The 72089-nt window shown below is 38.6% G+C and overlaps 1 protein-coding gene across 1 annotated transcript; it reads left to right on the top strand.

Moving 5' to 3' along the window:
* The first annotated feature begins 16674 nt into the window (after positions 1–16674).
* Positions 16675–48927, top strand: VAR3 (zinc finger (Ran-binding) family protein). Its single transcript, XM_010248072.3, has 5 exons — positions 16675–17320; positions 17401–17518; positions 36754–37037; positions 47021–47119; positions 47220–48927. Exons 1-5 carry the CDS (start codon positions 16866–16868, stop codon positions 48697–48699), a joined length of 2436 nt encoding a protein of 811 aa, XP_010246374.1. The 5' UTR covers positions 16675–16865; the 3' UTR covers positions 48700–48927.
* Positions 48928–72089: the final 23162 nt, after the last annotated feature.

Here is a 72089-nt window from a genome sequence, read left to right on the forward strand (position 1 = left end):
GAAGAAGAACCGGATCGAAGTTTTCTCATCATCCTCCACCAAACCCTGTTTCAGGTCTTCTTTCTTCTTCGTCGAGATATCAAACAAGCTCCAATAGCTGCTTCTTATTATTATTATTCTTGCTCTAGTGACTCAAAATGAACAGAAACTCTGGCAACTCCAAATCTGGTTCCAGTTTCCTTATTTTTTTTTTGTTCGAAAGAGACGCCTATTCGAGTTTTCTCAGAAAGGTATATGAATCTATTGCTCGAAGAACTGCAAAATTTTATCTCAAATCTGAAGTTTGAAGCAAGAAACCCTAAATAAATTTAGGGCTTTTACTGTTTTCATTCACTACAAAACAAATATGGTTAAATAAGGCAGATTCAACCAGTGAGCCGAACCCAAGCATCTCAAATTGGGTATTAGAGTTTTATTTATTTGCTTATTTCTCCCATTTCAATTTTTGTTCGGTTTTGCAATCGTTGATTTCTACATCTTATTAATTATTTACTGTCATTTTTTTAGGCTCCAAACCACTTAGAAGTATCATTGCCAAATGCCAAAGCTACTGCTAAATTAAAAGGAGCAGTGGGAGCTGGACAAATTAAATATGCTGGATGACTTAGCTGTCGATTAGTATTTTTGCGTAAACAGCTAAGTACTTTATTTGCTTTTACTTTATTTATTTATTTTTTGGCCTCCGAACTTGAGTGACAGTCTCATAAAATACATCCAGTTGATAGTTGTATTTGCTTTATTTATTTTCGAATATTCTTTCTATTTTGAACATTGTCTTCTACTGCCTTATCCCAAGAATTCGGTAAAACTGAGAAACTGAATGGCACCAATTATGCTCTTTGGAAACATAGGATTAGAAGGATACTTGATGAAGAAAATGTTGATTATGTTTTAGATAAATCTATTCTGGCTAAACCTACTGATGATGATAACCTGATTGTAATTTGTGAATTTCAAAAATGGGAAAAAGATAATAGGAAGGCAAGAAATTGTTTGTTAACCTTTATGACATAGAGGTTGTATTTGAAGAATATAATAATGCTAAAGATATGGTTGAAGCCATTAAAGAAACATATGGAAAAATAACTGAAACCTATGTTCAATTGTTAATTGAAAAATATTATGGTTGTGAAATGAGAGAAGAGAATTATGTAGTAGATCATGTTAGTAAAATGAGTGTGATTGCCAAAGAGTTGGCAGCCACTGGGAAGTCTATTCCTAAGAAAATTAAGGTCTCCACCATTCTTAATAGCCTCTCATCTTCTTGGGATTCTGTAGTAACAACTTTAAGTCTATCTGGAAGAGAAGTTAGCATAAAAAATTTATCTACCTTGTTAGGATTAGAGGCTGAAAGGAAGAGGAAGAAATCCCAACCTTCATCCTTAATGGTTACTCCCAAACCAATTGAAACTTCCCAAATGGTTGAAAAGCCAAAGGGCAAGTTTTTCAAAAATAACAATGGGAGGAAATTTAATAAGAAATTTAAATTCTCAAAAGGATTCAAGAAGACTAAGGGTAAACATTGCTTTATTTGTGGAAAACAAGGCTATACAAAATATAATTGCCCTGAATGCAAGAAGAATAAATAAAATAATGAAAAGGGAAAAACTGAAAAGAAAGACATAGTCTGTGTAGCCTCTGAATCACACTTTGTTGATTCTGATTTTTCTGATGGGTGCATATTCTAGCTCCTCTAAGCATATTTGCAAAACTAAAAAAATGTTCCTGAAACTGAAGGAAATGAAGATAGGAGAACACAGAATTTTTATGGGAAACAACACCTACGCTAATGTACTTGGAACCGTAAAAGTGAAGATCCCCATAAATGATAAACAAATTTAATCCTTAATGATGTATTGTATGCACCTAATTTTATGATAAATTTATTGTTTGACCTCTGTTAGATGAGAAGGGTTTTGATGTACATTTTAAGGGAGGAAAAGTAACCATAGGAAAGCATGGTAAAGATTTAATGTTTGGGCATAAGTGATGGATTGTATCGTTTGGCTATTAATAAAGTTGATGCTCTTTCTAGTTATGGTTGTACTTATCATGTGAATGAAAATGCGTACATATGGCACATGAGACTTTGTCACATAAACAAAGATAAAATGATGAGAATGAGCTCAAATGGCTTAATTCCCAAAATATAAATGAATTTCAATTATTGTGAACCATGCCTTAGTGGAAAAATGACTAGGCTCCCTTTTAAAAAAGGAAAGAAATCAGAGGAATTATTAGCTATAATACACTCTGATGTTTGTGGTCCTTTGAATGTAAAAACACATAGGGGTATGGAATATTTTGTAACTTTTATAGATGATTCCTCCATATTTGGCTTTGTGTATATGATTAAATGAAAATCAGAATTGTTAGAGAAATTTAAAGAATATAAAATACTTGTAGGAAACCAATTGGGTAAAAAAATAAAAACTCTTAGGAGTGATAGAGGTGGAGAATATATTTCTAACCTATTTAGTGACTTTTATACACAAAATGAAATCATACATCAATTAACCATGTCCTTCACGCCTCAACAGAATGGAGTGGCTGAACGGAGAAATAGGACTTTGTTGGATATGGTAAGATCAATGTTATCTCACTCAAGTCTAGGAACAAACTTTTGGGGAGACGCCTTAGGTACTGCTGTATATATTCTAAATAAGGTTCCAACTAAAATTAATAGCTTAACACCCATGAAATGTGGGCTGGTAGAAAATCAGACCTGACTGACATCAAAATTTGGGGGGCTATTGCTTATATAAGAGTGCCAATTCAGCAAAGAAGCAAGTTAGATAACAAGAATCTAAGGTGTACCTTTATAGGGTATAGTGATAATAGAAAAGGGTATAGATTTGTTAATCATAAATCTGATGGAACAGTTGAATTAATAGAAAGCAGGGATGTTGTTTTTCCAGAATATCAAGTTAAGGATAATAAACAATTACCCAACTTATTTGAAATAAATAAAGAAATTATAGAAGTCGAGACTACACCTGATAGATAGGTTTCATCTAATAATGACACCTTAGGTAGAATTCAAAGAGAAAGATTCCCTTCATCAAGATTAAAAGATTATTATACCTACTTGAATGAAAAAGTCTCTTGATGATCCAATTGACTTTGAAGATGCTATGGATGCACCTGATAAAGAAAAGTGGTTTGAAGCCATAAAAGAAGAGTTAGACTCAATAAATAATGATTAGGTTTGAGAATTAATTGATTTACGCAAGAATAGGAAACCTACAGGGTGTAAATGGATATTAAAGAGAAAACTCAATGCTGATGGGTCTATAGAAAAATATAAAGCAAGAATAATAGCAAAAGGATACACCCAAGTAGAAGGGATTGATTATGAGGAGACTTACTCTCTAGTTGCCAAGTTTACCTTTATTAGAATCCTAATGTCCTTAGTTGCCTTTTTGGACTTAGAGTTGTGCCAATTAAATGTTAAAACTGCTTTCTTCAATGGAAAGCTGAATGAAGAAATATACATGATTTAACCCAAAGGTTATGTAATAGAGGAACAAGAAAATAAAGTGTATAAATTAAAGAAATCATCCTATTGTTTAAAACAGTCCTCTAGGATGTGATACCACCATACCTTCCATGAAGCAATCTCTAAACTTAGATTTATACTTAATCTGTTTGATCATTGTGTTTACTCTTGAATAGTGGAAGTAGTTTTTGTTGTTCTTTCATTATATATAGATGATATTCTTATTGTTGGAAATGATGTGTCTATGATTAATGAAACTAAAGGTTGGTTAAAAACCAACTTTGAAATGAAAGACATGAGTGATGCTAGTTATGTACTTGGAATTAAAATAGAAAGAGATAGGAACACTAAAACCTTAACTCTTTCACAAGAGCATTATGTGGAGAAAATCCTAAGAAATTTAATATGAAAGATTGTAATGGAGTTGAAACTCCAATTTGTAAAGGAACCAAATTAAGTAGAGATATGGCTCCCACTAATGATGAAGAAATAGAGAAAATGAAGTATAGACCCTATGCTCAAGCTATTGGTAGTTTGATGTATGCCATGCTTTGCACAATACTAGATATCTCATATGCTATAGGTCTTGTTAGTAGATACGAAAGTAACCCAGGTAAAACACACTGGAAGACTATTAAAAGAATATATAGATATTTGCAGTTAACAAAATACTTCAAATTAACCTATCATGCAAATGATTTAGAGTTACTGAGTTATTGTGATGCTGATTTTGCAAGTGACCCGGATGATAGAAAATCCACAACCGGGTAGTTATTCCTCTTAGGAGGAGGTGTTGTCTCATGGACAAGCAAGAAACAAAGCTGTGTAGCTAAATTCACCATGGAAGCTGAGTTTATCTCTTGTAGCTCTGCGGCATCTAAAGTTGTTTGGATTAGGAAATTCTTGGAAGAACTCCGAATTCCTGATGTGCCAATAGGAGCTGTGAAGATCTTCAATGGCAACCAAGCTGCTATTAAGACAATTAAAAATGGTGAGATCCGCCCTAAAGGGAAACACATAGATCTCCATTACTGGTATTTATATGATGTCTACCAACAGAATGAGATCCTAGTAGAATATGTGCCTACAAAAGATATGATGGCCAACCCTTTGACTAAACCCATTGCAATTACAAATTATGAAAGGCACATTAAAGCAATGGGATTGGTTGTCACTTATTCATCTCGGGCCTAACTGGTCAAGTGGGAGGTGATGGTAGAGCGGCCATTGGCCCTTGTTTAATCCTCAACATGTTGAAATATCCAATGGCCATGTGACAAGCCACATGTTGATGGAAGATGATTTTATGGTTATCTCCATGCAACACTGTCACACACAATCATTCATTTTAAATTATTACTTATTTATTTATTTTCTATAAAAAATAAATTTATTTGATTTTTATTTGAAAATGTTTTTATGCGTGGAAATATCAATATTGTTGGATTATTCTGGATCCAAATTCCAGCTCTTATTGGGTCAATGGATATCCATTTGATCCAGTCTAAACTGGATGACCATGTGGATAGATCTTTGGTCAGTATGAGACATTTGTCTCAATCTGGAGAGGGCTTGACTTGGTCTTCCCTCCAAACATTCAAGTTGGTTACGTTCCCTCCTCAAAACAAGGAAGGGAACGTTGGAGAAAGACCTATATATATGGCTATCACAAAGATAGCAGAGTGTGCAAAATCAAAGATAACTTGGAAGGAAGGTCAAGCAACCTCCAAATTTTGGCTCCACCAAAATTTGATAGTTCTCTCTTGCATTTTGTTTGAGAGATAGGTGTCTTGAATCCTGTATTGTGTAGCTACTCTTATTCTCTCTTTGTATGCAGGTTTGATACACCAAGATCTCAGCCGTTCACCTGTGCATCTATTTGGTCATTCAGATCAATTGAAATTTGGGCTTTCACTCAGAAATAAATCCTCCATCCTGCACTTGATATACAGGACCTATACTTTCTGCAGCCATCGTCGCGACACTAGAATCATAAAGATTATAAGGAAGATGATGAATTTTTACCCAAACATCCACTTCTGTAATAGAAACGGAAGAAGGAACCTTATCAAGCGACCATCTCTGGAGGAGAAGCCATTGGTCAAACGGATACCACGAGCCATTAAAAATAATGATTTAAATCTACATTTCGCAAGAGGTAGAATTTGGACATCCTCCTCAGTAAAGTTCCACATAGTATGTAAAGCTTTACTAAGATGTATAAAAGTAGAGTCATGAGGGAAGAGTGTACCTCTTGCTACCCGTTCAAAAGCAAGACTACTACACTTGCATATTTTCCATTCTAAGCAAACCAGCAAGAGAAAGCTAATAGCGAAAGTGTATATTAGCGAGAGGAATGCAAATAAGACACCAAAAAGAGGAATAAGTAATAAAAGGTCCATTCAGGGTCAATAAATTCGTGGCACCATAGAATACACACACGACACGAGCGAGAGATGAAATGAATTGAGAACCAAAATCTCAGACCTAATTGCGAGGGGAAAGAAAATATCAAAAGCAAACACTATATAAGATTTGCAATGATATCATGGAACGAAATAAAATCTCAGACCTAAAGTAGTTCATGTATTTGGTACATCATTTAGGGAATTTGGAAAACCACTCACACCTTACTAGGGGCCTTTAGGGAATTTGAAACTTCTTCAGAAGATGTATCATGCTTAATTGGACTCAGTTCTCAGGAGCAATTCACCCTAACGCAATTGGCTAACTATGAGTGTATTCCAAAGCATCCAATTCCGTTGTATAAGGAAATGCATGCTGAACTGAATAAATTTAAAGTATCAATAACAAAGACCATCCCATTTGTCGGTTCTACCCAATTTCCTTTAGCAAGTTTCCAGCGAAAGGCTCATGTGTTGTGGTGGGTAGAGGAGGTTAAGTTCCTTGTCCAACAATATCAGGCCTTAACTTTCTTGATTTCTATGGCTTTCACTAAGGCTTATACTCATTTTATGACTACTGAAACCTATTGTATAGAACAAGGTAACAAGGCCCATCTCGCGAGTGCTCCTAAGGGAAAGGTTAAATGCATGGTTTTTAAAACCGAATCGGTTAGGGGTTTGATTACCGGTTCGAACAGTCGGTCTGGCCCATTTTAACAAAAAAATAGAAAATTAAAAATTTGAAAAACGGTCAAAATCGTTCGAATGGCTTGAATGATTAACCGGCCGGTTCAGCGGTTTGTTGACCAAAATCAATGGTTTTGGGGGAAAAAACAGAACTGCTCAGGCGACCGATTTAAAAACCATGGTTAAATGTAAGTTTGTCACAGGCGTTAAGTGGTTTTCAAACCCCTACTCTCTTTGCCACAGGAAGAGATGGGACCGACTGCAGCACCCTTCTTCTAGAGGTTAAATGTAAGTTTGTCATGCATGCCTTGACGTTAATCTTGCCCTTTATCCTCTGAAACAATTACTAATTGCTTGGACATTGTTTATATTAGTCTTCTTCAAGGTGGAGGAGACCTATACACATTCCCGTTCCTTGTTCGTCACGACATTATCACTAGCGTCACCGACTCTTCCATTGTTGAGATCCCCCAGATTAAGACCACAACAACGTTGTCACAAATAAAATTTCATGATAGCTCAAAATCAATTGTTTTTAATTGATTTTAATTAAAGGTTGAAGGTTGTATTATTGTCAATAAGGTTAATGTTGAGTTTCATTTTGAAAATTTGAAGAATAATACAAGGTAAAATCAACCAAAAGAAATAATATTAGGTTTTAAAAAGGGGAAATCACTTTGAGCTCCCTTCACAAAAACAAAAACAAAAACCCCTTATGCATATAATATTAAAACCCAGCAATAAAAACAAAATATCACTCAAACCCCCACCCCCCACCCCCCCCCCCCCCCCCCCAGTCGGTAGATGTGATATATGACAATTCTCCTTCAATTTTTTTGATGAAAATACCCAAGAAAAAGCACGCACACTGTCTCCATGATTAATCTTCCTTGCTTCCACATTCATCGAATTCTGAAAACTCTTACAGTTATAGAATCGTAATCATAAATCCATCCTCAGAATCTTGGTTTTCTTCTACCCATCAAATTCTGTTTATTGCTTAATTCGTTGCGCAAAGAAACTTCCGGATCACATTTTAAATTGCCTTCTGGTTGCAAATGCATTGTCTTTGATTATCTTTTTATTCTCATCCGTTGGGGTGATGGAGAGGAATACTCCCTCGGGCATTGAAAGTAAGGTGCAACCCAGACGATGCAACAAGTTGATGACATCCTCAGAGCCTCTGTGTTCTAACAGAGAGTTTCTGCCTTTTTGGAAGTGTTTCCCTTGATTAATTGATACATTTGTTTGTTGTTGTAAATGTTTTGTTTGTGATTACCATGGGCATTAACAATTGCCCCAAGAACTTTTTCTTGTTTAGCTTGAGGAGATTCTCTTTTCAGCCCTTCAAGGATAACCCACTTTTGAGTCCTTCTTCATCTAGGAGTTCTTATTTCTCCTTGGTTTTTGTTTCTCCAGTGTGGTGTTGTAGATACAGATGACTGTAGCTTCCATTGAAAACATTTATAAGAATATAAATTTTCTATCTCTTAATTTTCTCCAAGATAATTCAGTCTAAAACAACTTTTATAAATTGAATCATTTTGCTTTATTTATATTTCATGAATCTTCCTCATGAAATGGTAGCCTATTTCTTATGGAATAACTGTATGTTCATAAAAAGATTACTCTTGATCAGTTATAACCTATAGTGTAATTCTCAGTGGATAAATGGTTAGAGGGTTTTTGTGCAGTAGTTGAAATTTATTATTTCTTGGTTGTGAGAACTGGCATAAAATTCCTTGTTAGGGAAAAAAAAAAAACAAATAGTTTTCTATGAAGTTTGAACAAATTGCACATTACTTTTAATTGTGATTTCTTGACTTGTAGTTTAGACTAGCTCATTTCCCAATGGTTATATATGTTGGGCATTCTGGTTTTTACACTTTTATTTTATTTGTAATTTTAAGTGTGAAATTGGAACATTGAAGATATCTTTCTACTTTGTGTTATTATCTTGAAGTAGGCAAGGATGTAAGTAAACACACTTTCAGTTTAAGTGCTTAACTAGCAGGTGGCACATTGGATTAAGACAATGGATGACTTCACACCTTTCACTATGGTTGATATTGTCAAGAATTGGAAGGTGGCAATGATATCATCTGCCCCCCTACTTGTTGAGAGAATACTTTGGTGTGTTTTCTAAGATGAAATTCCTAAAGTCTGGATCAAACCATAGCTAAGTTAGACTCATTAGAACACAACTGTGCAGCTATATATCCTCATAATTGTATAGAAGTCTAGACAACCGTTTGGTGGTAGATTGAGTTGAGTTGTTGCACAACACTATGACTTCTATTCTTAGTAGCATTCGGAGTCATTTGATTTTGGTCAAAATCATAGTTGGTTCAATCTAGGAATTCTATGGGTCCCGTATGAACCAAAGTGCACTTGTTCTATACTTCGAATGAGCTCATGGTTAGTCTCAATTTGTATAAGAGAAAGATTTGGGAAAAAATATATAATTCCTCTCTAATTCTAATTCTTCTGTAAGCCTCTTTGAGAGACATGTTGATGTCTATATATGGGGGGGTCACTTTTCTCTTGGGTATGATACTTATGATATGGCATTTTATTGTTGTATATAATATATAAAATATTTAAACATTTTATATAATTTATATATACAATAATTATATTATATAAATAATTTATATATTTATATAAGTAAAATATTCATTTTATATGTTTATTAATTACCTAAAATAATTAATAGATCAAATTCAAATGGAATTGAATATTCAAATATTTGATTGAATTTGAAGAACATTGATTTTCAATATGTTTCAAATATAAAATAGAATTCAGATACCAAATTTTTTAATCGGATTCAATTCCGAATATTGCCTAATTCGATTCGAATTCCATCATTTTATAGGGGTTGATGTGGAAATCTAGTTAATAGATGGCAGAAATGGTTTTGACACTTGGACATGCCATTTAATATATGACAGAAATGACCCTGACACCTTGACATACCATAAAATGTTTCATGAATGGTGGAATTGGACTTGAGACCTAGACACACTTGGCAAGGTTGTGCCTGCCAAAACTACTATTTCACAATTATGACTGTTAAGGATTGTTATGAAAATTCTAGTAGACGATTGAGCAATGTATCTTTATGGGTGGATGTGGTAATCCATTTAACAAATGATAGAACTAGTGTTAAGACTTAAACATTCTAAGTAGGGCTTGACTAACCAAAATTACGATTTTACAATTTTGACCGTAAAGAACCATTATAGTGGTTCCAATGGCCAGTTAGGCATTGTATTTTATGGGTGGATGGGGTAACCTATTTAATAAATGACAAAGTCAGTCTCGCGATCAAGTCACACTAGGCAAGGCCAAACTAGTTGAAATTGCATATCAACTATTAAGGATCGTTATGGTGTAGTTCTAAGGGTCAAATGGGCACAACATTTTAGAAAACTATTTAATGGATGGCAGAATTGGTTTCAACACTTGAACATGCAAAGCAAGGCCTGGCCAGCCACAACCATTAAAGATCATTATGGTGGTTTTGGCGATCATACGGGCACCATTTATTATGGATAGATGTAATGAATTGTTGTATTGGTCTCGATATGTCGGAGACATTAGGCAAGGCTGAGTTGGCCAAGATTACAATTTCACAATTTTAACCATTAAGGGTTGGGCCGACCAAAATTGTGATTTTATAGTTTCGATCGTTAAGGACCGTTATGGTGGTTCTAATAGATTAGATAAGCACTGCCTTTTAGAGGTGGATATGGAAACTCATTTAAAAATGACAAAAGTGGCCTCAAAACCTACAAATGCCAGATAGGATTAGGCCAACGAAAGTTGCAATTTTGTAGATTCAACTGCTAAGGACCATTATGATAGTTCTAGAGGACAGATGATCACCATATTTTAAATCTGGATGTGAAAAAATGTATTTAATATTAACAAAATTGGTTTTGGCACTTGCACAAGCTAGGCAAGGCCAGTCCAGCCAAAACTACAATTTCAAAGTTTTGACCATTAAGGACTCTTGCATTGGTTTCGAATGCCATATGGGCACAATCTTTTAGGGGTAGATGTGAAAACCCATTTAATGGTTGGCAAAAATGGTCTTGACACTTGGGACACCGTATAAGCATGGCATCACTAACAAAATTGTGATTTCCTAGTTTCAACTTTAAAGACTGCTATGGTATTTCTAATGGATAGTAGGGTATTGTATATTACGGGTGGGTGTGGTAACTCATTTGATGAATGGCACAATTGGTAGTTTTGACCATTAAGGATGGTTATGATAGTTTTGAAGGCCAAATAAACGCCATCTTTTAGTGGCTTATGTGAAACTCGTTTAACGGATGGAGGAATTTGTCTCAACACCTGAACACACGAAGAAAGGACTAATTGTCTAAAACTGTGATTTCATAGTTTTGAAATGGGCACTATCTTTTAGGGTTGGATGTAGAAACCCAATTTAACAGATTGTGGAATTGGTCTTAACACTTGGACACATCTTGTTGGGCCATGAAAGTCCTTAACGGTTGAAAAACTACACAATTGCAATTTTGGTCAATCTGACTTTGCCAAGCATATGAAAATTTCAAGATCAGTTCCGCCATTTGTTAAATTGGTGTCTACCTGTAAAAGATGGTGCTCATATCCAACCATCATAATGGTCCTTAACAATTAAAACTTTGAATGAACTAGCATTTCGTAATGTGTCCAAGTGTTGACACCAATTCTACCATTGATGAAATCAGTTTTCACATCCACCCTTAAAATATGATGCTCATCCAGCCATTGGAACCACCATAACAACCCTTTGTGGTCAAAATTGTAAAATTGCACTTTTGATTGGCTCGACATTTCTTGGCATTTATAGGTGTCAAGAACAATTCTATCATCTGTTAAATAGGTTTCCACATCCATCCATAAAGGATGGTGCCCATCTAGCCAATAGATCTATTCATAGACTAGGCTTGGGCTTGGCTTTTGTCAAAATTCTAATGTACCTGACCCCAAGATAGTTTAAAATTGGGCCTGAAGCCCGACACGGTCTGCAGGTCTATTGGCCACTGAACGCACTATAATGGCCCTTAACGATCAAAACTTTGAAATTGCAATCTTGGCCAATTTGGCCTTTATTGGCATGTCAAAGTGTCAAGACCAATTCTATCATCCATTAAACAGTTACCACATCTAACCCAAGAAATATGTAGCCCATTCGGTTGCTGGAACTATCATAACAATCTTTAACAGTCATAATTATGAAATCATATTTTTGGCTAAACTGGACTTTCCTTGTGTATCTAGGTCTTGAGATTAATTCCACCATTTGTTAAATATGTTACAACATCCACCTAGAAAAGATGATTCCTAATTGACTGTTGGAGCCACCATTACATCCACTAGCTTGACCATTCTTAATGTGTCTATGTGTTGAGACCAATTTTGTAATCTATTAGTTGGGTTTCCACATCAACCCCCATAATGTGATGCCCATTTGGCCCCTAGAACTACTATATCGGTCGAAATTGTGAAATTGCAATTTTGGCCAATTTGGTCTTTCTTGGCATGCCAAAGTGTCAGTACCAGTTTTGTTGTCTTTTAAATGGATTTCCATAAAAACACCTTGTAGACAATATCTAAGTTATACTTATGTGTAAAAGTTTACTAATTGTTTTCAAAAGACATAATATAATCAGTGTTGTGAACACCGACTATTGAGCTCTTGATAATGCTTTTGTATGGAACTGGTCTTACGTAAATCAGTCACATGTTAGTAGCCAGTTATATGAATACTACCTACTAAATTCTTGTTAATGCTTTCTTATGGAACTTGTATTATGAAAATCAATTATCATTTAGTAGCTTGTATTACGAAAACTAGCTATATGTTATGAACCATATTTTTTTTTAATTGAAACAATTGAAAGTCCCTTTTAAAATGCTGAATGCAAGTAAATTTGAGAAACCATCAGCAACAAACACAACAAGAATATCAGGATTGAATGAGAATTAGATTTTTACATTCCAAAATAGCTTATTTTTCTAATAATCACAAATAAAATTTAAAATAAAAACAAAATTTGTCTACTACAAATTAAACATAGAAATAATTCAAAGTATAAAGTTCTAAAATGTACCAAAAAACTCCTCACAATGCAGAAAAACGAAATGTCCATGAGTGAAAACTCGTCTATTAGGCTTAGTTTGGAAGGAATACAAATACAAATATGTAAGGCTACATTTGGAAACGATGCAAATGGAGTATAGATCCTGATTCAAGGTAAATTTGCACTTTGTTTTACTTTTGCTTGTGTTTGGCAACATTACATTTACGCATTGACAAATGACAGACCAATGCATATTTACATTGACAATAAGATGTAAAAGTACATCAATAAAAAAGAAGTAAATTTGCATTCAAGTGGGCTTTTGATAAAAAAAAAAAGCATATGCTTTATTGGAATTCATGTTTGCATCCATTACAACTACAAGTCTATTTGATAAAAAGCTAAATTTGTCAGTGCAAAACTAACCCAATTTTGTAATTTATATGAACTGTTTTACACTCTACATATTTGCATTCACACTTATTTGCAATGTTTCCAAACGTAACCTAAATTGCAAATCTTTGTATTTTGTATTATTTGTATTATACATATTTGCATTTGTACTCCTTCCAAACTAAGACTTAGAAATAATTGATTCACTGCCTTCATGGCCTAGTAAAAGAAACCAAGTACTTTGCTGCTTATATTCTTTCTCCTAACCTCTTCATGATCCATGATGCCACTTGGTCAGCACAATGTACCCCAACTGTATCCAAAACACCAAAGTCAAAATGAGGACTAATAACACCACACTAACATTCCACATGGTTCAACCATAATTTTTCGAGCCCTATGGTCACAAACATACTCGAGCTCGAACTCACCAATGTATCCATGCTTTTGCATGATAAGGAGGAACTTTATGATCACTTTGAGGATGTTGTGATCACTTCTTTGCATTGTACATGCTTTTAATGTAGGACCGAGTAGATGTAGAGATAGACGGCTGAGATCTTGGCGTGCCAAACCTGCATACAGGAGAAAAAGATTAGTGCACAATATAAGATCCAAGACACTAGCCCATGGAAGCAAAGTGCAACTTGGAACTGCTTAATCTGAATTGGGCTAACTGGGAGGCTCTATGCTCTTCCCTCACTTAGCTGCCTTTTTCGTGTGCTTTAGAAACAAGCTAAGTGCCGTTTTATAACAACGTCCTATTGTGTGCAATAAATGCTAATAGGAACATTGATTTATAACCGTTTGGTTGACTGAGTCAAGCCCCTCCGAATTGAGACAAGTGTCTCATACTGACCAAGGATCTAGCCACATGGTCATCTAGTGTAGACTGGGTCAAATGGATATCCATTGACCCAATACTGACCAGTGTCTCATACTAACATGTATCACATTTGCCGTTTGGGCTGCGTTTGGTTGCAGCACAAATAAATTTGCACTGATGCAAAACACTAGCAGTGCAAAGTGTAAATTCTGACCTAATTTTGTTTCAAATTTTAGCTTATTTTGTTTGATTTCAGTGCAAATGAAGTAAATTAAGACATGAAGAGAATAAAATAAAATCCAAAACAAAATTAAGCAAAAATTTGCATTTTTTTAATTTGACACTCCCATGCATTTGTACTATTGCAAATAAATTTGCATTGCAACCAAACACAGCCTTAGGGGGGGGGGGGTTGAGTGGTATTTTGTTTTTATAACTGAGTTTTAACGATTGGGTTTTAATCCTAAGGTGGTTTTATTTTTGCAAAGGGGACCCTCAGTCATTTCCATTCTATATTATATGTAACATGTGAAATGTTGAAATACTTAGGCTAGTTTGGAAGGTACAAATGAAAATATGTAGAGTGAAAAATCTTATATTTTACATTATTTTGTAAATATTTGCAGAGTACATATTTGTATTTGTACTCTTTCCAAACTCAGCCTTAATAATAATGGAGGATTTAGTCAATTATAAGAAAGTTTAGTATATTTTAAGTCAATTTTTAAATAAGGGTAAAATTAGTCAAATTTCTTAAACTACCCTTATGGTTTAGCTAATTGACTAAGTATAACCCTACTTATGGTTTCCTTATCCCGTCGCTTCTATTCCGAGGATACGCAACCGCCGCCACCACTACAACTCGAATGAAGAACGGAGGTGTTGTTCTCGGAACAAAGAACGGAGAATGGAGCTACCGCTGTTCTCCGAATCGTTGCTGTTCCGAGGAAACACAACCGCTGCTGACTAAAGATGCAATTTAACTATACCATTTATCACTGACAATCTCAAAACCAAATAGAAAATGACTAAAGATTCCTTATACCGCCACTACTGTTTTTCCTTTCTCCCTCCTTCTTCTTCTTCTTCCTCTTTTTCTTTTTCTTTTTCTTTTTCTTTTTCTTTTTCTTTCTCCCCTGTTCTGCCACTGCCATTGCAACTCGAACCAATGGCGGTAACAACTTCTTTTCTCCCTCCTTCTTCCTCTTCTTTTTCTTTACTTTTTCTTTCTCCCCTATTCTGCCACCACCGCTGCAACTCGAACCAGCGGCGGTACCAACTTCCTAGCAAGAACGGTGGATGACAACCAGATCTTAGATCTGAGTATTTCTCAAATCTCATACCTGGGTTCCTTTTGGGATCTAGACTTGCTAAAGGAATAGAGGAGATGTGTGAGTTGCTAAGAATAGGCTTACGGTGCACGGTGGAGGCGCCAGATTTTCCCCATGCCAGAACCAACGGAGAAACAACTTCCTCCATAGAGAAATGGTGAGCGGTTTACTTGTGGGTTCAGATGTGACCTCATAGTCGCTGGCATCAGTCAAGTAGACATGTTCATGGGCCGGGCCGAGCCGGGTTCGAGCCAGGCTTTCACTTGTCACTAATGAAAATATACTAGGCCCGAGCCCGAGCCCGGACCGACCAACAGGCCTATAACTTGGGCCCGAGCCCGACCCTGTTAAAAAGCCCGAAACTCGAGCCCGAGCCCGAAGCCCGACCTAATTGAAAAAAAAAACAATTTTCCCTATTCAAATTAGAATTAAAAATTCAGATAGTATTTTTTTTTCTATTTAAATAAACAATGGGCCTACAAGATGGTATTTTTCCCTTTTCTTTTATATTTTAAAACACAATTTTACATTCTTAAATAAAAAAAATTATTCAAATGGACATAATCACATAACTAATTTTAAGTTTAATATTAGGCCGGGCTGGGTTGGGCTATTTTGACAAAACCCGAACCCGGCTCGAATTTATTACGAACCGGACTTTTTGACCCGAATTTAAGCCCGCGGGCCAATAAACATGTTCAAACCCGTCCGAGAATCAGGCCACCCGGCCCATAAATAGGTCTACAGTCGAGGCACCAAGATTGGGCTTGACTGAGTTGGGTACATTGGTTCCCTCTCTTCCTCCGCCTGGAACCTCCCCTTATTAGAAATCCCCGTGGGTTTCGTTGTTGTAGATCATTGTTCTCCCCTGCATCCAAAACCTATAGTCTTGTGTCAAGAGGCATTGTAATCAACATTGAGAGGCTTTCCATGGATGCGTTCACCCCTGAACTGCCACCACTGTCTTCGTCTCCAATCGGAAGATGCCACCATCACTGTTCTTCCACACCATGCTGTATACTGACATGCCAATGAAGTATGTGCAGATGGTGGTGAGACAAGCGACAGTGACTGCAATGGGCTAGGGCCATTTTGGCGTGGTGAGACAAGCAGCGCCAAAGGGGCTGGAGGTGGAGGGGCCAGTCATTCTTGCTAGTGCTACTAAAACGATAAGGGTAAAATTGGATTAAAAAATATTTGTTACATGTGAATGAATTTTGAGGGAATATTAATGGATGTTAATGATAAGGGCAGAGTTAGTCAATTGTACCATTAGATTAGAGAGTAATTAAATACTTAATCAATTAGCTTATAGTTTAAGAAATTTACCCTTTTCTTAAAGTAGGAATACTGATTTGCCCTTTTATCAATAGTTCCATTCGTCCGTTTGAAGTTCGTCTTATCGGGAAGAAGATTCTTCCCGGTTTGCATTATCGTTACGACTTGCGAATTAAACCCCCCCGTATTCATTAGCTGGAGATTTTTTTTTGAAGTGGCGTCTTTTCTTTGAAATAAGAAGAAGTGTACTACACATAACACAGTACACACAACGGGTGGAAGCGCTTCTAAGAACGTGGTTTTGGCGATTTGTTACGGTTATCACTGAATACCTATCCGGCAGTGATGGGCAGCGCTTCTAAGTTTATCATGCTGCTTAGCACTCCATTTCCCTTCCTCTGTTCCCGCCCTTCAACTCTCCGCCTCGCTCGCTACGCGAGGGTTTCTATTGCTTGCTTCTCTTCCTCAGGTCACCATAGCAGGTTGTCTTCGAACTCTCGCCCTCGGTTGGCGTCTCCAATCAAGGTTTCTGAACAAATTCACACGCAGACCAGTAGTATCAGAGACGATTATGCTGACGAATCAGTAGGGTTCTCGAGTTATAGGGTTTCTCATCCTTGGCTGGAGTGGTCGAAGCTGGTGGAGAATCTCAAGGACAGGGGCTACTTTGATTGTCAGAGTTCTTCACTTGAAAACAGCAATAAAGATGAGTTTTCGGTGTTTGAAGACCTGCCGGAGGAGTTCGTACGAGCTGCCAGTGCATGTCTCTCTTTTGCTCGTGACAAGCCGGATATTTTAGGGTTCTCTCTTTCTCTCTCTCTCTCTCTCCCTCCCTCTCTCTCCCTCTCTAAGCCTGGATATTTTGGTCTCGTAACTGCAGGTCGCTTTCTAGGAAGGATATGGAGGTTATTGTTGAAAATGGATCACCGTTTCTATTCAAAAACTCACTGGAGTCGGCAAGGCGGATGAGGTCATTCCTAGGCAGGAGCGGAAGCGATGTAAGACAATTGATTAATACATTCTCATGAAGCTGTTATAAGTGATTTTCCCCCTCAATGTTTACCACACACTATAAGCTTGTAACTTTGGTTGCTGAACGTTACTGGGCATTACAGTTTCTTTTTCAACTGGCAGAAAATGAAGTATCTTTGTTTATCAACGGCATCAAAAGCATTTAGATTTCTTGAAGAAACTTTTACATTTTTTTTTTTTTGATGAAAATACTATTGCTACATTTGACATTCCTTATTTTAAGAACTTATCTCCCTTTGCTGTTAAAATGCCCCTATGAACATTGAGTTTTTAATTGCGAAAAGGAGATAAGTCTTTAAATTAAGGAATGCCAAATGCAGGCTATTACCTCTTATTTAGATTGACTAATGCATATTTGAATTGCATAACACGTGATTATTGCAAAAACTTGTTGAGTTATGGTTCCATGTATAATAGCTATTATTTCTTGCTTCTCTGCTTATAGGGTCCCAAAAAACTAGAACCATTTCATGCTTGAATTTGGCTAAACTGTGTAATGCAGTTTTTCCTTGAGATATGTGGCATTAATACCCTCTGGTAAGGATGGCAACATGTTGGTGATGGTTGGTATCTATCACTGAACCCTACTGAAGATAACTCCATTCCAAATCTTTTGCACCCTGTGAAGAGACAACGTGGGGTAGGGCAGGAGATGGGGAGAGAAAAAAATGGAATGGGAGAAAGAGGGGTAAGATGGAAGAGCTTATTTTTCCAGATGGGGGGGGGGCAGAGACTTGCTTCATGTGGAGGTGATTCTGTCTCTTTTGGGACAGTGATTAGGTCATATTATTGAAAAGAGCCCTTATCCAAAATGCAATTTGTTATCATTGGAGATGGTTTAATTGTTTTAGGAAAGGTGGAAAGAAAAGATCATGATGCCAAGTCTGTATAAAGTCGCTAATAAAAAATCTGTGTACAATCAGCATGATATAAATTAAAATAGAAATAACTTTACTTAAATCCTGAATCCCACTTAATATTTATAAAATCAGCATAATTTGATCCAATTATGGCTTAACGGATATCCGGAACTTAAGTGAATTGGAATTTGGACTAGAATCAGATTAAATATGATCTGCTTGTGGTCCTACACTACACCTTTTTTTTTGGCTCTTTAGTCAAGTTCAAAAGATTTAGAGATTAAAACCACTTTGACCTCTAAAATCTCTATTATTTTCTTGTTCGTATGATATATCCTGGGGAGAATATCTCAACAGATTCAGGTTATTAAAACCTGATCTCTGTCTGTGATGTGACAATCCCTTAAAAAACCCAATCCTTTCTAGACATAGATTATCCAAGGTCTGGGTGGGACAAGTACAATTTAAGGTTTAAACCTCCTAATAACTATTCTTACACTTTTATTGGAGGGAAATTGCTTGATTGAAGCTCTCTCCTTTGCACTATGAGCCACTCCTGATACAATCTCATATGGTTTATTACATGTTTTTTGAAGAAAGATAATAATTTCGTTAAACAAAAGAGGGCTATACCTGAAAAATATGTACAAAATCAAAGGCCTTGAATGCAAAAACGAGCTATTGATCAAAAAAAAAAAAAGCAAAAACGAGCAAAGCCAACATTAAGCATTTGGCTATGTATTTGCACTGTACAAAATATTCCCTTCTTGACCCAGATCTAGCTAAACTGTCTGCAACCTTATTCAGTTCTTTGGATCCATCTAAAGCTCCAGACTCCAGTTGATAGAAGAAACTAACTCATGGATTTCTAGCAGAAGGTGGGAGAGCTTCCTAGGTCCAGAAACTTGGGCAATGGCCCAACTAATGGCAACTCTTGAGTCCCCTTCCACTGCTAAGGAAGTAGTCTGCTGCTTTCTGGCAATTCTAAGACATTCCAGTAGAGGACGGATCTCAGCATCTGTTGCATCCAAGGCTGAGGTGGGGCAACCAAAAGCCCACAGTAAGTCACCATTAGATCTATGTAGGAGGCCACCAATTCCAGCTTTTGCTGGGGGGGGGGGGTTGACATCCTGAGGCCTTCTGAAGCTTCCATCAAATTTCAGGATAAACTCATATTTCTACCTAGAGAGGGATGGTAGGCTGGCTACTAGCAGGAGAAATGTATAATAACTCTACCTAATTTCTCTGCAAGTCACCAGCTTTTTTCCCCAGCAAAAGGCTGCTGTTTACCATCCAAGAGTTGAGCAAAGTATGAATATGGCCATTGAGTGACTCCAAGGAGGATGAGTTGTTTTAAAAATTCTCTTGTTTCATTCTTCCCGTATGTTCCACATAACAACATGGACAATTGCCTTCTAACAACATCTGTTTCTGCTACCTAATTGATTTTATCCCATGTCAATGATTTATGAGATCCCCAATAGAGAGTTTTTTTTTTTTTTTTTTTCCTGAAAAGGTAAAGTAAAGTATTATATTGACTATCAACAGTGTAAAGTTCTGTAGAAGAGGCTGTACAAAAACTGCATTAAAGCCCCCCAAAAGAATTCACCCTCAAAAAAGAACCGGAACAAAACACATCTTTGAAAACATCAGAAATATACAGCCAACTCCTCAGTTCTTCCACTACAAAATTAATTACCCCAGCCTCAGACTTGGCTTTCTGCTAAAAAATCCTGTTGTTCCTTTCTAACCAGATCACCCACATGACTGCAGTGGGAATAAGATACCACACTTACTTCCCTTCTTTGGACATTCCTTGGACTCGCTACCCATATAACAAGGAGGAAACTGATTCTGGCAAGCACCAACTCAGATTTACAGCTCTAAGAAAATGCTGCCACACCACTGAAGAGAAGCTGCAGTGAATGAAGAGATGATTTGCCAATTCGGGTACCAAATTACAAAGAGGACAAGTCACATCTAACAGACTGAAACCCTTCCTTATCAGTATTTCCTTGGTGAGGCACTTCTCTTTTGCAACCACCCACAAGAAGAATTTGACTTTCAAGGGAGCTGAAACTTTCCAAATGGCTTTGGAAGGGAAAGGCTGACTATTGCTTCTTAGCAGCCCTAGATGGAAAGATTTGACGGTAAAGCACCCAGAATTTGTCCACGACCAGCATCTAGCATCCTCGGAATGCAGGTCTGGATGTTGAGCTTGAAGCAAGGAAAACAGTTCTACCACCTGATCCAACTCCCAACCATTAAAATTTCTTCTAAAAGCAGGAGCCTAGACTAGAGTATCACCCTCCTGTGCAAAGCAATCTGCAACAGAACTCAGGGTGTCTTCAGCAGCAGCAAACACAACAGTAAACCTCTTTTAATTTGAAGTCACCACACCGAGGGTCCATCCAGAATTTCAGTCTTCTACCATTTCCAACTTTGTAGGAAATACCTTTGATGAAATGAGAGTAAGCTTTGTAAATGCCTTTCTAGATGCTACACCCATAGGATTGCTGTGACCCGCCTGCATCCCATCCATTATCATTGAAACCATATTTTTCAGCAATTAAAACTCTCCATGATTCATGAGGTTGATTTAAGAATCTCTAGAACCAGCTTCCCAAAAGCGCTAAATTGAACTGTTTCACCTTCTTAATCCCAAGCCCACCTTGAGAGTTAGGTTTGCAAATCTCATCCCAATTTACCAAGTGGTACTATCCTTCCACCCTAGCCACAGGAAATCCCTCATCTTTTTTTTTTTTTTTTCTCTTCAATTTTCAAAGCCACCTCAGGAGGCAATAAAAAAAGAGACATGAATTTAGCCGGCAGGCTGGCTAAAACACTCTTTACAAAAACCAGCTTAGCCCCTTTGGAAATATATCTAGCTTTCCAAGAAGCTAGTTTCCTGTCAACTCTCTCTAGAATAGGGTTCCTGATACTACCTGAGTTACTCTTTGCCCCTAAGGGAAGGCCATGATATGAGGAAGGAAAACTGCTTGTTTTGCACCCTAACACATCAGCTATATCTTGAAGGTTCAGAATGTTCCCAACTGGCAGCATCTCACTCTTAGAGAAGTTGACTTTAAAACCTGAAACCACTTCAAACCAGCACAGTAGAAAACGGAGATTAAGAACCTGGTCCGAAGAAGCCTCACAAAAAATAAGAGTATCATTGGCATACTGCAACAAAGAGATTCTTGAACCACCAGGACAGACCTTGAAATGAACAATCTGACCTAGTTATGAAGCTCTCTCTGTCAACTTGCTCAACCCTTCCATGACTAACAAAAACAACAAAGGTGACAGTGGGTCACCTTATTATAAGCCTTCTCGAACTTCTAAACTTGCCTTTATCTGCCCCATTAACAAGGATTGAGAAGCAAGGGGTGGTAACACAAACTTTCATCCAATTCCTCCACTTCTGACCAAAATATAGTCTGTTAGTATTGCCAATAGAATTTGGAGGTATCCAGCTATAGTTTCCTCCATAAATCGTATCAAGATAGTATTGCCATACACTTCTAGCAACCTGATAGTTAACAAGGAGATGTCCGATGGATTCCCCATCCTAGCACAAGATATGGATGTTGGGGGAAATATATTCTCTGTCACACTTCTTCTGAAGGATATAGCAAGTGTCGAGTTTTCCACAAGCTGCCTCCCAAATGAAAAAGGAAATCTTAGGCAAGGTTTAAAATGTCGATGTCGATGGAAATGTCGAGGGGAAATATTGTAAAAATTAGAGACATTGTGGAAATATTATGAAATATGTGGAAATATGCAAAGATATTTTGTAAAATGATAAAAGAAGCATTAATACATATTTCTAGACTATTATCTTATTCCCAACCATTATATAAAGCTAAGAAACTAAGACCAATAACAAATTAGTAAATGACGATTTACTGATTTATTATGCATTTTGATGTTTTTACAAGGTTATCTGATATTTTCTTTTATTATTTTTAATTCTGATTTATTATAAATTCTAATATATTTATTTCACACTAGTAAATAGAAATATATTTATTCTATTTTTTAAATATTAAAGTTATAATACATTATGTTTTATTATAAATTTAATAAACTGATTCTCCTTTTTGTAGTATTAAGATTATGATAAATTCTGATTTCTTATAAAACTTAATGAATTTATTATGATTTTTAATACTAAATTTATAGAAAATTATGATTTAGTGTAAAATTTATTAAATTTATTCTGATTTTTTATATTAAATGTAGAATATGGTTTATTATAAAATTTAATAAACATTTTCTGATTTTAATAAATATTTTAAAAAATACTAACTAGTTAATATTTTATTACTTGAAAAATATTTTATGTTTTATATTATAAAGTAATTAATTTATTCTTTTGTTTTTATATTTTGTTAATTCTTTTTATAAATATTTTATTTGAAATATTAAATAGAAATTATTAATGGAATAATCTATATTAATATACTGTATTATATTAATATAATATACTAATATATTATATTTTTAATGTACATTAGTTGACATCCTGTCGACATCTTGTTGACATAATAGGAAAAGCTGTATTTTTTTTGGTTATTTGGACCGGTTTGGTCGACATTTCCGAAATATAGGAAATGTTGACCAACATAATGTAATTGTTATTATTACCATCCACTTTCATGTCGGTGAGCCTCGACATCGACATATGTCGGGCGACATTAGCGACATTTGGCGACATTTGAAACCATGATCTTAGGAGGGGCCATGGGGAGTCAAAATCTTCTTGTACAGAAAAGGAGAAGAAGGGTTTGCAATTAATTTTAGGAAAAAAGATTTAGTGGAAAAGGATCCATTAGGAGTTGGGGACCACCCACAAGTTTTATCCGGGGTAGGGGTGAGCATAGTTCAGTTTGTCTCCAACCACACCAGGGGAAGTGACCATTTGCTCCCACCATTTCTAACTCCCAAAAGTGCTTTCTATCTCTCTGGTGATTAAGACTATATACCCCTGGGAATATCCAAGTGATATCATCCAAAAGTTGGAAAGCAGCATAGAAATGGATAATTGTCCTCTATCAATTCAACTCCTGAAGTGACACTCTCATCCCAGATTACCAAAAGACCTCCGGTAGAATTGATTGAGGGGAGCCATACCGTTTTTTTTTTTTTTTTAAATTTCTGATATCCCAAATAGCTCTGATCAGTTTTGTCCACCATTTCTTTTTTTCTTTCGTGAAAGCCACCACATCTGGTTTTTCTCCAATAGGAATCTCTTTTATTAGAAACCTTTTCCGATCACCTCGTAAGCCTCTTGTGTTTCAAAACAGATTTTGTTTTTTGATAAGTAAAAGTTCATTAAAATTTCCTTGAAATCAATAAAGATAAGCAACTGTTACAAGCATCTCAAAGAGAGGCACGAGATGCAGACTCACTCTACAAGAAAGAACAGCACAAAGATTACAATTGAGCCCAATACAACTGTTCCCTTATCACCCCCTGTTTAGCTAAAGAATTAGCCAATGCATTAGCCTCCCTCCCCACCCATTGTATAACCAGATTCATATGTTGTGTTAACCATTTGAACTTCTTCATTTTGTCTCTGTAGCACCATATGACTGAATCTGAATCTTTTAGCCATCCCACTGCCACCTTGGTGTCCCCTTCAACCACTAGATTCTCCAAGCTCAATTCTTTTGCAATCTGAACACCTTGTAGGATTTTTTTTTGAAGAATCAGTAAAAAATTCATTAAAAGAAAAGGTTACATCCTAACACCCTTGGTTGTTAAGATGACACACCAAATACATCAAGTACATACTTCTAGTACATGCTATGCTCCAAACATTAAACTGAAAAGGCTTCTACATTACAAGGCTGTAAGTCAAGGGAATTCCAGAAATTTTGCAATAAATCAGCTTTGAAGACTTGGTCAAAATCTGGGAGACCAAGAACCCACTCTGATATCAGATTGGACACTGTAGCAACCATGTATTCTATATTGTTAGACATGTTTTTGAAAACTCTTCTGTTTCTCTCCCTCCAAATAGACCAACATACTGCAAAAGGAACACAACTCCAAATAATCCTGGCTTTCTTACTTCCACTAAACTTTGGCCACAGTTCAGCTTTAAAGAGTCTCCACCACCTATTTGTCTTGAGTAAAGTGCTACTACATTCCCTTCCTCATCTCTAATGGCCCCTCCATTTCCAGATGGGCCTGGGTTGCCTAGACTCCCATCAGAATTTAATTTCAGAAAACCTTCAATGGGAGGTGCTCAATTCACATGTATCTTATCCTTCTGTACTGAATTAGAAGCCACTAAATACTAGTTCCTCCAAATATCATCAAAAGAGAATTGTTGAAACAAATCCGAGGTTTATAGCCAATGTATATCCCTGGTCATTACACAGTCCGTAATTTGTTTCTTGTTTCTCTCCTCTTGGAAGATTCTAGCATTTCTTTTTTTCCATAAAGTTCAAATCACTACTTCTCTAGTGCACCTCCACATTATTCTTCCCCTTCTCTTTGGCCAAGCAAAGGTAGATGGATCAAACAACATCTTAATCTGCATTAGCATGTTCCGTCTGCACCCAAACAAAGAGAAAAACCAATTCCAAATATTTGCAACAAAGGAACATGATATTAGTAAGTGGTAACAAGATTCACCCTCGGATTTACAAACAATGCACCAATTTAGGGAAATACACAAAAAAGGTTTCTTCTTTTGCAAGTAATCCAAAGTGTTTACTTTCCCATAGATCACTTCCCAACAAACACCATTAATTTTAGGGGGAATCGATTGAAAACAAACATCCTTATAGGAGAAGGGTTGACAAAGAGCATTAAAGAAGAGGCACAAGAAAAGAGACCTTTAGAACTTGGACACCAAGCTCTTCTATTTAGTTTAGAAGGCCCTAAAGTGACTCTATCAAGAAGAAGTAAAATCTCTATTATATAGGTGGATTCCTCATCCCTCAATTCCCTTCGAAACCCAAGGTCCCGATGATGAGCCGAAGGCAAGATAGGAGTGATTACAAATTTTGAGACCATCACATTTTTGTACAAGGAAATGGAACACAAAGAAGGAAACAAGTCTTAGGCCAGTCACCAAGCTAAATGTCTTCCCAAAAACGAATTAAATTCCCTAAACAAACATCATACCTGATAAACTTGAGGAAGTGAGGAAGGAAACTATGGATTGCTTTCCAAGGTGCTGCCAAAGTAGCCCGACGTGATACACCATCATCCTAGCCATTCCTCTAGCTTTTCTATCAATACTGTCCACCACCTTATGCCACACGTTTTCTCTCTCTAGTGGTCATCTTCAGAATCACTTCCCTAATAAAGCTATATTCTTCTTTCTTAATGGGGATTAGAAGTTTCATTGGAGAACCTTATGACATTGAAGTCCCCACCCATGCACAAAGCACCCTCCCACAAACCCCATATTGCATGCAGTTCCTCCCACATATCATTCCTCTCTCTATAATTATTTGGTTCATAAACATTAGTTTACGCTCAATTCAAGTGAATCCATCCTCCACATTCTTGAACTTTATTGAGCCAGTATATCTGCCAATTAGCTCCTCCATTGATTCCAAAACTTCATCCTTCCACAGTGTCAATATGCCTCCTGAATCCTCCCAAGATGGAGCCTCAATCCATCTTATACTCCTTGATCTCCACAAGATCCTGACTCGTCTTCTATCCAACTCTGCTAATACAGTCTCTTGCAACACATAACATCGAGATTTTCTCTCTTTTCTTTTTTATAGATCTTTTATTACCCTTCTTTTCCTTGCACTCCCCAGGGCTCTTATGTTCCAACTGACTATTTTCATTTTTTCACCTTTTAGTTAAACTCTCTTCTTCTTCTTCCCTCTCTACTTCTGTCTTTTTCTTCTTCCTCTTTTTCCTTTTTTCTTCACTATTCCTGAAGTACACTTTCACCTTTTGATTCCCTTACACCTTTTGAGCCCCTTGACTTTGTGTGTCATCCCCTACAGTTGAGTTGACCTTATCTTTCTCCTTTTTCTTCTTCTCCACCTCCTCTTCCATCTTTCCTTCCATACATAATGGATCTTGACTACCCTCCTCAATTGTTTCTTCCTTTCTTTTGAGATCCTTAAGAAATTCACTAATTAAAGCCCAAATCCTCTCCACCTCCTCTTCCATCCACCAAGGCCTTTTGCTAAGTTGGGCCAGTGCTAACATGAATCGGTTATTAGACTTAGAAGCTTTTGATCTTTAGTAGAGAAAGCCTAGTTGGTCAAGGGCCTAGACTTTCAGGGCCCAACTTTGATTTAAAATTTAGATGCTCCACTTTATTGTTCAAAGGCAGGAGGAGAGTCAGATTGCTTGACAGCTGTCCCCCATTTGTTGAGTTGGAGGAAAAGAAGCTTCAGCTCGGGTTGGAAGTTGGAACATTGCTGATCGGTGCCTTGCTTAAGAAGTTTGGTGGAAGTGTGGATTGTCTCTAGCCCACCATACAGATTTTCTATGAGTTCAAAGATCAGGCGTGCCTAGGTGAAATGAAAGGCCCATCACTTTGATCTAGCCATCGAATTTCAAGGAGTCCTCTTGTGAGTTCACTAGAGGCCACCACCTTTGAATGAAGATTTCTTTTCCCAAAAATACAAGGAGACCCCATCCTCAGCCATTTCTGCAGTTGATCATTTGGACTACCGACTACTGTTGGAATGTTTACTTTATTTTTTATGTTTGTATTATGCTGAGTTAGGATCTGTTTAGTCTAGGGGCATAAGGGTCTTTTCCCTTTTAATTATGGTTGCCCTATATATAATAATATAAGCTGGCGCCGCCAGTCAGTTAGTCGACTCCAAAACCTTTCTCTTCTCTTCTCCTTTCTCTCCTCTCTCCCTTTTCTTCTTCCTTATTTCTCCTCTCTTCTTCTGTTAATATGGTATCAAAGTGGTTCTACTGGGTCTGAGAGCAGATCGAACAAGTTCTTTCTTTCTTATCTTGCTGTCTTCTTCAACTGAGATCAGAAAGGCTGGCCTATGACTGGTACAAACTTGTTTTATTACCTTTTTTCTTTTCTCTTGGTCGTGTACCAAGAAAAAACAAATGAATCAAGACTGCTGAATGCCTGTTTTTTAACCTTTGTGGTGTGATGGTACTGTTTTATGTCAAGACTGTTGGAACAGACCAACAGAAGGCAGTTAGTCAGTTTTACAAGAGGAGGCCACTAACCAGCCACTTGTAATAACCCCCATCCACTTGTAACAACTGCCATCCAAACAGTCTTACAAGAGGAGGCCACTAACCAGCCACTTGTAATAACCACCATCCACTTGTAACAACTGCCACCCAATTGGACTGTCAAGACTGTTGGAGACCAACAGAAGGCAGTTAGTCAGTTACAAGAAGAGGCCACATCAGCAGCCACTTGTCACAACTGCCATCCACTTGTAACAGCTGTAACAGTCAAGATTGTAACACTATAAGTAGTAGAGCCAAAAAGAATAATGGAGGACTCTTTCAGCATTAAACTCTCTCTCTCTCTCTCTCTTTCCAAGAATTCAGGAGGTTGGCCCCTCGAAGAGCCCTGAGTTAGGCAGGTTCCTAACAATTTGGTATCAGAGCCAGCATGACCAACACAAGAAACACATCAGTAGACACCCGAGTGGATCAGATGGAGGTCGAGATCCATCGAATGTCTTCAGATCTCAAAGAAATGAAGGAAAGCTTCACTACTCTCCTCCTTCGACTAGAACAGGGGCAACGAACATTGGCAGAGGAAGCCTCGAAGAGCGCAGCCATGAAAACAGTCACAGAACAGGGGCGACAACACGAATAGCCAAAATCGACTTCCCCATATTCTTAGGCGGCGACCCAACCCCCTGGATTCTCAGAGCAGAAAGGTATTTCGATTACCATGAAACACCGGGACAGGATAGGGTAGCTCTGGCTTCTATGCATCTTGAAGGGGAAGCTATCCTCTGGTTTCAATGGTATCGAAGGGGGAACCCCCGTCAAACCTGGGCAGACTTTACGGACGCCATGACTGTCCGTTTTGGATCATCTGGGTTTGAAGATCTTGATGAAGACTTGGCAAAACTGCGGCAGGTGGGATCAGTAAAAGAATACCAGATGGAGTTCGAAAGGCTGGTCGTGAAAGTCCAAGGATGGACTGAGAAGGCGCTGGTGGGAAGCTTCGTCAGTGGCCTAAAGGAAGAATTGCGACTAGAAGTGAAGGCGATTCAGCCCACTTCCGTCATCAATGCAGCAGCACTAGAAAGACTGTATGAGGACAAGTTCAGTCGAGCAAGAAAGGTGCAGCGACCATGGGGTCCAGGAACAAGGAAGGAGCAAGAAAGGACGACAACACCAGACAAGGAGGGAGTTCAAGGCCCACTGGTTCCCTTCAAGCAACTGACTTGGGCAGAGATGCAAGCTCGCAAAGACAAAGGTCTCTGCTACAACTGCGAAGAGAAATTTGGGCCAGGCCATCGCTGCAAGAAACAACAAGCGTTTCTCCTCCAAACAGATGTTGAAGAGGAAGACAACAACACCGGTTGCGGAGAATCTAACCCAGGTTGGGAAATACAATCCAATGGTACGCCTGAAATATCCTTACAAGCCCTTACGGGACTTGCGTCCCCTCAAACAATGAGAGTTGTAGGGCTGATTCTAGGGTGCCAAGTGTCAATCCTCATAGACAGTGGCAGCTCCCTTAACTTCATTACCCAAGTGGTAGATAAAATGGGACTTCCGGTTCAGCCAACAACAACCTTTACGGTTCATGTGACCAACGGTAACAGCTTCTCTTGCAATAGCATTTGCATGAGCCTACCCCTAAAGATTCAAGGTCATTAGTTTGCAGTGGACCTATATCCTCTCCATCTCAGTGGAGTGGACGTGGTACTAGGCATTCAATGGTTAAGACAGCTAGTAGAGGCTTGGAGAGTGCTTTGGTAATCAGGAAGAATCAAAGGTTAGGGTTCAGGCCACGATTGAAGGTAGCGATCAAAGTTTTCTGGGTAAGTCTGTATTTTTCCCTTGAGATTGCTGTCAGTCAAGATAGGTGTGACCTATCTAGGAGGAGCGGCTGAACTCTCCTATTTTCTCTCAGAGGTGATCGGTTTTTTTTTAGGGTTTGTTATTAACCCTACGGCTAGACTTGACTGTGAATTCTTCTAGAAGGTGCGGCTGAGCACTGTTTATGTTCTCACAAAGGTTTTCCTAACCCTACGATTAAAACCCTAATTCTGCCTAAGCATTACAAATTGCTTTCTAAGTGGTGTTCAGACCTGTTTTGGCTTCCGAGCTTGCTTTGAGGGGGCGAGAACTGTTATCGGACTGCTTATATTGTGATTGTTGATTGGTTTCAGATCAGATCTGAACTGATTTCATACATATTTCTGATTGTGATCAGTTGTTTAAGTGTTGTTTTCTATTGCAGTAACCTTAATAGTTGTTAACTACTGATTCTTAACCAAGAATGGAATTCAAAAATCAGGGAGAAGGTGTTTTTGGGAACAACAACTCTGGTAGTATGTCTGAAACTGCGTTTCAGATTACAACTGTGAGATTTGACGGATCCAATTACTTGGAATGGGCCCAATCAGCCATGATGGCTATTGGGGGAAGGGGAAAACTTAACTACCTATTGGGAGATGTGAAAGAACCTTCCAAGGAGGACCCAATGTATACCAAGTGGGTTCAGGAGAACTATTTGGTTATGACATGGTTGTGTAACTCTATGCAGCCACATATCAGCCAAAATTACTTGTGGGCAAAGATAGCCAAGGAGATATGGGATGTCATGAAAGAGACCTACTCCCAACCCCTTAATGTTGCTAGAGCATATGACCTGAAGTGTGAGGTGAATAACCTTAAACAAGGAGAGAAACCGGTCTTTGTTTATTTCTCTACCTTGAAATCTCTGTGGCATGAAATTGACCATCTGGAGACTCTTGAGTGGGAAAGTCCAAAAGATGCACAGACCCATAGAAAGCAAGTCGAGACCAATAGGGTGTTTGAATTTCTGGCTAGCCTGAATTCAGATTATGACATTGTGAGACAGTAGATACTGACAAGAGACGGTGTGACCCTATCTCAACCCTACTCTCTGGTGCATAGTGAAGAGATCAGGAGAAAGGTTATGATGACACCAGCCCTTCCCCCCAGCCCTAGCAGCAGTTAAACCTAAGTCTGGGGGTGATATAGAAAGGAACATGAAGAAGGAAGATAAACGGATACATGTTGGAAGCCGCACCCTCATTTAGTCCCAGCAAAACTGAAGAATAAAAGGGGAAATGCTCATATGGCTGTGAATACTGATTCTGCATCCTCGGCGGGCACAAAAGGCACACCCCTAGATACCTTAGATGTTGTTCAGGCTGCCCTAATACAATTGGAAAAGGAGGTTGGGAATTCAGCTCAATCATCTCAGTCACCATCAGCCCCGGCCACATCAGCATTTGCTCATTTAGGTACTCGGGCCTCAGCTTACCATGCTTCAGCTCCAGGTAACACTAAACCTTGTTGGGTAATAGACTCGGGTCCATCTGACCATATGACTAGCTTGCCATCACTGTTCACTACTTATCACTTATCTTCTGGTAGAGATAAAGTATCCATTACTGATGGCTCTCTTGTTCCCATTTCTGGCAAGGGTGACATCAACTTATCTGACACTATCTCTTTATCCTCAGTCTTGTATGTTCCTAAACTTGATACTAATTTGCTTTCAGTCAGTAGTATTACCAAACATCAGAACTGTTTAGTAACATTTTTCCCTGACCGATGTGTTTTTCAGGACTTGGAGACGAGGAAGGTGATTGGAACTGGCCGTGAGACGAATGGGATCTATCTGCTTGGAGAGAGTTCTCATTGGAAAGAGCCTGTGGATAAGAAGTCTTTTGTTTCTCAGTCTGTGAGTCCAGTTATGCTCTGGCATAATCGATTAGGTCATTTTTCTTTTCGGTCTTTGAAGAGTCAGTTTCCTACTTTATTTGAGTCTGTTGAGATGTGAGAGTTGTGAGCTTGCCAAACATTGTAAACATCTTATTCCTTGAGTAATAAAAGAAGTAGTAACTCTTTTGATATTGTGCATACCGATGTTTGGGGGCCGTATCACATCCTTTCTATGGGTGGGTATAGATATTTTCTGTTGTTTGTTGATGACTGTACCCGGTTCTCTTGGGTCTACCTTATGCGTTCTCGAGATGAGGTTCCCGCTCTGACCCAAAACTTTCATCAGATGATTTTAACCCAGTTTGGGGTCAAAATCAAAGTCCTCCGATCTAATAATGCAAATGAATACTTTGCTAAGCCACTGGCCTCTTATCTACTCGATCATGGGGTTATACACCAAAGCACTTGTCCTCATATACCACAGCAGAATGGGGTTGCCGAGAGGAAGAATAGGCACATTTTGGAGGTGGCTAAAAGCATTATGTTTACCTCCAATGTGCCTATCCGTTTCTGGGGTGATGCTATCCTCACGGCCGTGTATCTCATTAATCGGGTTCCTTCACGGGTTCTTGATATGAAGCCTCTGTTTACCCTTCTATACCCAGACGAGTTGTTTATTGTTCCTCTTAAAACCTTTGGTTGTACCTGTTTTGTTCAGCTCCTTGGACGTCATCATTCCAAATTTGACCCCAAGGCTTCCAAATGCATTTTTCTCGGTTATGCACAAATTCAAAAGGGCTATTGCTGCTATGATCCTGTTTCAGGGAGGAGATTTGTCTCGATGGATGTCACCTTCTTTGTGGCCAAGGTTTTATCTTTGAGGCTTAAAAAGGTGCTGCCCTTTCTCATCTCCCACTTTCAAGGGGCCTCCATTCAGGATGGACAAATAATTGACCAAATCTTAATTGCTAATGAATGCCCGAAAGCCCAAAAAAGGTTAAAAAAGGGAGTAACAATCAAATTGGATTTGGAGAAAGCCTATTATATAGTGGTTTGGGGTTTCTTGTTGGAGATTATGAGGAGATGTGGTTTCGGGAATTTATGGTGTAAATGGATTGGAGGGTGTTTGCAAACAAGTCACTATTCTATTATTGTTAATGGCTTGGTAGTTGACTTTTTTGAAGGACTTCGAGGGTTCAAACAAGGCGATCCACTCTCCCTATTTCTCTTTACTTTGGTATCCCATTTGCAGTTATTTAAGGGTTGGGTAATAGGAAGAGACAAAGTTCTGGTATCCCATTTGCAGTTTGCAGAAGACATTCTTGTTTTCTATGATGGGGATTGCAGAGAGGGGATGGAAAATCTAAAGCTAGTTGTGAAACTCTGAGAGAGGATTTCCAATTTGAAAATTAATTGGTCTAAATGTCTGTTGGCTGGTATCAATTTGGAAGATAATGCTAAGAGCAATGGTAGAATCCTTGGGTTGTGAAAGAGGAATTTGGCCCCTGAACGACTTAGATTTACCCTTAGGTGGCAACCCTAGAGTGACTAGTTTTTGGACCCCAATGGTGGAAAGGTTTGAGAAGAGGCTAGCAAGCTGGAAGAGGAACTATATTTTGTTGGGAGGGAGGATTACTTTGATCAAGTCCTCTCTAGCAAACCTTCCAATGTACTACATGTCGGTTTTTAGGATGCCCCAAGCAGTGGTTAGAAGAATTGAAAAGATTATGATAGATTTTCTATGTGAGCCTGGGGAAGGGAAGAAAGAACAATTAGAGTCCGTTTGGTTTGCGAATATGACCGGAATTGGAATTGGAATCGAAACCAGAATGACCTATTCTTGATGCTTGTTTGGTTCAATCTGGAATTTGAATCGTATTCCGGTTGTTGCTATTTGGTTCATTGGGAGTTGGAATCAGAATCAACTGAATTATTTAATTTTGTATTAGCTTATTTATTAATTTATTGTTACTTTATTAATATTTTATGAATATATAATTATTATTTTATTAGTATTTTGTTGTTATTTATTTAACACTTAATATCTTAGTATTTATCATTAATGTATAAATATTTTATTAATATATCATTTTTTGTTATTACATTAATAATATTTTTGTTACTATATTTTATTAAAAATTTATTATTTTATTATATTTTATTATTATTTTCTTATTAGCTTATTAATTTATATTATTTTTGTTTATTATTTTAAAATTAATTGATTATAGTTTTTTATTATTACTTTAATGATATTATGTTAACATTCATTTTCTACTTAATTATTATTATTGTTTAATAAATAATAATTTTGCTTTTTATTATTTTATTAGTAATTAATAATTAATATCTTAGTATTTATCATTAGTTTATGAATATTTTTATTAATATGTTATTATTATTATTAGTACTTTAATAGTATTTTTATATTATATTTTATTAATAATTTATTATTTTCTTATTAGCTTATTAGTGTTCTATTATTTTTATTTATTATTTAATAAATAATATGTTAGTATTTTATTATTACTATAATTATAATATATTAATATTTTATTTGTACTTAATTATTATTAGATAAATAATATGTTTGCTTTTTATTATTAATTTATTAGTAATTTATTATACTATTATGAGTTGATGAATGTTTTATTAATAATTTAATGATTAATATACTATTATTATTATTATTTTCTTATTATTACATTCATTATATTTTATTATTTAATTAATAATGTTTTGTTATTATTATTATTATTTTGTTATTACTTTAATTATATTGTATTATTTTTTTTATTTATACTTTTTATTATTATATTTAATAATTAATATCTTTGTTTGTTATTATTAATTTATTAATATTTTATTAGTGATAAAATTCAGTTCTGTATAGGTTTTAGTTTTAGAGTAATGAAGAAATAGAAAGAAGAGTGAAAGATTAGAACAAAGAGAAGAGAAGAGAAGGAATAGAAGTAAAGACTTGTTCAAACTAGAGAACTATTTCTCTCTAGTCGGCCAGGTTATTATTTATAGATTTCTAATCTCAAGCATAAAGACTATTGTGCCCTTATTTATGTTTGGGACACATCACTTAACCAGGATATAACAGATTTTACATCACACCTTTAACATAAAGTAAAATGACCACACTGCCCCTCTACAGCCGACTCTAACTATTAGGATTTGGGTCCCCATAAGGTTGAAGAATACAACTTTGTTGGGTAAATGGCTTTGGAGATTTTGGAGAAAAATGAGAAGTTGTGGAATAGAGTTATAACAAGTATCCATGGACTATCAAACAATGGGTGGGATGGTGGGCTGCTTGAACAGAGCTACTTTGGTTGCTCCTTGGAAGGCTATCCATGACATTCTTCCTGTGTTCCTCACTCATATCAGGTATGACTTGGCTTTGGGTCAGCAAATAAGGTTCTGGGAAGTTACTTGGATTGGGGATTCCCCTTTAACTGAGGCCTTTCTGTCTATCTTTGAACTTCTCTAGCCTCAAAGGAAAACCTGTGTCTGAATTTGTTAGCTCCTCTTTCCAATCAGGTCTGGATTGGAACTTGGGCCTTACTAGGAACCTTAAAGAGTCTGAAATTCCCAGTATTACTGCTTTGCTTAGCTTATTGAACTCAGTGGTTCTGGGGGATAGTGGTTCAGATTCTAGAGTGTGGGCCCTTGATCAATCTGGCTCATACTCATGTAAGTCCTTCATGTACTCTCTTGTAGCCTCCCCCCACTCTTCTTCTTTTGCTGTGAAGGAAATATGGTTTCGCTCCATTCCTCCTAAAATCAATGCTTTCTATTGGGAAGTGTTTCATGGCTCCATTAATAATTGTAATTTGCTTCAGAGGAAAAAAACAAACTGGTGTTTGTCCCTAAGTTGGTGTTTCTTATGTAAGTTATTTGGTGAGACTGCTTTTCACCTCTTAGTTTCTTGTCCTCTTGCTCTCTCTATTTTGGAGTGGTTTTCCTCTCTCTTTGGTTGCAGATGGCGCCTCCCTGATAGCTTGGAGGGACTATTTAGCTCACCTAATTTTACATGTTTGAAAAGAAGAGGCAGGATTTTGGGGAGATGCACTAGAGCAGTAGTGGTTTGGACACGTTGGGAAGAAAGGAATTGAAGAATCTTTGAAGACAAGGAAAGAAGTAAGGAAGCTGTAATCAGAAGTAATAACCCTAAGGGTGGATCATTGGGTCAAAACCTTAAAGCTCTTTGCAGAGTTTAAAGTTGAAGATTTTCTCAACTCGTGGGGTTCAATTGCTGCTTCATTGTCTAGAAAACAAAGAATAACAGTGGTCTGGACACCTCCATGTGCTGGTTGGAAGAAATTGAATTTTGATGGTAGTTGTATGGGTAATCCTAGCCCATTGGCTATTGGTGGGTTAATTAGAGAAGAAAATGGAAACATCCTAGCGCTGTATTCAGGTTCAGTTCAGCAAGGTGATGTGGTGAGATCAGAATTATTGGTAACAGTTTATGGGGTGGAGAAGGCTAAAGAAATGGGAATTGAGAGACTAATCATTGGAGGGGATTAAAAAATAGTAGTGGGTTGGCTGAAAAAGGGGGAAGGGGTAATTTGGCAGCTAAGGAATGAATTCAGGCGCTTCAAACAACTTTCTATAGATATGCTTATCCAATTAAGATGGATTAGAAGATCTGCAAACAGCATGGTAGACGGCCTAGCTAAACAAGGAATTCAGAGACAATCCATGTTTTGGGTTCATTTGTAAATGTGGGATGGCTTTTTTGGTTTGATTTTTTTTAACAACCTCTTGTATATTTCTTCTCTAGTTTAATGAATTAATTTTCTGTTACTGATAAAAAAAAAACAGACAAGTAGTTTATTGTCAAATTACAGGTTAAAAATATAGCTATCCTTTGTATTTGGATTTTATCAGGTCAGACTCAGTAGTCCCAGTTAATAATCAGATTCGTTCTGGGTCTGTTATTACACACCCTATAGAGTCTGGTTTAGGCATGATTACCAGCTTGGGACTGGGTCTACACTGGCCTGATCCATTGACAGCATTATTGGTGTTCCTTTTCTATTTTTAACTTTTTTTATTTTTTATTTTTTATTTTTTATTTTTTGGGGGGGGGGTGGTTGGACCATTGGAAGCTTTTCTTCATCACTAACCTGCAATCCTGACCCCCCTCCTGGGGCACCCAAGGCAAACATACATGAAACCATACACAGAAAAGAAGATTGAGAAGAGAGTAAAAAAAGAAACCACAAGTAAACTGTAAAAGGAAAAGAAAGGTGCTTTTTACCATTGCTGCTCCATGTTTTCCCTCTTTCCCATCTGAACCTTTTTGGTTAATTTTATAACACCAGAGAATTATTGTATTACTAATTTAGGAGTTTTGGTTTTTTTTGTAATCCTATTCAGCTTGAACTGTTTCTATGTTGTCCTTAATTATTACACATAAGGATAAGTTGTTTGAACTGCTTCTGAAGTCTGTAAAATTTTAGGAGTTGGAAATTGAGAGAGCAAACATGGTTGACCTGATGCGGTTTCTGTTGAGCTATGCATGCAATCCTCTTGCTGGTTCAGATGGGAACAATCTCAATAATAGACATGTTGTTGAATCATCTGTCCGTAATCTGTTAAAAGAGTTGGCTAATTTGAGTGGAGCTGTTCAAGAATCAGACCTTTCTGGGTCAACTACTCGGCAGTTCTCAAATGGGTACAGGCAGACCACAAGGCCTCTTGGGCAAAATACTGAAATGAAGAGAGGTGATTGGATTTGTCCAAAGTAAGTAGTAGATTCAGCCCACCATCTATGCCAAACAACTATAAGTAATCAATTCTTCTTTTAAATCTTTCCATTTTGCAACATATTCTTTCTTACTGCATGAAGTGGCTCCTCCACTTGATGTTGTTATGTCAAATGGCTTTAGTTTCATGTATGCTAAGTATTCTTATGTTACTATGTCAGATAGCTACCTCCATTTCATCTTCTCTTTTATTTTGTTCTCTAAGGTTTTTCATTTAGCATCATATAAAACCATCCACTTTCTGCTTGCAATGTTGAATATTCGTGTCTTACCATATGCTATAACTCTTGCTAGTTTAGCCAACTTATGTTTATTCACTTTTTGTAACTTGGATCTTACTATCAAAAATTCCCATTCATAGAAATTTGACACAATTGTATTATTCTGGAACTTGTATGTCTTTTTTTTTTTAATGTTTGAACATGGTATGGAATAGGAGTCTGGATTAATGATTAAGGTTTTGTTTTCTATCTCATAAATAGCACAAGAAAAGTAGAATATTAAACTAAATTTGGCTAGTTTGATGGTACACACCTCTTTAGGAATCAGGAATCTGATGGATGTCATAGATTTCTGCCAACATGTTGGTGGTTTCTTGGGCCAGTGGAAGTAAAGTTAACTAGAAAACAAAAGATGGGACAGTAAGGTTATCACCCTTAACATATTCTTTCTGAATTCTTAGATTGGAAACCCCTTTACACAGTCATTAATTCCCTATCCTTCCATCTATTATTTGATCTAAATCTTCATGGCTACCAATAAATCTCGTCAACTTATACCACTCTGTGAACTGCAAAACTTGTTTTGAGTATATCATATTCTGGTCCTTTGGCAATGCCCTTAAACTACTAACCTATAGATTCTTAATATATCTTAAAACTTGGAGTAACACTGGTGTCTCAATCCTAATAGAAGTTCCATGATGTGGTTTTATCAACAACACCCTGAGAAGATATTGTGGAGTTGTTTGAAATTCCTTCCTCTCAAATATACTTAGCAAGCGGCATACCCAAAGCCAAGGAACATTATGCCAATGCCATATAAAGTTGTTCTTCTCTCAAGGAAGCACTGGTTGGACATGGCACCGATACCCAAGTATAAATGCATAGGAGGTATTATTTGAAAAGGTGGCCTACTTGTGCTAATGCAGTTGAGAGAGTAGTATATGTGGCTGAAAGTGCTGAGAGAAAAAATCAGATTTAGCGAATGTAGCACTTCATTCCTGTGGCCAAGGTTCAAAATTTCGTCATGTGTCAGACCGTATCAGCTAATACGTATCTTATCAGTGGCATAGTTGTCAAGGTGATGCCTGGGCAACAAGGCACTCTTGGAGGCATGCCTCACTTAATCACCAAGCAGTTTTGTATGTTGTGTTATAAAATACTTTTATGTTCTTATTTTTTTGAGATTATAGTTATAAAATAGACATCGATAAATGAAACATTGGTGTTGAAGATAAGGGAGTTGAGAAGTGCAACTGTTTTGAAATGCGACTCTGTGGTTTTAAAGAGGATTTTGAAGGTGTGATCTACATAAAGAGATTTTGTGATTGTGAACACATGTGACAAAAGGAAGAAGGAACATTGTAGATAGAAGAAGAAACAGTAAAGGTTTTTTTCCTAGAGCTACAGGAACACTTTGAAAAAGAAAAACAGCCAGTCTGCTTTGCAGAAGGGAGAAGGGAAGCGGTTTGGGAGTCTTGCTTGTGATCCAGGAGTACCTGAGCAGAGGAAGCTGGAAGTTGAGAGGGTCGTACTATTAATATTGGCCAACAGGTAAATCAAAAGGAGTTGGAAAAACCAAAAACAGAAATAGAAGGTACAGAGAAAGCTAGTTTGGTGATGGCTTGCAATGCTGAAACAGCTAAGCCATTCCTGAACAGCTAAGCCATTCAGAAGGGATGCTTTGTTTTGGGCTAAGCTGTAACGTTAGTGTATTTGTATCTTTGTATTTTCTTTTTTCATTTCTTGAAGTTCTTTGTGACTCTTGGAAGATAAGTGTGTTTGTCTTCCACTTGTAAATTTTCTACTGATGAATTAATGAAAGTGTTATTGATCAAAAAAAAAAATGCATGGGGGCACAAATATTTTATTACAGCCAAGCAAGAAATTAGCAACTGGGGCAAAATAAGAGATGACGTTCATGTGAACCTAGGTATTAAAGGAGCTGTAATGATCACACCATTTGGGAAGAACAAAGCCATGTTGGACGTGTTCGAGTTAGATTCGCAAATGGCAGCAACCATGAGAGAAACAGGGGCTGGGCAATGCCTGATCTCTAGATGGTCTCCGATAAGGTGGCTCCCCTGTTTTCTAGTGGCAAGGGGCAACATCACAATAATGATAGTAGGTCTGCCGTTCCACTTGTGGTTGGAAGGGACTCTTGAAAACTTTGCTTTGTTGTGTGGAGGTGTGCTAGAGTCCTTTGACATGAGCAATCCCTGAACAGTGATTATTAAGATTGTTGGATCTAAACCAAAATTAATATGAAGATTGGTGAAGGTGCAGTCAAATGGTCTATCCTTCAATGTCTGGATAGTTACCTCTGTCAAAGAAGAGCTGTTGAAAGGAGGGGGCAAGGAGTAAGATAGTGACATGGTACTTGAAAGGCCACATGCCCGTTTGGGAGGAGGAAGTAAAGGGTAGAGGAACTTATACCAATATGAACTGGAAAGCAGGGTGGGGAGAAGAAGATGCATCACATGCCAGCAAGATTAACTCATCTCAGCAGTGCAATGAAAATCAGATGGCCGGGTTTATATATTTTGCACAAATGATATATCTCAAAAAAAAAAAAAATTTTTACACAGTTGGTGAGTCAGGGTAGGAATCATTACACCTATGAGGGGGCATATGGTTGCATACAAGAAAAGTAAGTGGGAGGGGTGGGCCAAGTTTTAGATCCTAGTGTTGAGCACTTTGAGTCATTGTTAGCCAACTTGGAAATGGATCTGCCACGCGATCGATAAGGAGTCATGTGAGCAGCACTAGTGGTGGGCTGACCACTCAAATGAAAATAGGTCCACTAGGTTCTCAAGTTGGTCCCCAAGAGGGTTCAGGCCCCCTCTTGGGGTGCTTCAAGGGGTATAATTACCCTTTGGAATGGAGAAAAAGTGGTGTATTTGGAGGAATTGATTGGTAAATTTTCAGTTTTTGTAAAGTCCTGCCTAGGTTAACCTCGGATCACTGGCCAATTTGTCTCTATCAAGGAACAAGTGGAGGAGGACAAGATGAGTCCTAGGTTGAATGGGTTGGGATTGAGTTCCATAGGAAGCTTCAAAACTTAAAAGAGAAAATCAAGGAGTGGAATTTGAATCACTTTGGAAGAATTGAAGAGAAAAAATCAAATCTGATTCGCCAAATTCAAGAGTTGGATAGTGTTGGAATAATGTTAAAATAACTTAGTTGCAGATGTTAGGGCCTGTTTGGCTAATTAAAGTGTTTTTTATTTCGTTTTTTTATTTCTGTTATGTCTGTTATTGTACTCAGGGGCACAAGGGTCTTTCCCTTGTTATTTTTGTCGCCCTATATATAGTAAAATAAACATTGGCACCGCCAGTACTGTTACATTGCAAACCTTCTCTCTTCTCTCCTCTCTTCTCTTCTTTTCTTCTCTTCTCTTCTCTCCTCTTCCACTTATCTCTGGCCGGCTACACTGTCAAGATGGTATCAGAGCAGGAATGCTGATTAAAAGAGAGCAGATCGATCAACCCTACTGTCAAGAGAAGATCGATCAACCCAAAGAACAGATCGAACAGACTAGCAGAAAAGAAATCTGATTCTGAACTACAGAATAGCTACAACTGGTACAGTTCTCCCTATTTTTTCTCTTCTTTACTCTCCTTGGTCATGTGCCGAGTGAAAACCTTATGAATCTGGGGCGGCTGAATGTTGTCGAACCTGTGTAACCCTAGTTTTCTTGGATCGTGTGATCCTGTTCATGTGTTAAGACAACTGTAGGTCAATGCTGACCTGTCTTCTCAATGGTTTGAGTTGACTATAAGTAAGAAGGATCTCTCCTACTGATTAGTGGCTGTTAGACATTCTGGAATTCTGGTAGGTGGGGACTGATAAAACTATACAGGTATGAAATCTGCCGAATATTACCTCAGTTTTTGTCCGGAATTTGGTACTGTTTGTGCTCATTCTGGTTGGTAAACCCGAGTGTGTGGGTGTGAACTGAGTGGAGCATTGTTTTGTGGAGTAAGGAGGGGTCCTAAGTCCGGTGTTTGGGACTGATTAACTGCTTGACCATGTCGACTGAGAATTCTGCTACTTCAGAGATCTTAGGGAGCCACAATGGAGTGAGTGGGGGAATGGATATGAGCTTTCCCATGGCTGTCATTCCCTTTGATGGTCTGAATTACCTTGAGTGGTCTAGGGGGATAAAACTCTACATCACTGCTAGGGGGCGAATAGGATACATCAATGGGAGAATAAAGGAACCGAAGTATGGAAGTGCTGAGCATGATAGGTGGAACCAAGAGAACAGTATGGTGATGTCTTGGCTCTTGGTTTCGATGCTGCCACGAGTAAGGAAAACTTTTATGTGGGCTGAAACTGCTTGTGAGATATGGGAACAAGCGAAGTCCACTTATTCAGAACAGAGACACTATGCCAAGATATATCAACTATAAGCTGAATCTTCTACTTGCAAGCAGGGGGAGAGGAGTCTCTCGATGTACTATTTTGATTTGACATCAATATGGAAAGAACTTGATCACTATCAGAATGTGAATTGGAAGTGTGATGAAGATGCAAAGGCCTATAAGTCACTTGTATCACAACAACGCATGGTGTTCACTCAGTTCCAAACGGAAATTCATATTTTCCAGTCGGACAATGCAAAGGAATATTTCCATAGTGATCTCACGAAGTTCTTTTCTTCGAGTGGGTCACTTCAGCGAAGCTCTTGTGCTAGGACACCCCAACAAAATGGTGTGGCTGAACGAAAAAACCGTCACCTTCTCGAAGTTGCTCGTGGCTTGCTGATTCATATGAATGTGCCAAAACAGTTCTGGATGGATGCAGTATTGTGTGCGACATATATCATCAATTGCATGCCCTCTCGGCTACTAGAGTATAAGGCCCCACATCAGCTCTTGTTCCCTACAGCCCCGCTGTCCACCATTCCGATGCGTGTTTTTGGGTGTCGTTGTTTTGTCCACAACCTGTCACCTACTCGTGGTAAACTTGACCCTCGGGCTATTCCTTGTGTTTTTCTTGGTTACCCTTCATCTCAAAAGGGGTATCGTTGCTATGATCCCATTGCCCGCAAGTACTATGTTTCCATTGATGTCTCATTCTTTGAGAGTCAACCGTTCTTCTCGGTTTCTCCTCAGGGGGAGAGTAGGGTTGAGGAGAAACAGGCGACGACTCATATTCAACTACCTCCTTTACCCGATCCTCCTCCGTTCCGGGCTTTTCATCGTCGCCATAAGAGCTAGCAGAGTTCAAGAGCCATGGAGCCGGACACTATGCAACCAACATCATCGGATTCACCCGAGGCAGATCCGTCTCATCAACCAGGTACACTTGCTCCCATTGCTCCTTTAAATGTTGATTCACCTGTCCCCAATGATCTTAATATTCCTATTGCTAAGAGAAAGGGTGTTAGACCTTGTACCACTAATCATCCTATCTCTAACTTTGTGTCCTATGAGCATGTTTCACCTTCGTACCGTGCCTTTCTCTCTTCTGTGGATAGTGTCCCCATCCCTAAGACCGTGGTAGAAGCTTTGTCAAAACCTGAATGGACAGATGCAATGCAGGAAGAAATTGATGCCTTACACAAAAATAGTATGTGGGAGTTGGTAGATCTTCTTGAGGGGAAGGAACCAGTGGGGTGCAAGTGGGTGTTCACAGTGAAACACAAAGCTGATGGAATTGTTGAAAGGTACAAGGCTAGACTGGTAGCAAGAGGCTTCACACATGTATATGGAGTGGACTATGCAGAGACTTTTGCTCTAGTAGCGAAGATGAACTCTATCCGGATTCTCCTTTCCTTGGCAGCAAATCTTGACTGGGATCTTCACCAATTGGACATCAAGAATGCCTTCTTGAATGGTGACTTGGAAGAGGAGGTGTACATGACCCAACCCCTAGGGTTCTGTGCCAAAGGCAATGAACAAAAATGTGCAGGTTAAAAATGTCCCTATATGGGTTGAAACAATCACCTCGGGCTTGGTTTAGTAAGTTCCATTTAGCAGTCCAACAGATGGGATTCAAACAATGCCAGTCAGATCATATCCTGTTTGTAAAAAGAGGTAAAGGTAAAATTGCAGCTCTTATTGTGTATGTGGATGACATAGTGATCACAGGAGATTGGGAGGCTAAAATCCAGAGACTAAAAAAATTCTTAGCCACTAAATTTGAGGTGAAGGATCTAGGCCCCTTACGATACTTTCTTGGAATTGAAGTTGCTCACTCTCACAAGGGCATCTTTATTTCCCAACGGAAGTATGTACTAGATCTACTAGAAGATACAGGCAAGTTGGGGGTAAAACCATCTGATTCACCTCTTGAACCTAATCACCATCTGGGAGACAGTCAGGGAGAGTTTTTGAAAGATGTAAAGATGTTCCAGAGACTCGTGGGGAGACTTCTGTATTTGTCTATGACCAGGCCTGATATTGCCTATGCGGTGGGTGTCCTTAGTCAATTCATGCACAGCCTGAGGACAACTCACTTTGAGGCTGCAGAGAGGATCTTGATATATCTCAAGAAGTTTACTGGAGCTGGTTTGTTGTTCCAGAAACACAGTCACTTAAAAGTGGAAGTATATACTGATGCAGATTGGGCAGGAGCAGTCAATGACCGAAAGTCTACCAGTGGTTATTGTGCCTTTGTAGGAGGAAACCTTGTCACATGGAGAAGCAAAAAACAAAGTGTGGTGGCTAGATCCAGTGCTGAAGCAGAGTATAGAGCGATGGCTCATGGGGTTGCGGAAATCATGTGGATAAGAAATCTGTTAGGTGAACTGGGTTTCGCAGTAAGCAATCCTACGTCACTCTACTGTGACAATAAAGCTGCCATCAATATTGCTGCTAATCCAGTTCTGTATGATAGGACGAAACACATTGAAGTGGACAAGCATTTTATCAGAGAGAAACTTGAAAGTGGAGAAGTGTGCACACCATATGTCAACTCGGAAGAGCAACTTGCAGATATCTTCACCAAAGGTCTTCATCATGTGCGACACAAAGATTTGTGTGACAAGTTGGGCATGATTGACATCTATGCTCCAACTTGAGGGGGAGTGTTGGAATAATGTTAAAATAACTTAGTTGCAGATGTTAGGGCCTGTTTGGCTAATTAAAGTGTTTTTTATTTCTGTTATGTGTTATTGTACTCAGGGGCACAAGGGTCTTTTCCCTTGTTATTTCTGTCACCCTATATATAGTAAAATAAACACTGGCGCCGCCAGTACTGTTACATTGCAAACCTTCTCTCTTCTCTTCTCTCCTCTCTTCTCTTCTCTTCTCTCCTCTTCCACTTATCTCTGGCCGGCTACACTGTCAAGAGATAGGAAGGAGAATAAGACAGCTGACAAAAGGGGAGAGGAAAGAGAGGATATTACTGAAAAGGGAGCTGGAAATCACTCTCTTGAGGGAGGAGATGACCAGGAAGCAAAAATCAAGAATGAAATGGATTAAAGGGTGGGGGGGATTGCAAATGGAAGTAGAAAGAACTTCATTTCATTGCTAGAAACTGAGAATGGAACAATCACACATGAGGAGGAAATTGCAAAGGCATTTGTGGACCACTTTAAATCTATCTATAGAAAGCAAGTACAAAGAAGATGGAAATTAGAAGGTTTGGAATGGCCAACTTTGGAATTTTCTTTGAAGAGGGAACTAGAGAGAAGATTTGATAGGGAAGAGGTCAAGGAAGCCATCTTTTCTATGGATAGGTGTTTAATGCTACATTGATTGCTTTAATCCCTAAGAAATTAGGAGCCTGCCATTCCAAGGACTTTAGACCAATCAGTTTGGTAACTAGTCTCTACAAGATTTTAGCTAAAGTCCTATCTTTGCGGTTAAAAAAGGTTCTCCCATCAATCATCCCTCAGTTCCAAGGGGCTTTCATTCAGGTTAGGTAAATCTCGGACCAGATACTAATTACCAATGAATGTGTTGAAGCTTTTAAGAGATCTGGAAAGAAGGGTGTGGTGTGTAAATTGGATTTGAAGAAACTTATGATTTTGTAGATTGGGAGTTCCTACTTGAAGCTCTGGTGAAATGTGGTTTTGGTGCTGAGTGGTGTAAATGGATAACAGGGTGCTTGCAATCCTGCCATTTCTCAGTTTTGGTGAATGGGGTGGTGAAGGATTTTTTTTGGAGCCATTAGGGGTTTAAGGCAAGGAGATCCTCTATCCCCCTTCTTATTCACTCCTATAGCAGAAGTTTTCAGCAGGTTAATCTCAAAATCCGATGAAGTGGGACTGTTAAAGGGGTGGAAGATGGGAAGATATAGGGTAGTGGTAACTCACCTACAGTTTGCAGATGACATTATCATCTTTTGTGAACATGAAGATGGGTCTAGAAGCCAGGAATGTTAGGATGTTGGCGAGTCTTTTTGAGAAAGTAACAAATTTAAAGGTTAATTTAAATAAGTGTGGTGGCTGGTATCAATTTGGAGCAGGAGGAATTAGATCTGTGGGCGGGGGATTTAGGATGTTTGTCTAATGAGTGGCCACACTGAAGAGAAGAGGAGAACTAAAGAACTGTTGATAGAAGGTATTATGGTGAAGGTGATTCATTGGGTAAAATCACTGAAATTGTTCTCAGACTTCACCTTTGACAATATAAGAAGGGAGTGGGGCACAATTGCAGCTTCATCTTCAAAAGAAAAGTACATAGAATCTGGGACCTACCTGAGAATGGCTTATTGAAACTCAACTTTGATGGTAGTAGCTTTGGAAATCCAGGTCCCTCTGGAATCGGAGTTATAAGAAATGAAAGTGGAGCTATCTCAGGCCTGTTTTCAGGGCCTATTGGGGAAGGGAACCCTACAACAGCAGAGTTAAAAGGCAGTGCTGTGTGGGTTACAAAAACTGGGGGACTAGGGGCAAGAAAGTTGATTGTGGAAGGAGATTCAAAAGTAATCCAGAGCTGGTTGAACCGAACTGAAAAGACTCCCTGGTACATCAGAAATGAAGTCAAAAAGCTGAGGAGAATTGCACGGGATATGCAGCTACTATTCCATTAGACCCCAATGTCAGCCAACAGTCCGGTGGATCAACTAGCAAAGCAAGGGGTTAGCAGAGAACAGTCCTTCTGGGCGACTTTGAAAGCTGAAAAGAGAAAAATTTATGTTTTTTTGCTGTTTCTGTTAAGTTGTTTGGGGTAGTCAGCTTTACCTATAATCTGTATTGATTTTCTCTTATTAATAAGATTTCCTGTTGCTGATAAAAAAATATTCTTTTAACTAAGTGGTTCTCCAGGTGTTAGTTTTTTAAAAATCAAGTGGTTTTCAAGGGTTTCAATGCAAACCCGACTCAGGCTGAGTTCATATAACTATTGGAGACAGCTAGCTGAAAAAGTTGTAGCCCATGGTTTTAGGATGGCCAAATTCTAGGTTTTCAACCATAGGTCCTCTCAAACTTGTCTTACCTGTATTACCCTCAGCCACTCATTTAGTCTTTTTCAATGACAATTGGTGCTTGCCAAAGAACATCCTTCATTATGTCATGAGTGCCATATCACAAATTTGGAGAAAGAAATGGCATTTGAAATAGTAAGGGTGCTTCTTTATCTTTTCTAAATAACTTTTTTTGAAATTTTTATTTTTTCTTATGCACATCAGTTCATTTTAAGATCAACAGAGGTAGAATTTCAACATTTCTTATTTAATGTTGCTTTTGGCTCATTAGTTGATGATTTTTATTTTTCACATTCAGTACTCATTTATGGCCTAAATGTATTCTCTGATACGTAGTACCTGCATTTTCCATCTTTCAGGTGCAGTTTCATGAACTTTGCAAGAAACATGAAATGCCTAGAATGCAACGAGGCAAGACCAAAGAGGCAGCTGACTGGTGGAGAGTGGGAGTGTCCTCAGTAAGCTAAGACTTTGTCCCTCTCATACTTCAATTGTTCCCCCTTCCACAGTTTTTGTTTTGCCTCGCTCAATCTTCTTACTGACTATTCCATCTGTCAGATGTGCTTTCTTTAATTATGGGCGGAATATAGTATGCCTAAGGTGTGACTGCAAGCGCCCTGAAGAGATGTCATTTGGCACCACTGGCCCCAGGTCTGGTTTGGGCTATGGCGGTGGGACTAACCTTAACAAGGCTGATATTGAGAGCAAGCTGGCTACAGGTGATGAGAAGGCAGAAAGATGGTTCAGTAATGTCTCTCAGCTCGACAACACCCCTGACCTTGGTGCTGCCACAGCTGATGAAGATTTTCCAGAAATCATGCCTTTGCGGAAAGGAGTCAACAGATTTGTTGTAAGCACGAGAAAGACACCTCTAGAACGTAGGTTGGCAAATGCTCAACACCGAAGGAACTTAGGTAATGAACTCACTCCTGAGGGTGATGGTTTTCAGACAGGTTTGGTTCCTGAAAGCACCAAGTCCAGTAAATCAGATGATAATCTGCTGCTTTCTGTAAAGCTAACAAACCAGACCGAGAGCAAGGGTGATAAAGAAGAAGAAAAATCTGAAAGGTGGTTTAAGAAGGTTTCCGAACTGCATCGTTCTACAGGTTTGCCGAGTGCAATGTCAGACAGAAACTTCCCAGAGATCATGCCGAAGCATAAAGGGGAGAACCAATTTGTGGTCAGTAAGGACAGTTCATTCTTACCCAAAAAGAACGACAGTTCATTAACCCCCCCATACAGGAGGGGTATGGCTAAGGAACAATCAAGTAATACTAACTTTGTCCGATTTGTCCCTTTTCCACCTGATTACTTTGCTAAAAAGGACACGCACACTGGAGCTTTGGCGGGCAAGACTGTGAGTGAAAAGTCCACTGTTGCTTCTGCAGCTGGGAATATTTCAAATCCATCTGAGAAGTTGAGTGATAGCAGTGCTTCTCCCCATGATTGGGAAACCTCTAAATCTGAGAAATGGATTGATAACCGACAGACTAGTGGAGGGAATTGGAATGCAGATTTTCCAAAGAAGAGCTTCAGTGAGAGGAAGACAGATACTGTTTGTGGGGCTGCAACCACAGGAAACTCAACACAACTACTACCTGGTAATCCGCAAACTGGTGGTAGAGAAAGTTGGAACAGTGGATCTTGGAGGAATGGCACAGAAGGATCCACGAATTTGACAGACAACCCAGCACAGCCGCTTGAGGATCCCCCGAATTATAGAGATAGTTTGACCAGGGGAGTTTTGGGAAAGAGTTTGGAGGGGTCTTGTGTAACTGAACCAGATCCACTTGACATGTCACAAGAGGCAAAAGAACAGAGATGGTTCAGGCGGGTCCAACAGATCAAGGACATCTCCGAGCTGAGCAATATCCCCGATGAAGACTTCCCAGAGATAATGCCAATGAGGAAAGGGGTAAACAGGTTTGTTGTGAGCAAAAGGAAGACACCGTTAGAGAGAAGGTTGACATCTCCTCAATACAGAAGGAATCTTCCAATTATTAACTCTGATCCAGTGAAGGAGAATGATGCGAGCTGAAATATTGGTAGTGTTGTTATACTTGAATGATTTTGCCCTATTACGTTATCTGCTTAGAATGCATTATTCATTTTCTTTCCAAACGGAGCCCTGAAAAATAATACATCTAAAGGCTTGATGTATGGAAATTTTGTTGTAGGGATACATACCGGATTTTGGATTATTGATGTGAACATGATTGGAAGACTACAGTAATTATATGATCTAGACTAGTAATTATATGATCTACGAATGACGAATTCACCAGATGAAAACATGTTCTTTAAAGCACATTTAAGAAATATATATATTTTTTTTCAGTTTGTCTTTTGGATACAAAAAATACATTCAACCAAGAAATGTTTTTTATGTATTTGTTTTAAGAAGCATTGTTTTTAAGCGATAATCTATTTGTTCTTTAGTCAGGTTTTTTCTCTCTGTTTAGAGAGTTCCTCCTGAGGAGTTCCTCCCTTTTTTTTTCTTCTCCCTTTCTCCTCTTCTTTCTCTTGTTATGGAGGTGTGGACCATGTATGTATAGAATTACATGATGCTGCAAATCTGCCCACTTTGTGGGTTGACATATTACAAGCTCTATTAGTGTAACTGATAAAGTGTGGGAGGCGGGTCAAGAAACTCCTGCAACCATGGTTTTGAAAACCAAATAGAACTGAACAGTTGGACTAGTTGACCCGGGAACTGATCACTTCCATTTCACCCTAAAACTGTTTTTTGGCCAAAAAAAACCGTTGATTTGGTCAATGATATGCTGACCTGGGTGGTTGACCTGTTGACCCAAGCAACAATTTTTAGCTGTTATTTTATTTTATTTTTTTATTTTTTTAAGTCAGAACGGGCTGTTTATTTGAACTGGATGGTTGGACTGTTCGACCAGGGAACCAGTCCCCAAATCAGTTGTGTCCAGTCTGGTTTTTAAAACCTTGCTACAACTACCGACGAGGGAGAGAGCTAGCCTCCAACAGGAGTTGGATAATTGTTTTTGCATCACCATCCAAGGTGTGAGACAGTCCCAGATAATCGAGTCCGCGTTCTGTGCACCCATGGGTGCACTGGACGCGTAAACCCACCAATAAGTAACTACCACGTGGCATTTTGAATTTTAGTTTTAGCTAACGGGCTTTCTACCGTTAGTAATTGGAATCCGGTTGAACTGGATGCAAAACGACAAAAATACATTAAATCCATTCAATTTCCCTCTTCCTCCTCTCCTCCGTCGAGCCCTAACCTAGAAACATCCCACATCCCACCGACGATCTCCCTGTTCCTCCTCTTCTCCCTCTATTTATTCCCCACCCCTTCGCCAGTTCGCTCATTCTCCCAAGTAAAAACCCATCCTTTCTCTCCGTAGAGAAAGGACTCAGTTATTTTATACACCGATTTGATGTTCTGTACTGAGGCTGCAAGGTTGAGCTGCGTAAGCGGCACTCCTTTTGGTCGGCTCATGGTGCCGGAGGTGTGGAGAAACAGGGCTACATCGGACAGCTTGTTGACGATTTTGAAGACAGACATCAACTGAGAAGAAGATTCACTCTCTCTCTGTGTATATATTTAAATGGAAGGATTATGACTGAGGTGTGTATATATTTCAGGTGTTCAATCGGTTATGACTGAGGATGTACAGCTGGCAAGATATAACTGTCCTAACCAACACATGTAATATTCGAAACCCCCCCCCCCCCCTCAAGTTGGAGCATCTTTGATGCCCAACTTGGACAAATGATCCTGAAAACGATCAGCTGGGATAGCTTTGGTAAACAGATCAGCTGGTTGTGAGGTGCTTGATACATGCGAAGTGAGTAGCTCGCCACGTTGGATAAGATCATGAACAAAATGATAGTTGATCTTGATGTGTTTAGTGTGTTCGTGGAAGACTGGATTGGCTGTAATGTGGAGAGTGGCCTTGCTGTCACAATATAGAATTGGAGGGTCAGATAAGAGAACTATAAGCTCAGCAAGCACCCGTCGTAACCAGATGATTTCGGATGAAGCGGCAGCCATTGCACGGTATTCAGCTTTGACAGAAGAGCGGGAAACCGTGTGTTATTTCTTAGTTTTCCATGAGAGAAGGGAGTTACCAAGTAAGGTGAGGTAGCTTGTAGTTAAGCGGCAAGTGAGGGACAACTAGCCCAGTCTGAGTCACAAAACCCTTGGAGATGAAGAGAACTTGAAGCTGAGAAGAACAGTCCAGCAGAGAGAGTTCCCTTGATATAACGAACAACTCTTAGTGCTGCATTAAAGTGTTCTTGGTGGGGTTGATGCATGAATTGGCTCAAGCGATTGATAGCAAAACTCAGTTCTGGTCGAGTAACAGTGAGGTAGACCAATTTGCCAACCAATTGTCGATATTGTGCAGGATCTGAATAAAGTGGACTAGTTGCATCAACAAGATGATTTTGTTGTTCCATTGGAGTCAAACAAGGTTTGCAATCTTGAAGACCAGTTTCTTGAACAATATCAAAAGCATACTTATGTTGGTTGAGAAATATCCTGGCTTCGGATCGTGAAACTTCAAGCCCCAAGAAGAACCGTAAGGGACCAAGATCTTTGATGCCAAATTTATTATCAATGTGCCTTTTGAGAGAGATGATACGGGCATGGTCGTTGCCTGTGATGATGACATCATCCACATAGACGAGGATGGAAATAAAGGAATCCTTTGAGAAGGTAGTGAAAAAAGAATAATCAATAGTGCACTATGTGAAGCCGAGAGCAGTTAAGGCGTGTGTAAATTTTTCAAACCACATCCAAGAGGTTTGCTTGATACCATATAAAGATTTTTGTAGCTTGTAGACATGAGTAGAATCAGTGGTAGTAAAACCATGAGGAACAATCATATAGACCTCTTCATGAAGATCCCAATGGAGAAAAGCATTGTTAATGTCAAGTTGGTGAAGTTCCCAACCCTTGATGGCTACCACAGCAAATAGACAATGGAGTGTTGCCAATTTTGCTACTAGAGCGAAAGTGTCATGATAGTCAAGACCTTCAACCTGAGTGTATCCTTTTGCTACAAGGCGAGCCTTGAAGCGCTCAACAGTGCCATCGGCTTTGTACTTTATTTTATAGACCCATTTGGAGCCAATGAGACACTTTCCCGGAAGAAGAGATACAATTTGCCATGTATTGTTACATTCTAGAGCTGCTATTTCATCAGCCATAGCTTGGCGCCAACGAGGATCTTGGGCTACTTGAGCATAGGATTTTGGTTCAACATCCAAAGCAACATGGTTTAAGTTGGCAATGGAGGGCGAGATGTCACATACATAATCATTGAGCCAAGCTGGGGCTGTGGGATGGTGGCGAGGACGAGGGGTATGTATTTGGGCTGGAATAGGAGCTTGGACTGGCTCACAAGTTTGGGTGTTGGGCTGAGGTGTAGGAACAGTTGTTGGATTAGCATCAATAGGTCCATGGTCCTGTGATGGGTTAAGGACTGATTCAGTAGGTGAACCATTATCTGTGGTTGGGCCCGAATATTCAAGATCATCATATGGGTTTGGTGGTAATGACATAACATTAGTTGGGCCAGAATCTTGGAAGGAAAGTGGACTAGTCTTGTATGGAAATTTTGTTTCATAAAAACAACATCTCTACTGGTGAAGATCCGTCGGGTTTCAAGACTATAGACCCGATAACCCTTTTGCCCATGTGGATAGCCCACAAAAATGCAAGGTTCAGCTCTGGTAGCAAATTTGTCCAAAGGTTTAGGAATTACTTGAGCATAGAAAAGGCATCTGAACACCCGCAAGTGATCATATGAGGATTTCTTGTGAAACAAGGCTTCATAAGGAGAAATGTTGGACAATATTGGGGTAGAGAGTAAATTGATAAGATATGTGGCAGTAAGTACACATTCACTCCAGAATGAATTGGGTAAGGACCCTTGAAACATTCACTCCAGTTTTGGTGAAGAATACCTTGGTTGCTGAAATATTTCTACACAGGTCCAGAAGTGAACTCGACACCATTGCAGATCGAACATATTTTACAAGAGCATTAAATTGTCGAGTAACCATGGTGCAAAATTCCATAAGATGAAGACTAGCCTCTGATTTATTTTTAAGCAGATAGGTCTAGGTACAACATATATGGTCATCAACAATAGTGAGGAAATACCGAGCACCGGAATGTGAAGGAGTTTTGTAGCCTCCCCAAATATCACAGTGAATCAAAAAATGGAGAAGGGCTACGTGTATTACTAATAGGGAATGGAATCCGAATTTGCTTGGCCTTATGGCAAGTATCACAACACTTGTCTAAGCTAGAAGTAGATATACTAGGTATGAGTTCCATGCGAGATTGTGAAGTATGGCCTAACCGCTGATGCCATAGTTCAGTACTGATGTGAGCAATGGAAGAGGTAACAGTCAATGGTGGTGGAGAAAAAATGAAGTGGTACAGTCCGTGCCAAAGTCTACCCGTCCCAATCACAATCGTTGAATGCGGATCTTGAAGTGCGCAAGGAGAAAAGACAGCCACACAATTTAGTTGCTGTGTAGTCTTGCTCACGAATAAGAGGTTGCAATGAAATGTTGGAATGAATAAAACATCATGTAAGGTATAAGAACCCATAAAAATGGAACCACGAGAAGTAGCATAAGTGACTGAGCCATTCGGGAGGCGCACAGAAGTATTGATAGGTTCAGAAACATGGAAATAAGATGGTGAAGAAAGCATGTGGTCAGATGCGCCACTATCCATGATCCATTCTATTGAGGTTTCAAAAGACTTGCCAGCAGTGGTGTTGGCAGCAACTTCAAAGGATTCACGATTTAGGAGAGACATGAGTTGAGAATATTGGTGACACGATCTTGCAATGGTCACAATAAAATTTAGATCGATTGTTCCCATTCTTGGAACCAGTTGCAGCTAGTGCGGCAGCTTCTGGTTGCAGTGGCTGTGGGGAAATTACGATCTGATGTCGTTCTTCTTGGGTGACGAACGCGTACACCTTGTCAAGGGATGGTAATGGTTCTGTTCCCAGAATACTTGAGCGATTTCCATTAAACTGGTCATTCAGCCCCATCAGAAATTGGTGTATTTTTTCTTTTTCACGTTCAGCAGCATAGAACTTTGCTGTTCCACATGTACATTCTGGAAGAACTGTGAGGACATTAAGTTCGTCCCACAACGTCTTCAATTTGGTGAAATAACCAGTTACGATGAATCACCTTGTTGAAGTAGAGCAAGATCGCGTTTCAGCTGATGTATTCAGGGAATATTGCCTTGAGAATACCTTTCTTGGAGTTCCTTCCATATATCTGCTGTTGAGTCAATGAAAGCAACGCTTTGGTAAACCTCTCTAGTTAGGGAGTTAAAAATCCACTCCACTACCATGGCGTTGCATTTTATCCAAGCATTGAGATTGGGATCACTTGTAGTAGGTTGTGGTAGAGATCCGTCGACGAAGCTGATTTTGTTCTTTGTTACAAGTGCATTGATCATCCCTCGCTGCCACAACGAGAACTTATCTCCGTTGAGTGGAGATGAGACCAGTATGGCACCTGGACTGTCGGACGGGTGAAGGAAGTATGGAGAGTTAACTCCGATTGCCGTTCTTGAAAACAGGTATCGAATTCTTGAAAAAACAGGAAGAAACAGAGTGACGTCACTGCAGAAGAACAAGTGGATCGCCGGGATTATCTTAGGAATGGAGGTAATAAGGTGTGGTCGGATCAAGATTTGCAGCCATCAAGAGACAAAGTAAATTCTGTCAAGAAACATAGCAATCTTCAATGATGAGCTCCATCAAGAACTTCATAAGTTCTGTCAAGAAATATTCTACCATAGCAAAAATAGGAATTGGAGATCAAGAATTCCTGATGACGACGAGAATCGTCTTGCCCGGAAGTGATCAGCAGCAATAACCGTCGGTCGCTCAGCAAATAGTAACGCAAGGTCAGACGCCATGTCTCTGATACCATGAAGACAGACATCGACTGAAAAGAAGATTCACTTTCTCGCTCTGTGTATATATTTAAATGGAAGGATATATATATATATAAAAGTGTTCAGTCATAACTGACCGAGGATGTACCGCTGGCAAGATACAGCTGTCCATGTAATATTCTAACAGATTTCATCTATCGATTTCTTCAATGGAACCATCGCTTTCTAGTCGGACGAGAGAGTAACATCTTGATGTCGAGTTGGAAGCTTGGAATTTCCTATTTCTCTCCACTTCTTTTTTACTGCATTTCCATTTGGCCTGTCTCATATCAGACAAGTGAGGCCTGTCACAGACAGAATGGAAGTGTAGAATATATGGATAGAAAAAGAAAACTTGAATTCTAAAACAATGGAGAAGAAGGCCAAAATAATATCATAAACCCTTTTGGTTGATTCCTGAGAAGTTTCAGATACATTGTCAAGAAATATCCAACTGATTTTTACTTTCTGAGGTCACATACTCTCAGAGGAGGCGGCCTGGTGACTCGTCGAACCTTGGTTTTGAACAGAAGAAAACAGAAGTTGTCAATCGAAAAGTACAAGAACCCTCCTCGCGAGTGAGTCACAAATGATCCAAAACTCTTCCCCACCATGCAGTGCCAAGCTGGGCCGTACAACGCATCGAATTCCTGCAAAATCGATCAGCCACCACTGTTAACGCTAAGCTAATTACAGGCAGGCTCCACTTGAGCTTTAAGTTCATTTATTCTCTTTTGACGATCCCGTGAAACCGTATTAGTTCGATCATAACATCTCCAGTGATGGTCAAACAACATGTGGAATTGTGGACAGTCAACTAAAGAGGAATAAAGACATAATTTTCTTTCTCTGGGGCTTCGTCTAAGAGTTTAAAATCGTTAATTGGACCACCAGATGGGTTCCTTCTTCAGAGCGAGAGCCATGGGAGTGGGGTTGGGTCGCGGGCTGTTTAAGGCGGCACCCATCAGAGCCCTGGTCAGTCGGAACGCTCGCTCTTGCATGGCTGCCGGCATACAGCAGGTACTATCTTATGCCGTGATGGATGGACCACACCCTCCTTACTCCTCTGTTTTGCAGTTCCAATTCCATTCCTCGCTGCTACGTCCTCCATGAACGAGAGAGAGAGAGAGAGAGAGAGTTGGTATCAGAAATATTTGACTGTCACCACGGAGGATTAAGGAGTCGGCTCTTTGCATATAAACCACTGATTATAAAATTATGCACTGCAAATCATGGTGATATGGCCGGTTCAACCAGCCGAACGATTAATAACGGAAAAAATTTCTGTTAATTCGCGGTTACATGGATGAGATGACGTGTTCGTCTCTCATTTGAGGGTGCACAAAACGCGGTGCCCAGATAATTAACAACAACAAAACAAATGCTTGAGCCTCAGTGATCAAAGCAGAGGTAGGAGGAATAGGAATTGCACGAGAAAAAAAGAAACCCACCATTATAGTCTTGAACAATAATCCCAAGACCAGATTTCGAGGGACCTCTGGTTCCATCAAAATTCACCTTAAGGTCCTTAACAACTCTAGGAGATGGTTTCAGCCAACCATGAATAGAGCTAGCTTGATGTGAAAATTGGCTTCCTGCGGTGGGAAATCTGTGTGCTCTATAATTGAGATCTTGTAACTGTGTGCTTTCTGCAATATGAGATGCAGCTCCCAATCCTGATGATGAAAAATAGTTTCATACCGAGCAAGCCAAGTATGCCATAAAATGGTAAAGCATTTGCCATAGACAGATAAAGAAGGGTCAGATTGAGCACTATCCAACAATTTTATAATAGAGCCTATCCACAGTTGGTCAAACCTGAAGTTTCATGACTGGTTCCAATGCCAAATTCAGAAGAAAACCATACTTGTTTCATCTTCATTAGAACAACGAAGACATGATGTATCTATCCGAGGAAAAACCTTTTTAAGTCGAATTCTTGTTGGCAAAGCATCCTTTAGCAAATGCCATATAAATAATTGAATCTTAGGAGGTATAGTTTTGATGGGCTATGGAGTGTGAAGGTCGTTCATCAGTGAGAAGACGGTAAGCTGCTGATGCAGTTGTGAACCATCTGGCCCACGTTGTGAGATCATTCTTGACAGTAGTAGGCCAACCATGTTAGAGTGCAGCTGCATGTATACCAGTTGGCCTAGGTGCCTTCTGTTGGAAATATGGAGTCATAGAAACTTGAACGAGAAGCGTTCTAAGGCATGTCTAAAGACACCATTTTTAGAACGTTATTTGTTCCCACTCAGTTTTATTATGTTTGCTGTTGGGTTATAGGCAAATTCGTTTCCATGATACAATAGAGTCTTGGGCAAGAATTTGCAACCAACAAAGTTAAAGAGTCTTCGGAGAAACTTTCTATGAGACAATAACAGATCAAACTGAGAGATACAAAAGTGATTTTCGAAAAACTTGTATTCAATTGCTTGATTCACATTCCTTAAATAATTTCTAAAGAGTCATCGAGAAGAAGAACGTGTTGGTTCAAAAAAGACTCTTTGAATAGTCACAATTTCAAACATTGTGATTTGTGACTATTAAAAGGTAGTTAACAGTTAATGATTATTATGTGTGTAAGAAGTGCGAGTAAAGTGTGCCTCTAAAGCGCCTCATTGCGCTGCACACACGTGCATGTACATTGCCCGATAGCAAGCCTCTATACTCTCCTCTTTATTTCCAAGCAGTGTAAATAAGGTCCTTTTTAAAAATTCAAAACAAGTTTTGTAATTTTCCAATGTGGGATAAGTTGAAAACTGGTTTTAATAAGAGAAAAAATTATTTTCCAATACATGTGTGCAAGTGTTTTTTTATGTATTTGATCAATCAAACCCCATTGGATTTACCAACAACCCCCCACTTTGATTGATCAATTTCACAAGTCTCTCTCGATTCAAACTACTATGACATAATTATGGATACAAAAGGTGTTTTATAATTTAAGCCTTCTATTAATATAGATATACTAGAGTCTTGTCAAAATTATTCGTGACAAGACTTTAAACCAGTTACTCTCAATACAGACCGGAGATACTCATACACATAAAAATGTCGTCTCTACAAGAGTTTCAAATTCTTGCTCAACACTGTTATGTTCATGTGTTTCTTTCCTAGTTTCATGAACAATCTCGAAAGCAAACCCAAGCTCTCATGAGAACTGACACCACTTTGATGTTCACATAAGTGAAGTTCCACTATGTGTTCTGTTACTTGACACATTTCAGAACTTCATTACGAGTTTAACTCAACCTCTCATCATAACAGACAACATTGTTTAAGTTGCGATGGGAAATTTCTCAATGTTAGGGCTAACAATCACATCGCAGTAACTTGTTGTTACCCATTAAACCTAATACTGATGTTTTCATTTGAGGTTGGATTACCATTACTGGTGACTAAGTGAAGGGTTTTAATTCTATTTCTTTAGTTATCATTCTTACAAATTCTTTGGGCAAACATTGGTAAGAGGATCAATCAAGTTTTTACTTGACCTTACATAAATTGCATAACAAATTCATGTCTCAAACTTATATGTCTGAATTTACCATTGTAGGTATCATTATAGGCTTTCGACAGAGTTATTTCACTATCATAGTAAATGGAAATTTGAGGCGTAGGACTATGTCAAAGTTTTATATCCAATAATAGATTTCTAATCCATTCAGTCTCTTTTCCAGCAGCCTCCAAGGCTATGAATTTGGATTCCATGGTCGAGTGAGATATACAAGTTTGTTTCTTGAATGTTAAAGAGATCACACTCCCACCAAAGAAGAAAATCCATATAGAGGTGGACTTGTTATCTCCATTATCGGTAATTCAACTTGCATAAGTGTATCCTTCTAGTATAACTAGATAATCATAGTAGAATAAGCCAAGTTCCAAAGTTTTTTTGATGTACGCAAAAACTCTCCCAATTGCCTTCCAATGCTCTACATTGGGATTACTTGTAAACTGACTAAGTTTACTTATTGCAAGTGCAATATTAAGTCTAGTACAAAATATAACATACATCAGACTTTCTACTACACTAGCATACTCAAGTCGTACAATTGCTATACTAGAAATTTCTACTAGCTTTATACTAGAGTCATATGGATTAATGCATAACCACTACTATGATTTTTAACTTTTATTCCCAATATGGTATCCTACTCCTAAATCTTTCATCTTGAAGATAGAGGATAAATAGTTTTTAGTTTCATTTATGCCAACCATATTAGTACCCACAATAAACATATCATCAACATAAAGACATACAATCACACCATAATTTCTAGTAAATTTTGAGTAAATGCATCTGTCAATACTATTGTGTTTAAAACCAAAAGTTAAAATGCAAAAGTCAAATTTCTCATTCAATTGTTTGGGTGCTTGTTTTAAACCATACAATTACTTAAATAGTTTACAGACTTTCTTCTCATTTCTAGGAAGGACAAGTCCCTCTGGTTGTTCCAAGTAGACTTCTTCATTTAAATCACCATTTAAGAAAGCAATTTTAACATCCATTTGATGAACAGATAAGTGACAAATGGATGTTAGTGCTATAAGTGTTCTAATAAAAATTGTTCTGGCCACTGGCGCATAGGTGTCAAAATAATCAATCCCTTCTTTTTGACTGAACCCTTTGGATACTAATTTATCCTTAAAAGTTTGTACAAATCCATCAATATTGTATTTTCTTCTAAACACCCATTTACATTTGATTGATTTTGATCCTGGAGGCAAACCCACTAGTACCCATGTGTTATTTGACATTATTGAATCTATTTCATCATTTATAGCTTCTTTCCAAAAGGTAACATCTCTAGAAGTCACGATCTCATTGTAGGTCTTCGGATCATTTTCAATGTTTAGTACAATGGGTATCTTTTTTAAAATATTTTCTCTATTAGCCTTAACCAAGAATACAATTGACTGAGTAGAGATAAAATCAGAACCTAAGTGTTTCTTTACTCTTTGTTTTTGACTTCTTCTAGGTTCTACTGTAGGTGTTACAGTTGTCATTTCTTCATTCAGTCTCATTGTTACTAATAGGTATTGAGATATGAATTTCTCTTCCCAATTCTCTGTCATTTTCTATAGATTTAGAACATAATTTATTTTCAAAGAATTCAACATCTCTACTTTTAATTATTATGTTGGACTCTAAATCTAGAATCCTATAGGCATTGCTATGTTCTGCATATCTAACAAACATACTTTTTGCTCTGAGTCCTAACTTAGTTATTTTAGGGTTTAGAATTCTATAATATGCTAAGCACCCCCACACTTTTAGGTGCTAAGTTAGGCTTTATTCCTATCCATAATTCATATGAACACTTATTATTAACTCTAGAAACAATTCTGTAATATAAATGGCTAGCCGTTAGGAGTGCTTCCCCTCACAAGTTTAAGGGTGTATTAGCTTTCATCAGCATATAGTTTATTATTTCTGTAAGTGTTGTATTTTTCCTTTTAGTCAGGCCATTTTGTTGAATGGTATATGGAGCAGAACTTTGATGTACTATTCCAAATTTCTTACAGAAAGAATTAAATTATTCTTAAAGTACTCAACACCCCTATCACTTTCAAGGATTTTAATTTTCTTTTTCAATTGATTTTCAAGTTCAATTTTATATAGTTTAAACATGTCAAAGGCTTCATCCTTAATTCTCATAAAGTAGATATAGGTGTATCTTGAAAAATCATTCATAAAGGTTATGAAATATTTTTTACCTCCTCTACTTAATACACCATTGAGTTCACTAATGTTAGGATGAATTAGTTCTAGAAGTTGAGAATTTCTCTCAACACTTGGAAAATGTTTCTTGGCCATTTTATATTTTACACATCTCACATTTTTCATTTAATTCATTACTATAAGCAATTAAACCAAGTTTACTTATATTTTTTATGGATCTAAAATTCAAGTGTGCTAGTCTATCATGCCATAAAGAAAAAGAATCAACAATATAAGTAGAGCATTTTCCTTCATTAATACTCAATTTGAACATACCATTACAACTATATACATTTCCAACAAACATTCCATTCTTAGACAAGATTAGTTTGTTGGATTTAAAAACAACTTTGAATCCCCTCTTACAGATAAGATTTACTAAGACCAAGTTCTTTCTAAGAATTCAATAGAATTCAATTCCTTACTTATAATGCATGATTAGTTTTCTTTGATCCATTTTCCACAAAATTAACCTTAGAGTTCAACAATACCGGCCATGGTCTTATCCCTACTATCTCTAATCTGAGACTCTTCTTCAATATGAAGGTGTTGTTGAATTTACTCCAAGGTAAGTTCTTCTGCCTTATGTAAAAACTTCTTTCTGTAGTCCTTCAAGATGGTGAAAGTTTGACAATTTTTGTTCCCACTTGGAAAGATTCAAGAAGGATGGTATCAAGGGATTGAATTCTATTGACTATCACTTATAGTTCATGAACTTACTCTTGTATGGGCTTATGGTCGTTCATGGTAAAGTCAAAGTATTATGCAATAAGATACTTATTCGTACTTGCACCTTGTATTTGAATTCCAAAGCCTTTCGGATTTTTTTGTAGATGAGAGTTCCTTGTAGAGGTTGTAGAGCCGGTCTGATAGGGCATTAAGTATATGTCCTTGGCACAAAAGTGAATCCTCTTCTCGTTTTTCTCTTTTCTTCTTTAGCTTTTCAGTGTCTTTGTCGGTGGGTTCAGGAAGTTGTTGCAGATTCGGATCTAGGAGATAGTACAGTTTTAGTGTGGTCAAAAAGAATATCATCTTGTCTTGCCATCAGCTAAAATTTGCTCCATCGAACTGGTCAAGTCAAACAAGGTTTTTGTTCATCATCTTGATCGAAATCATGCTTGCTTCTACCTTCATTATAAAATAACGTTCTAAAATTGTTGGAAATATGGTGTCACATAAACTTGAAGGAGAAGCGCTTTGAGGCGTGCCTGTTGGGTTACAGGCAAATTCGTTTACAGGATACAACTGAGCCTTGGACGAGAATCTGCAACCATCAAAGTTGAAGAGTTTCCGAAGAAACCTTCTGTGAGACGGTAGCAAATCAAACTAAGAGAGACACAAGTGATTTTAAAAAAACTTGTGTTCAATTGCTTGATTCATATTCCTTAAATAGTTTCTGAAGAATCATGGAGAAGAGGAAGGTGCTCGTTCAAAAAAGATTATTTGAGCAGTCACAATTTCAAACATTGTGAATGTTAAAAGGTAGTTAACAGTTAATGACTGTTAAGTGCGCATGAAGTGCGAGCAAATTGCGCTTCATTATGCCACACACACATGTTGTACGGTAACAAGCCTCCATACTCTCCTCTTTATTTCTAAGGAGTGTAAAAAATCTCCTATTTAAAAACTCAAAACAAGTTTTATAATTTTTCAATGTGGGACAAGTTGAAAATTGATTTTAATAAGAAAAAAAACTATTTTCCAAGACATGTGTACACTAATTGATCACTCGAACCCCATTGGATTTAATCTCTAATGAGATTAAAATCCAACACCTTTCATGAGCCCATACTAAATAAAGCAAGTTGTACTTCGCTTTCCTCTTTTAATTGTAAAAGAGCTCCATCCTCTAATGGAGTTACTATATAAAAGGGGTCAGATAGATGCATGAGAGATAAATTTGGATCTGAAGATGTGAACAAAGTCTGAATGAGTTTTGAGGAGTGTTAGAGATTTGATAGTCATCAGAAATCTAGGAATCATCCATCCCTTTTAGTGCCAAGATGCTATTCCTCGGCGTCCAGATTGATACATTGAGTTGAAAGAATTTTGTGCATCGGGGCGAATTTCAAAAAATTTTATCTCTCCCTTCAATTGGGAATCGTATTCCCTATTTAGAAAATCATATTTTCAAGGATCAATCTTGAACCATAAACTGAACCAAATCTGAACCAAAAGGAGTGGGAGAGGATAATACCTGATACGGAGAAATACTATCTCCCAATGGAGGTGTTCACGCCCAAGGAAGGATCCAAAATCTGCTCCCACTGAAGTGGCGCAGTGAAGGATGGAGCAGAATCAGCAATGTTCTTCAAAAGAACTTGACCCTTCGCAAGAATCAACTAGACAGCTTGTGAGTACAGCTCCAATCAATCTTTTCCCAAAAGATTGAAATCAAGATCCAATCTTGATTGCTCCCAAGAACTGGAGATCGAACTGATGGAATGGCAATGGTAGGAAGGTGGCGGCAGGAGAGAATTTGCAGTATGCAGGAAATCTCTCAATCTCTCTTTCTTTAAGAGAAGAATGCTGTTGATGATGTAAAAGGCTGCCGCCCCCTTCCCCTTTTATAATCTCAATGGGATCAGCTCCTAATCAGATTAGGAGCTGCTAATCCAAATCATATTTGGGTTAGAAGTCCCTTAGTGATAAGGGATAATCCTTATCTTATCTGCAAATCAGATCAGCTGTCTCCTAATCTAATTAGGAGGTTTCCAGATCTAAATCTTATTTAGATCTTGGACTCTCTGAGTGGATAGGGTCTAAGCCCAATCCTTTTAGCTGACCCACTTCAGAATTCACCCCCTTTAAATGACTGATCAAATCAGCCCAGTTCGAAATGGGCTTAAGGCCCATTAAGGTTATGTACTCAAAAACCTTCCAAATTGCTGCCCAGTTGGGCTTCCTTGTATGGCGTGGGACCCAAGCATTGATCTACACATCAGCCACATGGGTTCAGCCCAGCCTTTGTTACAAGGCCTGGCCGAATGCACTGCTGAAGACAGTGTACCCCCTGAAACCCATCAAATGAGCTCTATGGGCCCAACACTTACACTAAGTGGTCCCTGGGCCAAGCCACCTTGTAACACCCAGGGACTGTGGGCAGATGCAAGATTAGCCCATCAGGCATTATCCTCAATGGTCTTACACTTAACCTCTCAACCCATAATGATCATACACTGCCCGACAAGAGAGGACCTCTCCCTCGGCTGCTAGGAACAGTGTTGCACTCTCTACTTATATGGATCCCGGGAATTAAAACCTTCTTGCAAACAATTTAGAAACCATACATATATACTTTTATATCTTATATAAAATATATTTTGCAAAACAAATCTCAACGGTTGAAATCGGCTGCCGATAGTCTTGGTTTCCATCAGTGAGAGTGCATCCCCGATCATTACCTTTGTCCGACAAAGGGGTTGATCCTGTCACTATGATCACCCACTCAGATGAATTCTCGGACTGTCCCAACATACCCAGGTTTTGACCCCCGCTAAGGATCTCACTGATTGGTACATCAAAGACAGCCCAATCCGACACCTAGTGTAGTATCATAATCGAGTCTAGGGGTCGGGTGTAACTTTCCAGTTTTGCCCATCAATCTCCAAGGTCCAGGGCAATACTGGAAATCTGGTCCAGTTCAAAGATTCAATTAATCCTACACTGCATGTGCCTAGGGTCTCACCCTGGCAGCTGAGACAAGCCACCCCAACCGACTTGGTGGCACTACAGTGTCAGCCTTGTCAGGATAGGTCTCCCCAGACCGACCCACTGGCTGTGAACATTCTAAACTAACACGAGTCTCATTAAGTGTCCAGTTTAAGGGTATTACACAGAAACATACCAAGGGAACATGAATCAAATATGTATCTTTATTCATTTACAATAAACTCATAAAGTACATCATTCTGATTGCAAACGTGATAACTAATTTTCAATAGTAGTACAATACGATGTTTGAAACCATGTTAATGTGAGAACTTTACTGTTGCAGTTTCACAAGTATGGAATTGAGTTTTGTTGGTAAAGAGCCATGGACTTCATTCCAAGCAGATTGATAGGCTTCCCTGAAATTATGTTCACGTAGCCAGAATTGCTCCATGTGTGGTGGTCGATTGAAATTTGGGCCCCGTTTGGTGCATCTTTCTGCGTGGGATGTTGGTTGTTTAGAATCCCAACAATCTGAATTGTGGTCTTTTCCCGTTTGATTGGGAAAAGATCTGACCATCAAAAGATGCTGCTCCAAAAAGATGTGTAAAGCTCATTTTGAGCTATTTTTGAGAAACTATAGAACTTCTTGAGTCTTTTTTATTGTGTCTTTGCACGAAAATATGCATGGGAAAACGTACATTAACCAAACAATATTCAGACTGCTAAAATCTTAATGCAAAAGCTCACATCATTCTTTGATTGTCTGATTTTTCGGAAAATCTTTAAAAAAGGCTTACGAAATGACACCTTGATCCCTACTCATTAATATTTTATTGGGAAACCTAATCCCCACGTTTCCTAGATGTATTTGGATAGTAGTTTCCCAGATTTCTTGGGGAACTTGCAGTTAGTAGAACTTGTAATTAGCAATTTCCTACTGAAACTGAATCTCCTAAATCCAGACTCATCACCTCCATCGGAAATAGAAAGAAGAAGAAGACTCTTCGTCGTCCTCATTCCTCACTACGAATTCAACTTCGGAATTCCAGCTTGAGCAGTTACCACAGTTCCACTGTTCGTCTGTTCCAAACCCTAGAGAAACAGAGATCGAAGGCTGCGACTGGCGGATTCGAGTTCCGAGCTGAGACGTTCGCAGATCAGACAAGAACTCTGCACTCAAGCAAAGCTCTTCGGTTCCGCTGTTCGTCTGTTCCAGACCCCAGAGAAACAGAGATCGAAGGCTGCGACCGGCGGATTCGAGTTCCGAGCTGAGACGTTCACGAATATGACAAGAACTCTGCACTCACGCAGAGCTCTTCGGTTCTGCTATCCATCTGTTCCAGACCCTAGAGAAACAGAGATCGAAGGCTGCGACCGGCGGATTCGAGTTCCGAACTGAGACGTTCGCGGATCAGACAAGAACTTTGCACTTAAGCAGAGCTCTTTGGTTTTATTCTTCTTCAACCTTCTCCGATCTTTCTTCAACAAATGGCTCCGCCTTCACCTCTTCAGTTTCAGCTACAGAGCCGAAGACTGGACTCTTTCCCGTTTGAACTAGAGCAGCGGCAGTGAAACTTCTGAGCGGAAAGGAGCGGCGGTGAAGCTACTGTTCCTCTTCTCTCCCTGTTTGAGCGGAATCAGCGGCGGCGAAGACTAGACTCTTTTTCGTCTGAACCAGAGCAGCGGCAGCGAAACTTCTGAGCGGAAAAGAGCGGCGGCAAAGCTACTGATTCATCGTCCCCATCTCTGAGACAGTGACCAGAGTTTGGGTTCGCATTCTACGAAATCCAGAGAGAGTTTCGTCATCTTCGACACAAACTATTCTCTCTCCTCTGTTTTCAGGAGGACTTCTTTGACCCTACCTTCCAGACCGTTGGTTTCCACAGTGCGACGGAGTATGATCGAGATTGACAGATCCTATGCCGAAGCATGAAGCAGAGTGTTTGATTTGGTTTTCATGAACTAAAAACTAGTTCGGGCCGGTTGATGGTTCCTGTTGTATTCTGTCGGTCGATCGGTATATCCTCCGGAATCTAATCCTGTTGCATAGGCCCTTGGGTTTCTTGGATTCTTTTGCAAGGTACCGTGGCCACACTTTTTTGGCAAACCTCATCCGGAGTTCGACGAACCCCAGAAATTGGGAGGATTTGCGTGACTGTCATAATCTCTGATTACCGCCTGTAGAGCACACCAAACACACTACCTGAAGGCGACCGTTGTTGGTCGACCAGCGAACCAGAAGGCGTATCGACAAACTTTTCACCATGATCGGCGGACGAGGACAAGGAAACAAGGCAAGAGCAAACGTTGCCCAAGCAGCGGGAAGTGAGACTAGAGGATGGAAGGTTGGAATCACAAATGAACATGACCGTAGCGGGTTTCCGGGGCTGAGTGGAGACCAATGTACAACACTTCTCAATATTCTGAATTCACATAAATCTGAAAGACTTTCCGGTAAGAAAAATTCTACTGATTGGATAATTGATTCCGAGGCGTTGCACCATATGACTGGAGAAATTAATTTATTGATTGATATTCAGAATATTACACCGTGTTTGGTGGAACTTCCCAATGGGAAGCAAACTACTGCAGTAAAGGAAGGGATTGTGCATTTGGGTAGAAATATTTATTTACATCATGTGCTCTTTGTACCAAGAATGAATTGCACCCTTATTTCTGTAGCTAAATTATTGTAAGTGATAAATTGTACTATCACTTTTACTGACAAGCTGTGCGTGATACAGGACCAAACCTCAATGACTCTGATTGGAGCGGGTGAGTAGTGTGATGGGGTCTATCATTTTAGAGGAGCAGCACCGATTCGGGCAAATAGAACAAGTAGAATGAGTGAATGAGAGTTGTGGCATCGTAGATTGGGACATCCGTCTGAACAGATATTATCTTCACTTCCTAAAGTGGGTAAATTAAATATTAGACCTGAAAGAGATAAGCCATGTGATGTTTGTTATAGAGCAAAACAAACTAGGGAAGTTTTTTTCTAAAAGTAAACATAAAGCCGATGATTGTTTCTCTCTAATTCATTGTGATACATGGGGTGCTTATAAAATACCGGCCTCGTGTGGTGCCATTTACTTTCTAACCATTGTTGATGATTATTCTCGTGTTGTGTGGGTTTACCTGCTGCTTGAAAAAAGTGAAGTAGCACATATTGTTAAAAATTTTTGTGCCATGGCAGAACGCCAATTTGGCAAGCAAGTCAGAGCTGTTCGAAGTGATAATGGAACAGAGTTTAAAGGCCTGAAGTCATATTTTGAGACTCATGGCATTCTGCATCAGACCTCCTGTATTGGAACACCCCAACAGAATGGTCGAGTGGAAAGAAAACATAGGCGTGTTTTGAATGTTGCCAGAGCATCGAGGTTTCAAGCAGATTTACTTATTCGGTTTTGGGGGGAGTGTGCCTTAACCGCCGGATACTTGATAAACAGGACACCTTCTTCTGTACTTGGCGGGAAGACTCCGTATGAGGTACTGTTCGAGATGCCACCTCAATACGAGCACATGAGAGTATTTGGCTATCTTTGCTATGCTCATTGGAGTCCTCGAGACAAGGATAAGTTTGGAGAAAGGAGTAGGAAGTGTGTTTTTGTGGGTTATCCCTGCGGAAAGAAAGGTTGGCATGTATATGATGTTGAAAGAGGTGAATATTTTGTCTCCCGTGATGTAGTCTTCCATGAAAATATATTTCCATATGTCACTGGTTCAGAAGCCAATCTGGGAAACAAACCTGGCCCAACCATTGCACAAGTTGATGCCGCAGTTGATGATGATGTTATACACAACCACAGAGGGAATAAAGACAGGGGGAGTGATGCAGCCAACACCTGTGATAGGGGGAGCCTTGAGAATAATGGTGATGGAAGAGAGGAGAAGCACAGAGAAAAAGAGAGTGAACAGGAAGTGGAAATTAATGGCAGTGAGGATAGAATTAATGTGGATCCAGCACCACAAACGGCACCAGAAGAGTCCTCAGGTACGACTCTAAATCAGAGTCCTCAGGTACGACTCTAAATCAGAGTCCTCAGGTACGATTCCTTATCCCATAGAGAATTATGTGACATGTACTAACTTCTCTGCTAGACATCAAGTTTTCTTAGCTATAATCACTGCAGGAGCCAAGCCCACCAGCTTTTCTAAGGCAATGAAAAGTGAGAAATGGAGGGAAGCTATGAGGAAGGAAATCTAGGCTTTGGAGGATAATGGTACTTGGACATTGGAAACTCTACTTCCCGGGAAAAAGGCAATAGGGAGTAAATGGGTTTATAAGATCAAATATAATTCAGATGGGGCAATTGAACGACATAAGGCTCGACTAGTTATTCTCGAGAATAGACAAGTTGAGGGGTTAGATTATAATGAGACTTTCGCTCCTGTGGCCAAAATGACGACAGTCCGCACTTTCTTAGCCGTGGCAGCCGCTAGGAAGTGGGAGTTGCATCAGATGGATGTACATAATGCCTTCTTACATGGGGATTTGAATGAGGAAGTATACATGCAGTTGCCGCCAGGATTTGCATCTAAGGATCGAACAAAGGTGTGCAAACTGAAGAAATCTCTCTATGGACTACGTCAAGCTCCCAGATGTTGGTTCTCGAAGTTAACAACGACCTTGATATAGTTCGGGTTTGTCCAGTCGTATCCTGACTACTCTCTGTTCACCTATTGCAAACACAATATTCGTTTGCACGTGCTGATATATGTTGATGACCTAATTGTTGGGGGAAATGATACTGCTGCCATTGTAAAATTCAAAAAGTATCTCCATCGATGCTTCCATGTGAAAGATCTGGGTCCACTCAAATATTTCCTAGGGATTGAAGTAGCTCGTGGCCTTGAAGGAATTTTTTTGTCTCAACGGAAGTATGCCCTAGACATCATCTCGAAATGTGGACTCTTGGGAGCCAAACCAACATCCGTACCCATTGAACAAAATCATCATCTTGCATTGGCAAATGGCGCTCTTATGGAAAATCCGAATCGGTATCGACGATTAGTGGGACGGTTGATCTACTTGACCATTACACGTCCTAAGCTGTGTTATTGTGTTCATATCCTAGCTCAGTTCATGCAAAGCCCAGAACAAGAACATTGGGAGGCAGATCTGCGCGTAGTGCATTATATGAAAGGATATCCAAGACAAGGTATATTGTTCTATTCTAATAGCGATCTGCATCTATATGCTTATTGCGACTCTGATTGGGCAAGCTACCCACTGACATGACGGTCGTTGACTGGCTACTTTGTTCTGTTGGGGCAATCGCCGATTTCTTGGAAAACGAAAAAACAACATACCGTGTCACGCTTCTCTGCAGAAGCCGAATATCGTTCGATGGCTGCGACAAGCTGTAAGCTGAAGTGGATGAAGAAACTTCTTCTGTCCTTTGGGGTGGCGCATGATGAACCAACACGATTGTACTGTGACAATCAGACAGCTTTGCACATAGCCACGAATCTAGTGTTCCACGAGCAAACAAAGCATATTGAGGTCGACTGTCACTTTGTTCGCAATGAGATACGGCGTGGGAACATTGTCACTTGCCATGTTCGCACCACAGAGCAGTTGGTTGATATTTTGACGAAAGCTCTGGGAAAAGAGAAATTCGCATATTTTCTTGGCAAATTGGGCATTATGAATCTGCATGCGCCAATTTGTGGGAAAGTATTGGGAAACTTAATCCCCACGTTTCCTAAATGTATTTGGATAGTAGTTTCCCAAATTTCTTGGGGAACTTACAGTTAGTAGAACTTGTAATTAACAATTTCCTACTGAAACTGAATCTCCTAAATTCAAGCGTAAGAAATTATATATATATAGGGTGTACCTTGTATAATGAAGATCAACAAAATTCCACATAATTTTTTCTCATATTTGGTGTTCATGAGAATCGAATGATGACCACTACTCAGAGATGTAAGGTGGCATTCACGGATTTGAGGAAACATATGCAACCACTCAGCTGTAACGAGAAATCTATCGTCGTCTTCGCACTGAAATCTCATAAATAAGGTGGTTAGACCATGTGAATGCTTAACCTACAAAGCCCAAGTCTCATAAGCCACATTCAATTATTAGGCTATTAAGAGAGATAATATCATGTGTAGAAGTGGGACGTACGACCACCTTGCTTGTCAGCAGAAGAAGAAATAACGTTAAGATCTAACATAAATTGGTGGATTGACTAGCAACATGAGAAGGGGGAGCATTGATGGAAGAGTGGTCATCGGTAGTATGGTATCAGTACTTAGAAACGCCTCAAATTTTATTTATTTTTAATATTTTTTTTAAAGTTTAGTTTTTTGGGAACATGTTTTTTTTAATTAAAAAATGTTAGAGTTCCGATTGTATCATTTTCAAAAGATACGATACGATATGCCCAATATGAGATGTATCGTATTGATACTTTAAAATATGGGCAGTGTTATATCTGGACAATCCAATCGCCTTGTGATAAGCCACATGTTGATGGCTAATTGGTCTCGTGTTATACACTTACATACAATCAAGTTTTGTTTTATATATCATCATTATTATTATTATCTGTTTTTTATAAAAAATTTGTTTAATTTTTTTATTTTCTTTTTGCCCTGACAGAGACTGTTGTTCTTAAATATTAATCGGATGATTTGTATCCAATTCTCAGCTCTTATTGGGTCAACAGGAGTCTATTTGGCTTGTTATAGGCTGGGTGGTCAAGTGATAAAATCTTTGGCCAATAGGACACTTGTCTCAATCTGAAGGAAATTGACTTGGACACAGTCTTCCCAACATTCCCATTTGCATTTAATGCACAAAGTGACATTGGGAGTTTAGGTGTGTAATATATATGTGATGTGTGCTGTTTTGGCTTACATAAAATGTTAACCATCTCACTTCGTCCCAAATCGGTGAGCCCAATTCGGATTTAGCTCTATCATGTATAATTGGATCCGACTCGGATTGGATGTAGCAAAATCCACATTGAATCTGATTATTGATAAACATACATCTGAATCTGATTGGATTTAAAGACTCAGATTCCGATTTAATCGGATTTTTCTATAAATTTTTTAAAATATCAGAAATATTGAAAAATCATTTGTTTTTTAACCTTTATATATAATAAATTAATATAAATATAACACACTCAATTTATTATATACATAATTTTACATATAATATAATATATAGAAAATGTTTTTATAATTTTAAATATAATTATATAAAACTTATAGATTAAAATTAATAAATGTTATATTATAATGGGATTCAGATTTTAATCAGATTGGATGAGGTCAAATCTGAATCCAATCCAATTATTAATCGAATGTAGGTTGTAACATTCGAATCCGATCCAACGTTGAAATAACCGAATCGGGTCTCGAATTTTCGGATGCCATTAACAGCCCCAGACTCATGTTGCTCTTGCTTCACGAACAAAAAAAGACAAACAATGGTTATATATTATGGCTTACTCAAAAAATTAAGCCCATATACCTTAATAAGTGAGCATGGAGGCTTTGGATGTCTTCACATAGATTTCTTATACAGAATTAATCAAACCATATTAAACAATATGACATTAACTTAATAAATCTTGATAGTTTATTACACCTCTTTCTCAAAACAAGCCCCTATACCTTAATAATTGAGCATAGAGGCTTCAAATGTCTTTGAACATCTCTAAAATCATATAGAGGCTTCAAATTTCTTATACGGTATTAACTAGATCGTATAACACAATATCACGCCAATTCCATAATCCCTGATAGTTTGTTTTCTTTCTTGCTCAAAACAAGCCCCTATGCTCGTACATGATGGCTTTGATTGTCTTTGAACCTCTTTGAAATCTCATAGATTTTCTATATGATATTAATCAAACCGTATTAGCTTTTATTTTTTTATACTTTATTAAGTATGTTGCACAATGGAGAGATTTCAACTAGCTGTGAAATATGATGCATTAAGAGTCTTCAGAAGAATGAGACACTGGGCAAAAAGGAGAGGGGGAGAGGAAGAGGTTCAAGGGTTCAACATTATTGCGTAGGGGCAACCAGGAAAGAGGACTATAACAGTTGGTCAAGCAAC

The sequence above is a fragment of the Nelumbo nucifera genome, chromosome 3, assembly GCF_055504915.1.
Source record: "Nelumbo nucifera cultivar China Antique chromosome 3, China Antique-T2T, whole genome shotgun sequence".
Classification (NCBI taxonomy): Eukaryota; Viridiplantae; Streptophyta; class Magnoliopsida; order Proteales; family Nelumbonaceae; genus Nelumbo; species Nelumbo nucifera.

Excerpts from the sequence above, each read along its gene's own strand:
- VAR3 (XM_010248072.3), top strand. The coding sequence starts at position 16,866 with ATGGGCAGCGCTTCTAAGTTTATCATGCTGCTTAGCACTCCATTTCCC. Across the intron at positions 17,321-17,400 it reads GACAAGCCGGATATTTTAGG|GTCGCTTTCTAGGAAGGATA; the intron begins GTTCTCTCTTTC and ends TCGTAACTGCAG. Across the intron at positions 47,120-47,219 it reads GGAGAGTGGGAGTGTCCTCA|ATGTGCTTTCTTTAATTATG; the intron begins GTAAGCTAAGAC and ends TCCATCTGTCAG.